Here is a 60,948-nt window from a genome sequence, read left to right as displayed (position 1 = left end):
AGTGACCCTGCCTTTGAGACACACTATGGCTATAAAAGTACATACCAATATGTTCAAAACTCAGACACCTTAGCAGTGGAACCTGGGGGGGTATTACTACTCTCCAAAAGGGCAGCAATTGAACTTCTCATCCAAGACACCAAATTTAAAGCAACTTTTAACACTTGGGTCTCTTAGTTCAGCTGTATTTGAATACATAGTTTTAACCATATAGACTAAAATTGCTCCATTGTTTACATGTTCATATTGAAGTTATTAAGGAAACACACTGACCTTCCATGCTATTTTATAACATGAACATACACTTAACACTAGCATATTAATAAAGTCTAGTGGCAACTGGGACAAACCTCCCTGGGCATTCACATCCTGCTTTTGGGGAGTCTGCAAAAGGTGACCAGGAAGAAAAGCCTTTGTAAGTTTCAAATTATTTTAAAAGGATTTATACCTTCACTGGGAAGGAAAAATTAAGTAAAAAGCAATTTTAAAATTATTTTGAATGGGGGGAGTGGTGGTATGGCAAATCTTAGCAGTATTTTTGACAATTTGTATTGCATCCAGATCCTGTAATTCAATTTAATTCCATCAATTCAATGTTAATAAAATGGAGCTACATGAGAACGGTGGAAAGAAAACTGGAGAGAAATATTTCATATCTGACTTCAGAGCTCTTGCCTAGCTTAGTTGGTATCTCTGGTGAACAGTTTCTTGTGGCTCTATTTATAGCTGCAGTTTCAGCTGAGTTGCTTTTTATAAATGGGCTTGCTATCTCTCTGTGCTCGGACTAAACTACAGAAAAGCACTTGCACAGTGGCAAGCAGGTCTGTGCTTAGGAAGCTGATGCAAGGCAGCTGTTGGATTTTCAATTCCACTGCTCGCTTACACTGTGCTAATTTGGCCCATGCTACAGAAAGAACAGGATCTTAATTGTAGAGGGACATTATTAGATAAGCAGATGGAAATTGTCACTAATGATTAAAAAAAACCACCACACCAGTCTGCAGATTATAAAGCCTCCATGCTACACTTGCAAAGAAGCTGGAGTCTGTGTAATTCAGTAGATTTATAGAGGGAGAGTGGCAGCTACACAGGGACAATACTTTTGTAGGCCTGAATTATTGCCTGGCTCCAAGATGCCTGAAACAATCACTTGTGAAGATTTCTAGTACTCTGAAAGTTGGGGGATTTAAAATAAATTTTGGATGTTTGGTAAAATTCAAGATGCCTGGGAGAGTGCTATGGTGAAAGTGCTTACCAAAAGCTACTGGTAGCATTAATAACAGTAATGCTGTGCCTATGGGACTGTAGCTCTACACCTGTGGTTACAGACAACAAAGGTAAACTAAACCAAGCCACTCAGAGATCCCTAAGAACCACAGAAGAAGCAGCATGGGCATAGTGACATATATGTATTAAACCAGGATAACCATGGGGTGAACATTAAAACTAGGAGCCAGGTGCTACTAGGGCAGAGCAGTTTTACAATCAGTCTGAGATTTATACTCAGAAGACCTATTTTCAGTGTTCCCAACACAAGTAAGTATATGAGAGAATTTTTGAATTGCATTGCCTGAAATGGCTGAGCATTCTATGCTGGATTCTGCACATGGGATGGGTCAACTCTGGATGTATGTACAACTCAAGGAATGAGATGCTGGAAAGCAGTGCCATGGAAAGGGACCTGAGGGGTCCTGGTGGATGTTAAGGTGAACATGAGTCAGCAGGGCCCTGGCAGCCAGGAGAGCCAACCCTGTCCTGGGGTGCATCAGGCACAGCATCACAGCCAGGCAAGGGAGGGAATTGTCCTGCTCTGCTCTGAGCTGGGGCGGCCTCATCTCAAGTGCTGGGGGCAGGTTTGGGTGCCACAATTTCAGAAGGACATAAAGCTGTTACAGAGCATCCAAAGGATGGCAACAAAGACAGTGAAGGGTCTGGAGGGGAAGTCATATGAGGAGCATCTGAGGTCACTCGGTCTGCTCAGCCTGGAGGAGACTGAAGGGAGATATCACTGCAGTTACAGCTTCCTTATGAGGGGGAGAGGAGGGACAGGCAGTGATCTCTTCTCTGTGGTGACCAGCGACAGCACCTAAGGGAAGGGCCTAAAGCTGAGTCTGTGGAGGTTTAGGCTGGATATTATACAAAGGTTCTTCACCCAGAGGGTGTTTGGGCACTGGCACAGGCTCCCCAGGGCAGTGGTCACAGCATCAAGCCTGACAGAGCCCAAGAAGCGTGTAAAAGCCTGTGCCCGAGTAGGTGAGCTACTATCCCAAGGGAGAAGTCCAAGGTCCTCATGACACTAGCTCCTTATTTTGGCGGGAATTCCATGCTGTGGTGTGGTTTTATTCAACTTGCCCACCAGGAGGGGGATTTGGGGCCTAGTGCAAGCTGTCACAGCAAAAAAAGACACTACCCTTCGGCTACGCTTTGCTTTAACATTCATCCCCAGCTTCCAAGGACACAAAGGACCAGGGAGCTGGAGTCGCTGCATAAGACTGAGACCAAAACTCCGCTATCGGGTGTCCAGAAACCCACACTTCATGTCTGACAGAGCCCCGCGGGAGTCCCCGAGCCCCGGGGCGGTTCCGGCCGTGCTGCCCGGGCCGGGCGGTGCCCAGGGCGCTGCCGGGTAACGGCGGCGGGGCAGCATGGCCGCCAGCGGGACGCGCTTGGCGCAGGAGGCGCTCGCCAACGCGCCGGGGAGGAGGCGGCCTGCCCTCGCTTCCTTCTCCGCCTTCAGCTTCGTCCCGCCCAAATGGGAAGGGCCTCCGGAGCTCAGCTATTTCAACCGGCCGCACAAGGTGAGGGGGTGAATGGAGTGAGCCGGGATAGACGGGGAGCAGCGCAGGGACAAGCTTTCACCGTGGGTGTCTGAGCAGTGTAGACCCTCTGCTTGGACCTGGTGCAGAGCTCCGTCCTCACCATGAGCGACCTGGTCAGACAGGTGCCAAAAAATTGTCATAGCATCATGGAATGGTTGGAAGGGATCTTAAAGGTCATCCAGTTCCAACCCCCTGCCATGGGCAGGGATACTTTCCACTAGACCAGGTCCAATCCAGCCTGGCCTTGAACACCTCCAGGGGTAAGGCATCCACAGCTTCTCTGGGCAACCTGTTCTAGTTCCTCACCACACTCACAGTGAAAATTTTTTTTTTTTTTTGATACAGAAATGTGGGACATAAATCTCTATTACTATGCTATCTAATGCCAAAATAACAAGAGTCACCATCAGAGGCCTTTGCAAAGTGTGTTTGCTAGTTGTGGATGACAAATGAGGGTAAGGTCTTTCACTGGATAACAAGAAAAGGCAGAGACATTACTTCCCAAGGATTGAGGATGAATAGGCCACTTGGTATCAATGAAATGTGAGGCATTTTTAGGAGGAACACTAGGAAAGGCATCATCTGTCACTCGGGTTTGATGCAGCACCAGTGGATTTTGTTGTAACACACACTCTTGGGAATACTTTAATAAGAAACTTCTCTGTTCTCATTTGAAGGAAAAGATTTTCCATGTGCATTGCATGAATTTTCTGCATGGTCAGCTTTAATAAAATCACTAGAGCTACTCAAAACAGTAACATATGTATGTTACAGAGACATAATATATGCCTCTGTAACTGAATGCTTCTGAAGGTGGTACACTGCCACTCAATGTGTGGTAACTCAAGTGTGCTGGCAGGGAGCTTCACTCCTCACTCTGCTGCATTGCTTCTCATTCTGTCCTCATATTTAAAATCAGAAATGAGAACAATCTTACACATTCTGCCTCAGCTGAGCTACAGTTCCTGGGTGGTGAACTTTTCTATGAAGTGTCATATGAGACATTGAAGTTAACTGGCTTTTTTCTCAAAAAAAAAAAAAAAAGCATAAAAAAGTTCTGAAATGCCTATTATGTCAATTTAACATAGCAATGCTATGGCAGTTTATAACAATAAATACAACCCATGAGTCCTCTCCTCATGCAAATGACAAGCTGTTGAATGCACCAAGTACTGGGCAGCACTCACTGGTGGTTTGTGGGAGCTGGCAGGTCCTGTGTCCCTGGGATGTGGGCAGAGTACAGACCAGAGCACTGTGCTGGGTATTGAATGAACAGCAAATTTCCTGCATTGACCAGGTGGTTCTGCTAAAAGACAAGAAGATTTCTCTTGTGACTCTTTTGTGTTGATTCCAGCATTGCCTTGGCAGGGTGATCTGACCCAAAGGTGAGCAGGCACAGTTGGTGCCATCCTTCACAAAACAGTAGGGAGAGCACAACAAGAGGGAAGGTAAGGGCAGGTCAGAGGGCTGGCATGGTGTTCTTGGAGCTGGTGGAGCTCACCAGTCTGCATAGAATTAGCAGCCCTATGGCAGAGCTTTCCTAGTCTGCTTTCACACTCACAACAGCCTGGTTTGTGAAAAAATCTGCTCCAGTGGCATGGAAACAAAAAGTGATGACAGCTGTTTAATAGGTTTCTTTACAGCCCAGGCCTTGGCCATAGGGGAGGAAGCAGATTCAACTCATTCTTCTGCAAAATTTAGGAATTAGATAATTTGAATATTTTTATTTATAGAGCAAAATAATCTCATTCCTTTTAAATACCTAAAACCAACCATGTATGAGAGACTGAAGCAGAGAAATAGGAAGAAGATGGGCTCATTGCATGGCCAGAAGCCAGAAATTCCTGCCTTTTAATCCCTTGGTTGACAGTTGTTCCCTGGATTGCTTTACATAAGTTACTGTAGCCAGTGTGCCTGGTGTTTCCTCTTCTGAGATGTGGAGAAAGCTATTACCTATTTTATGTGTGTCTGGAATACTAATGAATGCTTGCAAAGCATTTAGCTTTAGCAGCAGTACACAGAGGATGCCTACCCTGAGTGCACATTTATCATCAGCTCTGTGTGACTCACTTGCTCTGATGGGTTTAAGAAACAGCTTGCTGCCACCACCACCACCACCCAGGCCAACCAAGTTATCATTTACAGCAAAGAGAAACAGCAGCAGAAAGTTATCAGTTTATTGAGCAAAGAAGTGTTGTCTCTACAAATCTGGCAGAAAATCTTAAACAGATACCTGGGACAGAGCTAGTTTTTGATATAATAGGTTGGCTGACTGCGAGTTCCAGAAAGGATGAATTCTCTGCTCTGACATGAGCAACAGATGACACTTACTCTTTCTTACTCTGAAACAAGTAACAAATAATGCCACATGAATACCAGCAAAGAGCAAACAACATTTCTGGTGGTGAGTACAAATTAAATGCTCACTGAATGAAACTGGTAGTGTGGGGAGGAAAGGAGAAGCAAGGAAGCATGGAAATAATCATGAAGATGAAAAATCATTGCAGGGTGCTCTTGAACATGCCTGAAATCCTTTGAAGCTCAATGGTTTCTGAGTAGTGAAGGGGTAGATAGGTTAAATACAAAATAATCTTTGCTCTAGGCAGAACCAAGTATTGGAGATACATTTACAAACAAAGCCTGAAATTACAGCAGTGTCTCACTAGTGCTCTTAACTATGGTTTCATTCTAAGGGAACTATGATAACCTTCTTGACCTGCCATGACTTGACTCTATTTGGAGAATACCACTGTAGTTTGAAACTCTCAAAGTACATGAGATTTTAAAAGGTTCAATTGGACACACTGTAAAATTAGAGGACAAAAAAGGGCCAAACAAAATGCACCATTCTTTTAGTCAGCCATGCTCAAAGCCAATGATGATTGATATTTTTAACAGAATATCAACCCTTAATGAAGTTCAGTTACAACAGGCAGCATATTTCAGTAGGGGATTTTCTTTTTGTTTTTTTTTTTTTTTTCATTGAAAAGTTTTTTTAGGTTTGAAATTGCTTTGATTCCATTTATGAAAACTTGTTGACTGGTTTTCACAAATGCCTTTGTTAGAAGAGCAGATCTTTTATGTTGCTTATTTGGAAGCAGTTGAACAACAGTTGAACAATAATATTATGGCTTGGAGTGTGCTTTATTTTAATGTCTGACATATGTGTGTCATGCATACCACTGGATCACAGGATTACCTCTGTAGCACATTTCTCAATTCTGCTCTAATCAGAAATTAAATTATGTTTACAGTACAGGGTACCTTTGTCTGTTTGAAAGTTCCTGGTTTGCTTTTACATACTTGTGCCAGATCATTTGACAAATACACAAATTTAGGAAGGATAATATTAAGTGCAGAAAAATAAAACAGATCAGATCAATTTCCAACATTGCAACAGATTACAAGGGCGGAGGGGAAAGAAGTAAATTGGCACAGGGGATATATCAGAGCTGAACAAAGTTAATAAATGATACCACATGCCATTAGGTAATTTTGCAAACTATTCAAAAGGACTGGCCCAAACTTCCTATTGAGTTCAGTAATATTACAGTTGTCATCATCTAATGCAATATATGCACTATTTAGATATTGATTTAACTACATGTATTCTGTAATCTCTAAAGTAAAGCAATTATGTGAATTAGCCATTTTCCCCTTTTCTCAAGACAGGAGATTTTTTCACCTATGATGCTGCTTTTGGAATGCCAGACGATTACGACCAATATCTTCCACGATGTGACAGAAAACATGCAAAGGCTCGTGGCCTTAAAATTAATGAGGAGGTAACTCTTTGGTAAATTCATAATTATCTTTGCTTAAGATGTTTTGTACTTTTTGACATGACTGGAGGCTCTAGGCATTGTTTAACCCTTTCTAATGTAGCCCATATTGTAAGAAAGGAATTGGAAGGAGGACCTCAGCCTGCAGGTTTAGGAGAAAGCATTATCCCATGAAGACACCCAAATTAGCTCTTGCTCTTTCATATCCTGAAGATTTCCAGGTGACAAGACATATGCAAGTTAAAGCTAGGGGGAAGAGGCAAATCCTCTCTTGCAGAGTGCAGGGTGTACTCTGAACCATCTGTGCTCCTCAAGAGTTGTACTTCAGGTGGTTCTGCAGTTATTTCTGTGGTGCTTAAACACTCTTTTCCCTAAGAGGACTGGATTCAGAGGCCATGACTTCACTACTGTCCTCTGACACCCCCCCTCTCTACGTCAGCATTTTCTGTGAAAGCCCAAGTGTCTGAAGCTGGTGAGTTTGTTAGGAAAACCTATACCAGATGGCCCTGCAGGAAGGAAATTCAAAGGGAGCTAGTGCAAAGGTGTGGTCAATCAGAACACATGGGCATGCCTGGGAAAGGATGGGCAAGTACTTGAGGCCAGCAGAATCTGGGTTTGATGTGCAGCCCACTAGGTAAATACTCCCTTGGAAGCAGAAATACTATAATATATATGATAAATGTATGTGGATGTATTTTTGCATGCAGCGTCTGAATAATAGACATACATACAACTGACTCTGTATATGGTTATATTTATGCATACACACACAAAACTGCACACAGAGGCAGAGGCTGTCATAAATCAAATGAAGTGTAACCACTGTGTAATAACGACCTCAAAATCCCAATGAGTTCATGGGATATTAGAGTGATGGGTAGGCTGGGGATGTAGGGATGGCTGCCTGCTTTGATGGTTATGGAGAAGGAAGAAGGAAGAATGACACAAGAGTTCAAATTGCTCTAATTTCTGTGCAGTAAAATTTTTTTTTTCTGACAAAGCCCACTGCTTGGGATTCGTCTCACTAGCAGCTATATATGCCAGACATTTCTGTGCAAGTGTGTAGCCATAATGCCCTTCAATTCTATCAGACAGTGCAGGAAGCATTAGATGCTCCCAAAGGAATCCCAGGAGTGCCCATTAGCATCACCTGCTCATGCCTAATAATTCAACTGCAAATCTGTGTATCTGTGTAAATGACTACTCCAATTAGAAATTAAATTTTTTATTTAAACAAAACAAAGACAACCTCCCTCGTACCAAGCATACTTTTCAAGTGGGAAATTTGTGTAGAAAGTTCATCAATATAAAGTCACAGCTTTTTACTGAGCTCTTGTATCAACAAAACTCACTTTCCTATTGGCTTTCTTCCTAGAGTAAACTTATATGGGCCAGAATTCATACCAGCTGTGCTGGGCAGTGCACACAAGGGACTGTCCAAACAGGTGTCCCTTAATCCAGCCCTTTAATTAGCATGGATACACATCAAACCCACAGTTACTTAATACTACAACATGATCCTCCTGCATGTCATGGCACCCAACACTGTAACCATAACTAAGTGCAGATCACATACTCGACTCATTTTTATCACAGTGGCCCTCTCAGGTTTTACGTAATAATAACTAAATTATAAAATATAATAAATAGAAATACAATTGACATCTTTCTAGTTCAACACTGAACACAGACTGTACCCACCACAGCACACTGCTTTACCTGAGCTAGAAAAAAGCAAACCACTGCAAGTAAGCCCCTTATTTCCTGGGCTGCATCCAGGGGATTCAAGAGTACAGTGACAGATACTCAGTTTAGCTACATGCAGCTGAGTGACTGCAGTGGAGTGTGTGCTCAGGGCTGCCATTGCTGATTGCAAGTGCTAACAGTGCTAGAATTACACACTGCGAGGGCGGGCAGCAGGATGCTTCCCAGCCAACTGTTGGAAAATCTGAAACCCACTGAATGCCAAACCCACAGAGATGAAATGCCAGTGTGCACAGTCAGCACTGTGCTACCAAGGATGCTGAAAACTGATTTTAAATAAACTTATTTATTTAAAAGGAACACAAACTGTTGGAATTACATACTGCTGCTTACTTACATTAGCACTGTAAACCCCGAATTTCTAGCAAAGTCTTTCTTAATGGTACAAAGATTTTTTAGTTTCTCATTTTTCAGCATTTATCCACAACTAGGGCAGGGGAGGAAATTATCTTAATTTTGCCTGCCAGTCTTCTTTACTTGATTTTCATTCTGCTGGGGTTAAAAGTTGGTGTACTGAATAGGTTTTATTAGGGTGGAGTAAGGTGGGCAGGAGAACTGGGAGATCAATGGTTGTTTTGAAATGAGCTTTTGTATTGAGTGGGATGGTTAGTTAGTTAGTTAGTTAGTTAGTTAGTTTGTTTGTTTGTTTGTTTGTTTGTTTGTTTTTTAAGAAGTGTTTACAGCATCTTTCCAGGAACCTCAGGTTCTGGCCATGAGGCTAGAAATGTGTCATAGCTGACTGCCCTGCTATGAGATCCCACCAATCTGTGCTCCCACCAGCATCCTTGAAGGACATAGGTGCTGATTTGCTCACGCTTGTGTCTGTTGTAGCAAGGTAGTAATTTGCTTGCACTTGAACTATGGTGGCATCTGCATTTTGATTTGCCTGTTAGATACTATGTCTATTATAAGACAAGAAAAACACATTGCAGACCAAGGCTTATTGTGTTGGTCTGTGTGCAAATATACAAGCAGCCTGATAAATCTGAGACCTTTGGCTAGGGAAAGAAAAACAAACAAATCCTGTCTTTCCCTTCTGACTCCGTAGCTCCCTGTTGCTCTGACGCAGGAAGGAACTGCAGATTGCAGATAGTGATTGCACAGCCACTTAAAGTGCAGCTTAATAAGAACAAGCTTAAAATCTTTTCTTGGTCAGGTTGTTTTTCATCAAGTCCACTTTCCATCATGGCAAAGCAGATATTTCTGTAATCTTTCAGCTATAAGTATTTTTAGTAAAACCTTTCATTGTGCAGAAATAAAGTAGTATATGCTTTATTTCCTTCTGGAAAAGCTTGCCTGGGCTAGTGGTTGCTCAGGGTTTTTCTTCAGACTTTGATTTTTTTCATGCTGTGCTTTCACTGAATTGTGCAAGGAGGGTAGGTGTTCCTGTAACAGGGGGCACAAATCTCTCCTGTTTTTCAAAAGAATCATGCAACTCAGTGCACGAGAAAAATAAAAATAAAATCAGTGCTTTTCAAGCATTTAGTTACCCAGTAATCACATGGTAATCACGTGTGTATGTATTTGTGTAAAAAAATTATCGGTCCACAGCTCTGTCTCTTATCATCTTGTCATCTAGTGACACATTCATGTTTTACTAAGATAAAAGTAACATAAAAAAACGAGAGCAGGGATAGAACAGTAAGGGTGCTAAATAAATACACATGCATATTGCAGATGCTGTACAGTTGTGTCAGTTCTTTTACCCCTGGCCACAGTACATTTAGCAATAGAAAACTGCCATGTTTTTTATTCACCTTCTGATTTTCTCCTAAGGCAACTTTTGTGTTTTGACAGGAAATGGCAAGAACTGTTCCTGTGCTGACATCTTCAGAGTATGGGAAGCGCATAGATAAGCTCTTAGACCCACCAACCAGAGAGCATGCCAGGGTTCATAGCCTGCACGCAGCAATCTATGGGGAAAGCAGCCGCCTCGCTCATTAAAAACCTTCTCCAGGCCTGGATCCATGGGAAATCTCTCGTGTCTGTCATCACCAGCAACATTTATTTGGGAAAAAAATAAACCAGCACTTTGAAAAGCAATATGGTGCTTTTGCCTTTTCCTCTACAGTTTATTTATTGAGAATTATCTGGATTAAAAAATAGGGTGAAATAGCAGCTGCACTTTTTCTCATGCTAATTCAAATGCATGTCTTCTCCTTACATTCTCATAAAAATCTCATAAGGAGCAGCACCAACAAGAACTTTTTAGGCAGCAACGCTGGGAACAAGACCTGTTGGATCAAAAGCTGTGTCTGCAGTTCTGGGCACTGCAGCTACATAACCATTCACAGACCTAACATTGTATACAAGCTTGTCCTTCAAGGTATCAATAGTCACAGATTTTTCAATCCTTACAGAGTTGCTAGAGAATTGTGAGACCTTGTTTTATGTATGCAACAGCTGAAATGTATATTCAGCTCAGAATTTTCAAAAATGCATGGGTTTATGTGCTTAGCAGCTTCACTAGACTTCAAGTGGAACTCGAGTTAAAAGGAACCTCTGAGCACTTGGCATTTGAAGAGACAAAATCTGGGTTTAGCTGAATTCAGACATTAATTTCACTGACCTACTCTAGGAATGGCATCTGACTGATTTAACAAGAAAAATCATCATTGGTTCTGTATCGAATCTGAAAAAAATTGGAACATAGACTAAGAATACCAGCAGAACGAGCACTAAATAATTTAGTAGAAAGGGTAAAAAAACCCAAAAGGATTTGAGCAATAGCCATTTAAAAAGCATATTTAGTACAAATGTCTAAATCTGATTAAACATTTGATGGCCTGTACTTCCACAGAATCCAGTACTTAAATTTTAAGGTAATTTCAGGAGTTTCTCCTGCAGAATATGCATCAGTTTGGTTCTCAAGAGCCATTGATCCTGTTGTTATTTAAGGCTGAAGCAGTATCGTTCAGAAAGGAACAGCCAGCTTGATCATACCAGGAAAAGGACTGGAAGTCCTCAGCTGTTACTGACACTGGTTTTGTCAGGTATTTAGACACAGGAAATCTGTGTCATTGGTAAATGCAGTGAGACACCTAGTGGAAAAAAAAAAAAAAAGAGAAACAAAAACCTTCTAAATATGGGACCTGAAAAACTAGTAAATTAGGCAATCAATAGCACTTGTTTGGCTTGATGTGAGAAGCAGAGCACATAGAGCTGCCCATTCTGAGAGGTGTTTGTTACTTTCATTACTCATGACCTGCAGTTCTGTGACGGTGGTCACAGGGGTCTTTGGATAAGGAAAGAGACGAGGATTTGACTCCGTATTTCAGAAGGCTTGATTTATTATTTGATGATATAATTTACATTAAAACTATACTAAAAGAATAGAAGTAAAGGTTCTCAGAAGGCTAGCTAAGCTAAGAATAGAAAGGAATGAATAACAAAGGTTTGTGGCTCGGACAGAGAGAGAGCCAGCTGTGCCGTGGTTGGCCATTAATTACAAACAAGCAAATGAGACCAATCACAGGTGCACCTGTTGCATTCCACAGCAGCAGATAACCATTATTTACATTTTGTCCCTGAGGCCTCACAGCTTCTCAGGAGGAAAAAAATCCCAAGGAAAGGATTTTCATGCAATGATGTCTGCGACACAGTTCTTCTACACTCAATGCGCTATGGACAAAAGGACATTAATAGCTACATTTCTTTCCAAAAATAATTGCTTCACTAAACAAATTCAGCAGCATTAAATGAAAGGAATCATAGTAAGAACAAAGGGAGAAGGAAATGTTTTCTAATACCACAATGCTTTTCCAAAAATCAGTACCAAAGTTATACCAGTGAAGAATGAGATGGAATATGGCCATATTCTTAGCAGGTTATTTTTACTTTGGGACAGTCAGTACAAATTGCTTTTTTGAAGTAGCCTTACTATATTTACAGACCATCTGTGTTTGAAAAACTATTGGAAATCAAATTTGTTAGAGAATACCACCACCTTCTGGCCTGTATGAGAAATAGGCATCACTTCCACCACAAACATCCTAACACCAGTTTGAGTTTTCCGAAATAATTTCCTTGCTTATGTCACACCCTTCTCATCTTTACTCACTTAGGAAGGTCTTTCACAGGTTGTTCCTCCCACTACTTGTTTCCCATTCAGTTCTGAATGGTTCACTTCTTCCTTCAGTGCTCAGTGTCAGAATAACACCCTGACAATTTCTTCTGTATTAGTGGTAAGTTCCTTATAAACGTTTGCAAAGCCATTTCAACTCTCCTTCTTTCTTGCTAGAATGACAAATTCTTAGGTTAATGATGTTCTGATCTTACTATTACACATTGGAAAGCACCTTTTGGTGCTCCCTCACCTGTCAGTGTTGACCTACTACTTGTGAGGAAGTTTTATACATGCAACAAATTAACATGGCCAGAATGGACAGTGTATACAATGTAAAGCATATTCTGCATCTGGATTTTGCATCCAGTAGCTTGTTGGGGCAATTGACAGACACCTGCAACTCACAAATTATTGGAAGGAAAAACTGGCCACATTCTCTATCTACTGGTGAAATATACAAAATATAAATTATGTGAAAGTTTCACCATTTTTTGTGTATCAAAACAACAGTGAAAAGTCAAACTAGGTAACGCTGGGAATTCTGCTTTGCTAGTCATAAATAGTAACTCCATAATTCCACACAGAGATGAAGCACAAGTTAACAAGAAAATGTGTTACATGGCAGTTCATCGAGAATCCATTATATAATCAGAACTAAAGGTTTCCTGTTTTCCCTTCATCATCTGCAAAGCAATATACTGGCTCAAGTTAGTGCACTTGTTCTGGCTGAAGTGGGTACTGGTTCTCAGTTCCCGAATTTCTATTCATACATAAAAAAGGGCTGCCATGGGACATAGTTCTTCTGAGCTTCAGAGCATAGAGTTTCTGTAACCCAGAGGAACTCTGGAGCACATACATGACCCCATTTAGACAGTTAAGCTAAAACTGCCACCAAAGGCAAAACGACAAACAGAATATATCTGGAACATTGGGTGGCCCCACAGAGACAGTTGTACAAGTCCATATCCTGTGGCAGCTGTTACTTTATAAAATGAAGCAAATCCTTTTTATTAAAAATCTTCTCATTTTCTGTAAGGCATTGCTATTTATTGAACAGCACTCTGCATCTCTTAAGTAAAACCAATAAGCCAATACTGTTTCTGCAACTACTTAAAATTTTAGTTTTATGAAACACTTGGGAAATCAAGTGAGCAGCATTAAGTAAATTGCACAATTTCTTTTTATACTGTCAAGAAAAGCTCTGAATAGTAGGTATTCTATAGGCATATTCTCTAGATCCAGACTGGCCAGTATTCTTCAACAGTCAGACGTGGCCGTTGGCAGCTGTGAATTAGAACCAGTTAAAAACACAAGAGAAAAGCAGCACTGTCTGTCTGTCTGGCACCTATCTCTGTAAACTTGTAATAAATATTGACACAAATCTTAAGAAAATACGATGCTCTTTATTACTCTTTACATGTCAATTGTTCCAAATATTGGAAGGTTTCACACTCAGAAGCTCACATTTTGTGAGGTGGAGTTACTTAGAAAAAATAGTTTTTCTTCCATGCACAAAATTTACACTTTGTAGTATAGAAGGTCAGCCTGTTATCTAGTAGTATTCTCCAGTGTCAGTTGCTGAGTCATTATGTACAAGGAAAGATTTTTTTGTGTAGATAATCTGCTATTTTTCTGGTATTTTGTAGACTTTCTATCTCAAAAAATGGAATCTGGAAACAAAACAGAAATGATTGTTGAAAATACCTTTTAATAAACAATTGGGTAAGACTGATGTTCATTAAGCAGTTGCAAAACTACACATTAAATACTTATTTTGTTTTAAAACTAAAGATTTAATCCTAAATGTACTATTGATCTATAAATTACCTGAAGAGAGATTACTATTAAAATAAAAAGAGTGATATTTATTGCAGTTTAAACTAAGCTAAATATTATGGAGTTAGGCTTATGTAATACGTGATGATAAGTGAAAAATAAAATCTCAAGAAACGAATAGTTTTCATTCAAAGTATGTTTCAAGAAAAATATACCTCTATTAATTCAACAGTCAAAATAAAGGTTATACTCTGTTGTGAAAATAATATTGTGAAAATATTATTTTCATAACTGATACAAATCAGCTTTTTTAACTCCTCTTTTTAAACTCCAAATCTTTTAAAAAAGGATTTAATTAAAAATTTCAATTCTAATGAACTCTTACATTTTTCTTTAATTCAAGATTTCAATCTTAATCACGGAAGAGAAGTACCCTTCTATACAGCAACTATGTGGCAAAAAACACAGACAGAATACACTAATCGATCCAAGGAAGAAAATGGTAGCTCTGTACAGCCTCAAAAAGGCAAAAACTAGGCAGAGAGAATGTAATATAGAGAGAACAAAACTAATCTGCTTTAGGAATTAATTGAAACTACAGTTTAAAGTACTGTGAAATAACTTTTTGCTTGTTTTCTTAGAGCAAAAGTAAATCACTGTCTTTGGACTTTACCTGCACAACTTCATAACCAAGTAACTGAAGATGTCTCTGTTTAATAGCTTCTTCTCCCAACAGATTGTGGCTATGAGCACAAAATCTATTTTGACCATCAACACACAGGGCAATTCTAAAATTAAGCATAAGTGTAATATCAAAAAAAACCAAAAAACCCAACAAACCCACAACAATCAGTTATTTTAATCACCACAACTACTGTAGTTCCTAAGCATGAGACAATACCTCCCTCTTACAACTCATTGAATCAGATGCAGGATGGGAGTTATCTAGTCCATGATAATTCAAATCACTCAATTAAAGGGTGGAGGTGAAACTCTGAAACTTAGTGAAACTGATCTGAAAAGCTTTTTTATTTGCTCTGAACAAAAATTACCATGCAAGCTAAAGAGAGGTTTTTTTTTTTAATGCTATGATTAGTAAACTGTTTTGAATTCTTCTAGAAAGAAAAATGAAAAAAAACTTGCCTCTGCTAGAAAACATTTCAGCATCTAAATGCATTTAACTTACTAATTTACCTGTTAAATCCATTAGAGTTCAAATTGAGTTTAAGCTACGTCTGTTTTAAGTTAAATCTGTACATATGGTTGGTAGGATGTATTATAACAATATTTTTTCTTCTGGGTGATAAAAATACCATCAAGTTAATCCACGGTTTTTATATCTACTGTTAAAAAGTTGCTTAAATTTTCAGTATGTTAAGTATACTGTGAATTTATTTACTTATGAAAGCTACTCTTAAAAAAACAACATTTATTCTTGAAATGTTTAAGAAGTTTATTCTTAAGCATGGGCTCTTGGAAAGAAGCTGTATTAGCCTCTGAGTCTTGTAAATGTGAAGGTGTCCTGGTTTCAGCTTAAACCAGAAGAGAAAACCTAACCTCTTCAAAGACTCTTGCTTTCTTCACACTGCAGTTACAATTATCACACAGGCAGGTTGCTTAACTTTGTATCCAAGGCTTTCCCCAGTAACCCTTGTTTAATAAACTTTTAAACACCTATGTATTTCTCAATGAAAAAAAACAACCTGCATCTGTAGTAAATAGCCTTATTATTCAGGATTCCTTGCAGAAGTAAATTTGTGAACTCAAATCTGTTAAATCTGTGCAAATATATTCAGTTAGAATTTAGTTTTAATTTGAAAATTAATTACAGAATATCAAAATAGATTAATCCAAATAAGGATCACTTGATTCTGTCATTGAGTAAAGAAACCAACTGTCTGACACTGCATAGTCAGGTGGCAAAACAATGAGCAAAGAGATTGTTAATCTTGTCCTTCTTCCAGTGGGTTCAGTGAGAGACCTGAACTTTGAAGTCAATGGCAAAACTGCAAATAGCTTAAATTTAGCCAGTTTTTCACCCTGGATACTCTTTCCTAGTGTAAATCAACATTTTACCAGTGGTTTCTTTTATTCTCTTACCGTCTGTGCACCTCTTCAAGCTGGGCTGCAGGCAATACAAAACCTTCTTCATCTAATTTAATCTCAATATCTTGTGTACATGAAAAAAGAGAATTGACATTAAATGTCATTTCTTACAACAAACTTTCTACTGTAATTCTCATCTTCTCACAGTTGCTTTATTAAACAATTATAATACTATCACAATTATTTTTTTTAATCACAGAGGCTGGCAAAATTCGTATAGACTTAACACAAATGAGTGATAATTAGTAACAATTCAGCCTTTCATGATGCTAACAATGTAGTATTCCAAGTAGTATTCCAAGTCCATTCAAAACTGTAACACAGTTAAATGGTGATTTGCTGTGCTAGCTAGGATCTCTGGAATTTTGAGGGCTTTGGGAAGAGATACACTCTCTCCCTCTGCTAGCTTCAACGTCCTCATGAAAGCTGACACACAAAGTAACTTTGGAATCATCCCCCTTTTTTATTTTTTAAAATCTCTCTGACATCCATGGCGTCCAAGACTCTCTTCCCTCAACACCCATCCCTTCTGGGCACATGCCCTTCCTCATCACTGCCTTCTGTTTCCTGCTGCACACAACACTCAGTTTTGCTTACTCCTGTCTGACCAGGCTCCTCTCCCCTCTTGCTGAGGAGAGAGGAGCCCAGCAGAGCAGGGCACACAGCTGACCACCTTCCTTTCTCTACTCACCACTAGAGCAGGGAGTGGCATTGCCTCATTTTGCTCTACATTATACAAATTGCTTAATGGATAAGGAGCTGATAATAAAAACACAGAATACAGGCAGTTGTTTTCAGTGCAGACTGGCTGCCTGAATACCAATCTGCAGAGCTTTTCTCTCCATTTTCCTTTCTCTGACTCTAAAAGTTATTTATTTAAAGTTCCCAAATTTCAGATCTTTTACAGAAATTGGTATCCCAGTTTACTTTTTTCTGTATTTGCAGAATTTAGACTGCCCACAAAGGAAATTGTAGTTTTGGCAGCATACACACACATGTTTAATAACTAATCTAAAGAAATGATACTTACCAACTACATAGAAATATGGTGTTGATACCTCTGATGCAAAATATATTCTTTTTTTCAGTAAATCAAGTAATCCTGTCTTCACCCTTTTAAAGAGGTGAACATCCAGAGAACTCTGAGGTGTGGGACAGGCCTTTACCTGGTACTTGGAAAGGAGTTTTGGACCCTAGATAGGAACAGAAAACCAAATAAAAAAAAGGAGATAACATTTTTGTAATTATCTCATATTAACATAGCAAAATGTATTCTGTGCATTTCAAAGCCAAGTCTATTGAGAGATCCACAGTCTGAGGTATGATTTGCTGGAAACTTGAAATCACCCAAACAACCACCAGAACATCCTCAGGAAGCTTCAATGCTATCCTGTTCATGAGAAATGCACAGCTCTTTCCATTCATACAAATATATTAAGTCATTCAATCAGGTAGAAATGCTCCATATTTTCATCAAGGAAAACTGGTTTGTCCAATTCCAAAGCTTTTTATGGGAAATACACGAAACTAAGTATAAGCAGGGTGCTAATGACCTTATCACCTCTTGTCACCATCACTTCTGGTTTCACATGTACTTACCTCATAAAATGGGCACTCCAGGGTGACAGTCAGAAAAAGCTGGGTTAGCTGGGACATAACAACTCTGTTCAAACCAGGTGGCTGAGCTGAAAAAAACAACATTCAGGTTTTCAGGTGCACCTTCCATAAAGTATCTTTACACAAACCATAATGCAAAAGTTAGGAAAAGCTATTCAGTATGATGTGCAGAAAAGCTACTTAATCATTAAAATTCTCAGCATTTGTTTAAACTAACAGAAAGATCAGTATGAGATTAAACAGGTAGAAAAATGAGAAAATTATTTACAGAAATATCAATACAAAAATACAAAGCTAGCAAGATCTTAGTTAAAACTGTCAAATTTTTTCACAAAAAAAAAAGAACATCCAAAAAATGCATGACATTCTAGACATTCTACACAGAAGAATAAATTTTAGTTGAGGTATTAGATAAATACCTCCTTCTTATAACCACTTTTCCCCAAGTTATAACCCCAGGATCTCATAGTTAATTATTTTTTTTAATCTGCAAGTTGTGGATAATACCAAATAATTTCTGGAGATTTATCTGCTTTGAAAAAATCAACTCCTTCAGGTATTCCATGTTGTTGAAAAATTAAGTGACCAAAACTTCTAATCACTTTGAAAACTTTAGCTTAGTTTTATTTGTAGAGCAATCTTAGCTGAAATCTTTTTAAGTCAGTCATCTTTCTAGCACAGCTTACCTCTCTCTACAATGACCTTAAAAATGCTTTAGTATCAAATAAAGAATAACGCAAAATGATGTGTTATTCGTAATAGTTTTATGTCCAAAAGCACTGAAATATGCAATGATTACAGCCAAAAACAGGCTACCACACGGGGGATGTTCTAGCATCATGTATAAGACAAGGACAAACATAGGGAACACCAAGTCACTGTTTTTTAGAAAACCAGAAGGATTAACTGAAATAATTCTTTTAAGAAAATTCAAGTCTGTGTTTTAAAACTGTACAGTGCAATTGTCCAACTCAACTAAATGATATACATGAAAGACAATGGCAACTGTGACAAGGAAGCATCAGCCTTTGGCCTCCTGATCACAATTTTCCAGCCACTTCAATTAGGTCACTGTTGATTTGACAAATTAAATTGATAACAAATAGGTGCTTGACAAGAGACAAACTCCATAATAGAAAGAAACATGGAACATCCCAGGAGAAATTCTGCCCCTTACCTTGAAGCTTTTGCAGAAAATAGGGACTAAATATTTTTGGCAGGAAATTTGTCGGATAACGTTGAATAAGGACACAGGAGTGCAGCAGGTTCAGCAAGGTGTGAGGCTGAAAGTGCCTCAGGCGGGTATGCAGCACAATTTCAAGCTTCCCAAACAAGGAAGAAGCACTTGGAGGGAGGTAGTTAAGGGTCCCAAATGGGATAATATATGCAGCAATCTGGTCAGTGGTAAGTCTGTCAGCACTGGAAATGAAACCTTCTGCCACTGCATCAAAGATGGGCTTTGAAAGGATCGTCTTTTCACAGCAATACTGCATGACCTTGCTGACTGTTTGAGGGTGCATAGTGTGGATGGACCTGGGGACATGTCTTTCCAGTGCCTCTGTAAAATTTTGCATTTTTTGACCAAAGTATAGGAAAGCTTCCAGAACATTTACCAGTTCATGATCTGTGAAATGGGGAACATGCTGCACTGAATGCTTACACAGTGCAGTAACTAAGAGAACTGCCCGAGTCTGACGAAGAACCACCAGTGAATTCAGTATTTCACTTACAAAGTTTGGGCTCAGTTGGGAAACTGCACCTAAAGTGACACTGTTCAGTCTGTTTAGCAAGCTTTGCCATTGTTTCCCTTCCCTCACAGTCACTTCCAGTATGTTATAAACCATCACTACTTCCCTGGGGCTCCAACTCTTAATGTCTCCTTCTTGCATGTGGTTCACAATTTGTTCCAGCGTGGCACAACTGGGGCTTTCTAACTCGAGCAAACTCTCCCCAAGAGCACAGAGATGTTCAGCAGTCAGCTGTCCCCTGCCAAGCCGCTCCTCACTCTCTGAAAGCAGGCTCGTCATCAGCGTACTCTGCGGGTCTATACGCAGCCTTATCAAGGCCTGCAAGGCATTCAGCAGCCCCGTGTTTGATAGGTTTGAGGATTCAAATTCAAACTGGAAGCATAATGCCCTGAAAACTTCATTCTCTAACAGCGCAGGGTTTTTAAGACCATTGTCATCTACCTCAAGTTCAGAAATCTTCTGCAGGGCTCCCGAGGCCATTGTATCAGACATGACTTCTAGAGAGCTAAGAAAATATAAAATCTCTTTTGATGTACAAAGGCTATTTAACCTCTTGAAAAATAATTGTTCATCCATCCACACATTATTTGATTTAGTACAGTTCCTCATATCTCCACAAAGATGCACAGTTTCATTAGCAGAAAGTGACTGCATCTGCAGTTGTACATGTTTATTCCTACGAAACGTATACTGAGATTTATCTTTGGCACACATCATCCTCTTGGCCACGGAGCTACAGTTTTGGGGTTTGTGCTGCCCACTGATGAAGTTCAACCTTCTGCTTAGGGTCATCAAAGCAGACCTGCTCGCTGGTGCGCTGGATGAATACAGCTGGAAGCTTTTTCGGCTAATCAAAGCCATATTGAATCAAGTGAGTTCTGAAATGGTACCTAGGGGAAGAAGAACAGATATGCAGTCTGAAAAACCACCAGGGTCACTACAATGCAGAAAAACACCAACCCCAATCCTTTTGGTGGCTGGAAAGATGGGTACGATCCCTCTCCCCGAGCACGAGCACAGAGAGCAGATCATTGGGAGCGGATCCCCGTGTGACAGGCTGCCTCGTGCTCCCGCAAGGACACTCCGGGAGACGGACAGGAGACTTTGCCCGCCACCCCCGCGGTCGGGGCGGCACCGGCGCGGCCCCTCCATCCCCCTCGGCCCCAGCACCTACTGCTGCTGCTGCTGGTGCCGCTGCCGCGGGCCGGGGCCGCGCCGCTAGGTCCCGGGGGGCACCCGGCCGCACCGGGGCACGGCGGCAGCCTCACCTCGGCAGCCATCACGGGCAGCGCGGCGCCTGCCGGGACCTTCCGGCGCCGCCCGCCGCCCGCCCCGGCCCTGCCTCCTCCCCGCGCTGCCGCCCCCCGCCCCGGCCCTGCCTCCTCCCCGCGTTGCCACCGCCTTGGGCAGTCGCGCAACGGGGGCTGGCACTGGCGCTTTGCTTGGAAGCGGGATTCGTGTCCGTGTCACCGCGTCCTCCAGCGCAAGTACTCCCGCTCCCCGCTCGGGGGGCACCGGGGCCGGGCGGAGCGGGTGGGCGGGGCGGAGGGTTTGTATTTCGCTGTTATATTTGTCTTGGCCCTACAATGCTTCTGGACAAGTCGCAAGCTGTTGAAAAAGTGGCTTGGGAATGGCTTCGTGGCTCAAGGCACGGTGCCACAGCCTATGTTAAAGCCACAGAGGGGTGCGTGAAGCTCTTCTGGTTGCTGACAGAAAGAAGACGTTCTTCTAAGTTACAGAAGGGTGAACCTCCGACATGTGTGCAGCTCAGGTTAAATGAGGATCTAAGGAGTTTATCCATGTACTGATGACATAGTGAGCAGTGTGCGCACTGAAGTTTCTTGCTTTTTTTCCCCCGGTCCGTGGCCGCGCAGTTCGTATCTGACGGAGCAGCTCGGTGACGTGCGCGGTCTGGCCTTGCCGCGCTGCTGCGGCACTGCTGGGCGAGTCACTGTTTTTCAGAAAACAGTGGGCAGCACGTGGGGTTGGTTCAGCGGCATTCCTGCAAGGATTGTCCTACACTCTGCTGCCTTTGCGAGCCGCTGGACTCCCTGCTAATCTTCCGTGGACTGTTAGCTCTCTGACTTTTCCAAGTACTGGATCAGGAGAGCTGTAGTTTGGAATTTCATCCTTAGTTTCCTGTTGAGCCCTGGTGTGATCCAGGAAATCACAGGTTGTGTTCCCAGGTTAAACATTGTATTTTGATGTGTGTCTACCAGCACGAAAACCTGTTAAAGGCTGCTAATGTGGTAGTACTATTAAAGTTACAGGGATTCTTCAGAAAGCTCAATAGCTCATGAATTGCCTTTTTTCCCCCTATTTATTCCAGTTGAATTTGTATCACGTAAGTGGAAGTGGCATAACATCTTTGAAGAGTGTATAAGCAGCAAAGCAAGAGCAGTGTGGGCGGCATGCTCGTCTGAGAGCAAGTGTGTTCCTGGTTTATGGTTGTTCATCTGCAGGTAGGCATGACTGATTTTTCTCTCTTTGAGCAACATCACTTGGCAGTCTGTGCACAAAGATCTTATGGCTGATGACAGAGAGAAGATGTGTTTGCAGGGTGAAACTCTTCAACTTGTGCAGTTTAGATCAAATCATGATCAAAGGAATTTATTGGTCTGTTGTTGACATAATTAACTTACAGGGAATTAAATAAACTAGTCAGTTAATTGAATTATGTATTTAAGATCAAGAGTAACGATGCAAAACATACAATACTAGGCACCTGGAAAATGTTATTAAATGCCACAAATATTTAAACAGCTTTCTGATTCTAATTCCAAGGAATTGTGTAATTGTGTTCTCTCCCATTGCCACAAGGATTCATTCACACTGTTGCATACACATACAGTACCCTGTCTCAGGAGGTCTGCGTGTGCATCTCCAGCATCATCAGCTCTTCTGGCTGCGTAGTTCTGGTTCTCTTGTTTCCACATGCTGTCTGTGAGAGGTGCAGTTGCTCCATATTTTGTGTCTCCATGCAATCTACTGGTCCATTCACCAGTGGAAAAAACCTCTAAGTTCACATCTATGCACCGAAAATGTGTGTGGCTACTTTTTGCAGCCTTTATTGTTGCTATACTAGCTGGAATAGAAAGCTCACAATGTCTTACAGCAATCCAGGCTGCTCTACCTGACCTAGGCAGAGGTCATAGCACTGTTAGGGCCACATCTGACCATGTCAGACCACATCTTGGTTGCTATTACTTCTGTTGCCCTCTCCATTCCTTCTGCTGTTGCAAACTTTTGTGCTTCTCAAACATTAACAGCTTCCCAAGCTGACTCTTGTCCTAACAGACTGGTTGGTAATGTCTGGGCTATAATGTTGGCAGATTTCTCAGTTTTTTTGTATAGACGGTTTCTGTGCTATGGTGTGATCTTTGTGGGATCTGATTATCTTTCTTCCTTTCTGAGGTAGGAGGAAGAGCATAGTGATGAAGTGCTGCTTTGTCTTTTTTGGGTTTTTTTATTTGTGGTCAGGTGATGCCACCTGCTGACAAGAGAGTTAGGTGACAACACAGCACATGGCCAGGATGAATCTATATTACTACAGGGATCTGAGGGTATTTAAACTGTATTTATGCTATTTTATAGGAATCACCATAATTAGCACATTTTTTCCTTTGGAAAAGGAAGGTGAAAAATCATTTTGAGCATTGTTTTGTTGTATACACCTTCTATGCGCACATGCACATAAACCAGTTATATAAATGAATTTATTAAAAGGTAGCTGTTCAGGTAATTACTTATAATTTTAGGTAATATATGTAATTAATTTAAAATGAAAACTAAAATGGAATTTTCTTCTACACGGTAGAAGAAAATACAATGAAAACCTCAACATTTTCTAGTAATTACATTTTTCATGAAATGCACATATGATACAAGCATTCCTAAGAACCTATCACTTAGTTTTGCTACTTTTGATGTATAATTATGCTTTTTAAAAAAATTCCTGTAGGAAAAACCTTCTGGAGTACTGTGGGGAGAAATATCCTGCCATATTTATGGAGTACAGTATTCTTATACAATTGAACTATGTTTGTTTTCCCTTGAGAGAAAGAGAAAAAAGAGGTACCTTGAGTTATACAGCCACAGGTTTCCATAACTCAGTGTGTCTGTCTAGGATGCTGAATGCTTTCTGTAGTTGAAACTGTGTGGAGCCAATAGGTGAAGTGCAGCAAACTGGCATGGGAGAGGTACCTCAGATTGGGAACTGAAAATTTCTCAGTACTAATTTTAGGTACTTCAGTTCTACTGCACCTCCTTAGCAATGACAAAGTAATTTGCAATATCCACTCTAAGGACATTGTGCTTCTATCTCTTATTTACTGCTGCCTGAAGTTAAATCGGTGGTGTTTTCTGTGTCAAAATAATGGAAAACTTCTTGCATTCAGATTTTCATGGGACAGGTGAATGGATAAGGATATGCATCTCATTCATCCTGCTGCTTGCAAGGGACTTGGTGACACCATGAGAGATTTCTCTAAGACTGTTTCTTACTTTTAGGAGAATAAAACCCCAAAGAGTCAATTCTTTAGTTCACAGAATCACAGAGTAGTCTGTATTGGAAGGGACCCAGAAGTATCATCAAGTCCAACTCCTCCAAAGTGAATGGCCAATATGGGGATCAAAAGCAACACCTTGGTGTTATTAGCATTGTGTTCTGAGCAGCTGAGCTAACCTCAGGGTAAGGTTGCACTTGTGTAAGGAGCCCTCTTTTGAAATACAAGATTGAAGTCCGTGTGCTCCAAGATACATAGTGGACAATAAAGTGTAAAGTCATTGCAGCAAAAAATAATGATTTCAGAAAAGAAGAAACAGAGAATTTAAATTTTTTTCATCAGACTTTTAGTTTGACTTTACCAGGTCTGTGTTTTGTTTTGTTTTCAAAGACAGCTCGGAAAAGTGAACAAAGCAGTCACTAAATTGAAATGGAAAATATATAATAATATAATAAAAATAGTATGTATTTAATTTTAGAAGTTTTTGTGTTATATGGGTTACATATATTACAAATTCTTGATATCAGAGATATTGTTACATTACTGGAGCATCAAGGCAGTACAACACATATCGCCAACACCACATATCCTTTGCAACCTGATCTACAAAGCTTGCTTGTGAGAAATAGCTTCACTTCAGAGCAGATCCCTCATTTCCAAGTTAAACACTGATGCTGCTATCTTTATTTCTTTTTAATCTCATAAGCAAAGTAAAATCTTACTTTTCTGCTTACATAACATTCACATTTTAATTATTTTTTCCCCTGCAGTATTTCTAAAAAAAATAAGATGTGCTGTGAGTCAAAAAGGAGATTTTTGCTCCTCTATGCAACACAGAAGGGGCAGGCAAAAGCCATAGCTGAGGAAATATGGCAGCAAGCAGGTGCCCATGGACTTGAAGCTGATATGCACTGCATAAGTGAAATGGATAAGGTGAGATACTCCATGCTGTTTTGAAAAATATGTATTGAAGCGCTGAATTCTTCTTCACATGCTAGAGTGGTAGCTCCAGATGTCACAAAGGCTAGCAGATGCACCCACCTGAAAAACACCATCTAGTGTCAAATTCTTGTTCTTTGTGAATCAGTAATTTCAACCAATGCTCACAGTTGCTTAATAGTCTTCTGCCAAAGATAAATCTTATGATTTTTCTTATTGGAACTGTAAATTAATAAGTTTTTATCTCTCTTCTAACAATGATTGAGTGACTTCTTGAAAACTTTCTATGTATGCAGTAGTGAATAAATTCTGTATTTACAGGTCAGGTCTGCTGTAACTAGAAAGTATGCTTTTTCTTCTTGTTTTTTCTGGGAGTTTTTTTGTTTGTTTTTGTGGGGTTTTTTGTTTGTTTGGTTAGGTTTTTTTTGTCTTTTGTTGCATTGATGTTTTGTGTTGTGTTAACTGTGGACTCCACCATGTCCCGGAGCTTTTGTGGGTCTTCTTATGTTGCTTAGCATATGCACTCATATCAATTCCCACAGGACTCACTTCAAGTTATGTTCTAGAACAAAATAAAATGCTTGGCTGGGACAAGGAAGTGGCTTTTTATTACTTGCTGTTATCCAAGAGTAAGAAAACTTAGTTCTGTAACTGAAAGCATTATGGACTGTAATTTCCTTTACAAAGTACTCTCAACTGTATGCCCTCAAACAAAAACATATAAAAAAACAAACAATAAAAACTTGATAGCCTGGTATTTCATATGAGATGAGGAGAAAATAACATTTAAAAGAGTTTTTTTCATGCACTTGAAAATGTGAGACATTTTGAGTGAATGTGTACTAAGTACAGAGCTGAGTGTTAGAAAGAGAGACTTATACAGCCAGCATGGAATGTGAAGATTCTCTTTATATTCTTGTATTTCATTTCTTCTGCATTTGACAGGTTTGGAGATTAGTTTCATGAAGGCGATAGTCAGAACATTTCTAGCCCTATTATTGGCCTGCCACTTAAATAAATGTATTTTGCCAAATTTGGCAAGACAATTCAGAGCTGCAAATTAATTATGAATTGAGAATCTGAGAATTGGGCATTGAGGAAAAAACTGACTTCTGCAGCTTTGTAAGTCTTGTCACAGATAAGCTTCTAGTTTTTTCCCTACTTGTCAGTTAGAAGGTCTGCCTTTATGTAGCTTTTGGGTATTTTCAGACCTTGTGAAGGTCTATGGAGGGAGTAGGTGGTTACAGAGCCAGTAATAGTAATACTTGCCATTCAAAAGTGAGTGGTCAAATACTGCTCAGGTCTCAGGAACACTGGCTGTTTCCAAGTAGTGTCTCTCACCTACAGTCCCAGCGGTGAGATAAGGTCATAAATCTTTAGTTGATTATGGCAATTACATTTTATGAAGACTGAAATGAAGTGGAAATGAGGAGCAGTAAAAAATGGGAGGCTAAATGGAAATCATCTTGGGTCACAGTGTGTGTAGTCAGCCTTGGATGAATTATCTGAATAAGTACATTTGTCATGATATGTATTATTCTGGATGAGACAAACCTGGCTGCTTTGAGCCCATCCTCTTCTTTCAGCAACCATGCACAGCTTGAGCAGGCTGCTCACTGCTCTTATGTGGCATTGCTGTCCTCAGCTGAGGAGAATGTTTGAAGGAAAGGGAAAGAGTGAGACAAAGCTGAAATACAAAGGATGCAGGAGAAAGTGGAAGGTAGAGTAAAAAACTTTGTAGATGTGTTAGGTTCTTGCTGGTCTGGTAATGTAGCAAACCTCACAGTAATTGACACATGTTGCAGTACCACACGGAATGAACAACACTCACACACTGAGATGTCCAAGGCAAAAAAGGTCTGTTTGTTTCTGGACCTCGATATTTATAGAATTTTAAAAGTGCCCATGGATTGGAGGATGAAGTTGCTACCTCTCCAACCACACTGGTCAAACCAACAGTCCATCTATTCTCTCCTCCTCCAGAAAGGAAGCATAACAATCATTATTTACATGAAAAGTGCGTGAGAAACTCCATTACAAAAATACAAACGTCAGAAAGCTTAGAAGAAGTTTAGAAGAACAAAGCAACAGACACAAATTATTGCAGAACCTGTATCACCAAATGTTTCATTTTCAAAAAATATCCAAGTTTGCAGATGAAAATCTGCAGTGGAGTAAGCAATAACATAGTGAGTTAATCATTCTTCTGTTCTAATACACCACTTCATACTTTCTGAGCTTTTTTTGGTTTTCTAATGGAGCTCATTTTATACTTTCTGTGTGTATATTCTCATGTGATACCAGTAGACCCTTACTTTCTTTACTTCAAGAATTTGCTTTTCTTTGTGAATGTGGTAGTCACCTGTGGCAATGCACTGCAGAAGCTCTGGGTCTGTGTTATCAAATTAGCTGTGGAAGCTTTGAAAATATGAGTCCTTATTGCAACAGGACCCTTAAGGCCTTTTTTTTGTACAACTTAGAGTTCAGTTTTGAAAGTGTCAAGATTTTGTGAGTACTTGGGGTTTGCCTGAACGTTGTAAAAGACAAAAGCTGTGTTTGGAAAGTTCCTGGGCCACAACTCATTGAAGTCTGGCAAAGTGCCCTGGGAATATCATCACATGTTTACTCTGTTTACTTGTGCTTCTCTAGACTTCTGCTGTAGGCCACTGTCAAAGGCAAGACACATAGTAATTTAAGTTTACCATGCAACTGCTTTTAGCTTCTTCAGGAAAGATTTGGAAACACTGCCAAAAGGAAAACTGCTTTAGTCTATTTCTGTGTATTCCTGGCCTTTTTGGATTGTAGGTGTCAGGTAATTTTTTATATGGCTTGACAAGGAGATAAAGTTTGAGTGATTTATTGAGGGAGGTGTTTAGAACATAACTCCTCAAAATCTGAAGTTTTGAATTTCAGTCTTGAAACTGCTCTGAGTGAAACACAGCACCTCTTGCAATCCTTCTATTTTCTCATAGTCCTGTTATTTTTATTAAACTTAGAGGGCTGGGAGATGATTTAAACTATAACCCACAGGGAGCAGTAGAAGCAGCTTAGGTTATTATGGCAAAAAGGAGGCTAAGGAATGCTCTAATAATAGCCTGTGTGAGCCAAACTGGACAACAGGAGACCAAATCCATTGGATGCTGCCTGATAAACTCAGATTTGACACTGGTGGAGAAGTTCTGCATGGAAGAAGCTGCCCAGAAAAGGGAAATCTCTACCCTGAGGAGTTTTCAAAATTCAGCCAGTTATAGCTGACCGAGTACAGCACTGTCTGTTAGTCACACTTGAGACATGGGGTGGGAATAAGGGGTCTCCAGAGGTCACTCCCAAGCACTGGATTGGAGCTGTGTGTCACAGATGTCACTACCCATGGGCCATAGGGGTGCTGCAAGAGCCATTTGTATGGGTGACCTGAGTGACAGCACATTGGGACAGTGCTGCAGCCTGCTAAAGATAGGATAGTCAAAGATTCTGAGGGCTTTTTAATGAGAAGTAATAAATGTTTGCATGAGATGTGAATTTATGGAGCTGACACACTGTAGTCCCTACTACAGGCAGTTCTTTGAAGCCGGTATAATGGGAGTAGCCCCATGAAACTCTGGGAAATGCAGGAGACCAGTATTAGCAAAGGAGTGACAAATGAATTGGAGGAAGGGTGAATGGGCCAAAATTAATTAGACTGTGGAGCATGGTGTCTGATTATCACTCTTCAGAGTTACCTTAATTCTCCCAAAAGCACTGGTGGTATTTTGGGGTGTAATGATCTCAAACGTCTTTTCCAACTTAGTTAATTCTGTGATACTGTGATTCTGTAGCATGGAAGTTATCAAACAGGACCAAATGATACTTAATGGAACTTAGAAATGATCCCTTCGGTTTGTATGGCCACACCCCACTTATCTGTGTGAAATCATGAGGATTATGGCTGTTTGGCTGTGATTATATATACAAAAATACTTTTTCCACTTGACAAATAAAATATTGTAAGAACTGTGTATTTAAGCTGAGTGCAGCTGTGAAGTATTCTTCATGTATCTACTAGCCTGCTCAAAATGCTGCCCTTAGACATCTGTATATGGGATCATAGGATATGTCAGGTTGGAAAAAGCTTTATGATGTCATCTTGCAGCAAGGTCATTTGAGGTCAGAGCAGGTTCTTCAGGGCTTTATCAAATTTGGTCTTGAAAGCTCCAAATATGATCATAAGTTGCATCTCCAAAATTGCTTGTAATTATACTCGAAAGACTTATACTTCCATGTACACTTGGGAAGAAGAAAGGTGGGAGATAGAGTATCTAAGGCCCACAATTATGTATCAAATGGCACCTTGTAACTTAACTTGTTCTATTGCTTGTAGTATAACCTGGAAACAGAAAAGGACCCTGTAGTTATTGTTATTTCCACTACTGGGACAGGAGAGCCACCGGACACTGCCCGCAAGTTTGTGAAGAAAATTCAAGACAAGACCTTGCCTCCTGACCATTTTGCACATCTCCAGTATGGATTGCTAGGTGACTTAGTATTTTCTTTATTATTGCAGAACTTGTCTGTCAGTGAATAATTTTTATATTTCATTTGTTTCTGAAGAGGTGGTTTGGGCTTTTTTAAGTGCCTATAAAACATATAAGCATTATAAAACATTTGTTTTTATAAACAGCAGTTTTATGTAATGTCCTCTATGAGCAATAAAGGAAAAACATCACAAAAATTATCTGAATGTAAGCTACCAATGTAATTTTTTACAGCTTAATTTTCTCTCTGCATAAAAATTATATGATATAAGCTATCTATAGCTGTTTGAAGTTTAAATTTCATGTCAAGTTTCTACAGAGATTTGTAAACTAGATTAGATTACTTGGTTGTGTGAGTCATTGAGCATTTTTCTCTACAGAGGAAGAGGCAGTATAAAATGTTCTTAAAAGTAAAAACCTTAAATCTTCCATCTCTTTAAATTTGCAATAATACTTTAGTTTTGAATGTTGTACTCGTCAAGAGAATGAATGTACCTTCGGCTTAAAAATGGATAAGCAAAATACAGATTTGGCAAAATGCATGATGTATCTTGAGCTGATTGTAAGCTTAGTTTGTTCAGTTTTCAAATTTCATTTATAAACAAACTCCAGAAATGTCTATTTAAACGTAGGTTATTTTTACCTGACAAGTAATTTGATAGATGGGAGTAAGAAAACTTCTAAGTTTCTAATAAGGAAGGGACCCATTAGAAGGAAATTTCTACCAGATATATAATGTGTAAGTCTGAACTATATGCATCCTAATCATATAGCATTTTGAGAAGTTATTATGCTATTGCCTAGTTACACATAACAGTTTGTGAAATGGGCAGGTTTTTCACAGCTGACTGCATGCATATGTGTATATGTAAAGATAAGTATTATATTAATCCTGAATTTTATTATGGCAGAAATTATTGTGGTGTCTAAGTTACCATGTGATTCAAGTTTAGCAAGTTATCAGTCTTAAAATACTTTCATGGTGTCCATCTAAATTGGTCCAATTAAATGTTTGGTCTAAGTACTGTACTTTAGAGAAAGCAAAAGTCCTCTTAAAAGGAAAAAATAAAAAAGAAACGTGTGTTGAAAGGAGAGGGGAATGCTCCATTATTAGTTGGCATCATGGTTTAACCACAGCCAGAAACCAAGAGCCACCCAGCTGCTCTCTCCTTCCCCCAAGTCCTCCCTAGTGGGAAGGAGGAGTGAATAGGAAGCGTAAAAGTGATTACACTTGTGGATTGAGATAATTACAATTTAATAGGGAAGGCAAAAGCCATGAACACAATTAAAGCAAAACAAGGAATTCATTCACCCTTCCCCATGGGCAGGCAGCCATCTCCAGCAAAGCAGAGCTCCAGCAAAGCAGAGCTCTATTCAGTAGCAGTGGTTTGGGAAAATAAATGCCATCACTGCATATGTCCTCCCATTGCCTCTTCTTTGTCCAGCTCTATGAGCTGAGCATGATGCCATGTGGTCTGGGATGTCCCTTTGGTCATTCTGAGGTATCGACGCTTTTTCCACCACAAGTCCAAAGTACAGCCCCATACTAGCTGTGATGAGGAAAACTAGCACTGTTTCAGCCAAAACCAGCACAAGTGGAAGTAATCTAAATCTCATGGTTTGAAATTGCACACAAGAAAAGGTCAGGCTGTGGAAAATTATGATAGAAGAGTGAAACAGTGGTGTAGATTACTTAAAGATTTTGTGAAGATGGACCTAAACCCAGTGGTCTTTAGGATTGCTGGGCAAATATCTCTAAAAGGATGATTGATCATTTTTGTGGGGTGGCTCAGTGATTTGGTTGACCTCTTAAAATCTTGGATCTTCCATGGACATAACCTCCTGAGTACCTGTTCAACTGGTAACAAGGACCATCTTCATCTAAAACAGCTTCATAACAATTAAGAAGCAGAAAGCCCAGTGCAAGTGAAACAAGATCTGCAAAGAAATCTTTGATTCCTGCAGAGGAAGTTGCTGGACTTTTGTCCCTCATGCAGATGTTTCAGCTTTCTTCTTGTTTAAAATCACTGCTATGTTTGATCCTTTCTTTCCCCTCAAGTTTCTAATACTTTTAAATTTCTTTTAATACTCTCACATGTTGTTGACATTATTAACAACTTCATCCTGAAAGATCAATTATTTTGATAATTCACACGTAGTTTATCAGCTTTCAGTTCCTTATATTTTTCCTGTTAGAGGAATTTTGTATATTTTAAAAGCCTCAAACTAAAGCAGTATTCTTCTGACATGTGAAATACTGAAAGCAAAGTGTTTTCAGGGTATTTCTCTGTCTTACATTTGGTAAGGAGGGAGACAGTTTTGCAGCACTGTTTTGGGACAAAAACAATTTTGTTTGAAATTCATATACATGTATCTATATTTCAATGTAGCCTCTGAATAATACACTTACATATGCAGGTGTTTAAGTATATCTAGATAGTATAATTAAAATTATCATGGAATCATAGAAGGCCTTTGTTGGACAGGGCCTTTAAGATCATCCAGTTCCAATCCCCTGCTGTGGACAGGGACACCTTCCATTAGACTGGGTTGCTCAAAGTCCCATCCAATGTGATCTTGAATGCTTCCAGGGATGAGGCATCCACAACATCTTTGGGCAACCTGTGCCAGTGCCTCACCACCTTCACAATAAAGAATTTCTTTCTAGCATCCAATCTAAACCTACTCTTGGTTTGAAGCCATTCCTTCTTGCCCTGTCACCACATGTCCTTGTAAAAATCCCCCATATCTTTCTTGTAGGCTCCCTTCAGGTACTGGAAGGCCACAGTTAGGTCACTCCAAAGCCTTCTCTTTTCAAGGCTGAACAAACCCAATTATGTCACCTTTCCTCTGAGGAGTGGTGCTCCATCCCTCTAATCATCTTGGTGCCTCTTGTGGGCTTGCTCCAACATACCTGATTCTTCTGTTAGCCTGCAAGAAAAGTCTGTCCTGACTTTGTGTAGCCTGTGAGGCTGCCTGGTTGACGTGATTCCTCTTTCCTTGAATTTGCCAGGTCTGGGAGACTCAGAGTACATGTTCTTCTGTAATGGGGGAAGGACAGTAGACCGACGGCTTCAAGAACTTGGTGCCCAACACTTCTATGACACAGGATTAGCAGATGACTGTGTAGGGTAAGAGCTGGATGGGTTTGGATTTTATTTCTTCATTATGAAATATTTGTATAGGCATTTGGCTAAATGTTCTGAACTGTTTGAGGTCCATTAAAGCTGGATACTCAGCACCTCCTAGAAATGAGTTCTGCCTGAGCACACTATGCCTTTTCAGTCTCAATTGCCATTAAGTAAAATTTCATTTTTAAAGTGTAATGCCTGGAAAATTAGTATGTAGCAGTTCTAGAAAATAAATAAGTCAGAGTAAGTAGAAGGGTTTGAAAATGTAGTTTCTTTTTTCTTTTTTTTTTTCATTTTTTTCATATTTCTCTTTTGGGTATGGGCAGAGGATCACTTTAGAGTAATTATATAAGAAGATTTCTCTCTTTGCTGTAGAGGAATTATGTAAGAAAACACCTCCCTGTTTTGCTATTTTTTCTGGCCAGTAGGCTGTAGTCTTGGCTTAGTTATTTTGAACTGCTGCTTTTATTGGTTCTGTGCAAGGCAGTTGAACACAAACATTGTCATAACCATAGAACTTATCTCTTGTGTTCTGAAATAATAAAAATGGGCCATTAGTGTAAGCTATTGATGTTGCTGTTGCACAATGAAAAGTTGCATATTCTGCTGCCATTCCTTCAACTTTCTGTCATAAAGTTCAGCATATGAAAATAAAAATGAGAAACTGTTGGAAGAGCAAGGCTGTTACACATTTTAGACTCTGTAAATTTACATAGTGGTAACAACTAAATATTTTTTTACAAAGGAGTAATCTTGATAACAGCTGCAGATATATATTAGAAATGGAAAGTGAATAGTGTTTTTTGCTTTTGTGGTTTTTCATTATCTGTAAATTATCAGTCCAGGAAGTCACAATAATTCATCCATACATTTTTTCTTTTTTTTCTCCTCCATTCCCAGTTTGGAATTAGTGGTTGATCCTTGGATTGATGGACTTTGGCTTGCTCTCAAGGAAGCATTACAATTGCAGAAAGAGAAAGAAGGCATGAACAATGCTGTCAATGCTGTTTCCAGCTCTCTCTCTACAGCTCCACATGCTGTGCATGAGCTAAAGTTAAGCTCTGAAGTACAGAACTTGAAGCTAGAAGATGAGGAAGCAAGGGGTTCTGATACTCTGTCACAGAAACTGGATGACATCAATCATGTGGCTCCAGCTGGAGATGCCGAACCTTCACTTGTTCATTCTGTCCCTCCTGTCTCTCAGTCTGCTCTTAATATTCCTGCCCTGCCACCAGAATATATAGAGGTGGAGTTTCAGGACACCCAGGGTGAGGTAAGGACTTCCCTTTGAGTGATGGAAGCCTGTAGCTCTTGTAGGGGGTATGAGTGTATACTCCTGCATGAGGCTCAAAAGAGCAAGTGAATGCTTACATAATGGAGATGTGTCCCCAGTGCAGGAGGCTTTTGAATTTTAAGTAAAAAGTCCATTTATACTGAATGTAGATGCCACCATATGGGTTATGTCAAGATATAATTCAGCTAATAGGCCAGTTGGTATTGCATTTTCAGGAAGGCAAGAATTAAAATCCTCTGTGGCTTATAACAGTGAAAACATCTTGCTGTAGTGAGGAGCACAGTAAAGTTTCTGTTCAAATTTTTTGTCCTTTCAGAACGCACTAAGAGGCTGTAAAATTGCTCAAAATCTTGCTGCATACTTAGTAATGAAGAAACTTGTCATTGTGAAAATAAGATCCTTATTGTACTGAGGGAAATGGAAGATGAACTGTAGATCAAAAGCTGGTATGCTTTTCCTAGTGAAGCCACATTGAACAAAGAACTGCTGTACTAAGAGAAGAATTATCATGAGCTGGAAATCACCTCCTGTTGGCAGGAGTGACTCAGCTTTTCTGGTTGCCTGCAGAGTGCAGATGTTTCAGCTATCCATGCAAGGAAGCAGTGAAGCCTGGCTGCTCTTTAAATGACAGGGAGCCAGGAGCTGAGTGTGGTAACAAATCCAGCGTTGCTATCCACTATCTAAGCAGTGCAAAGCAGGAGGTGACAGCCTGGATCAGCCAAGGGTGCAAATCCTCAGGCAGGTTTGTGGGAATCTTGGCCCAAGCCAAGAAACTGGTCTCAAGATCTAGACCTGGATCAACTTTCATGACCATGAAAGTCCTTTAGTATCTTCAGATGCTGACATTCTCTGTTGAGACTGTTAATGGAAATGCTGAGAGAATCACTTAGTCTGGCTAATATAATTATGGAAGAGTGTATGGATTTAAACACTGGATAATTTTGCTTCTCTTTTAAACCTCGTACTGTTGGTTTTGCTCAGGTTGTTGAATTTAATAATCAAAATTCTTCAGGTTTATGATTTAGAGGTGCTCTTCTATTAAAGAGTAATAGTTGGGTTGAATGTGCTGCTACAGTCCTTAAAAGAGCCCATTTTCTTAAAGTCAGCATATATGCAGACTGATCTCTGAAATAGTTTATAGTTAATGATCTCTGAAATAGTTTATAGTTAATAGTTAATAGTTTATTTTTCTAATACTGATGCCCTTTCTCTATATAGAAAAAAAAGTTAATTATGCATTGGAACAGCAAATGGAAAAAGCTGAATCTGCTAATCTGGAAATCAGTGACAGATTAAAGATAATAGTCCAGATTTCATATATAGAACAGGGTGTGATCATCTTGAGCGCTGGAAAAAATCAAGTGCATGTTTATGAATTTTTTTCCTTTGGAACTATTTTTGACATAGTTGGATAGATCTTGTCAACAAGTAGGTTCTATGTAGGGTCATGTTTGGTTTTGCAGGTATCACGCAATTCATGTGCTTTTTTGGTATCTCACATTGCAACAGCAGCTATGGATATTTTTTGCCAAGCAGAGCTGAAGTTGGTGTGTTTTGAAATTCATCAAGGTGAGGTTTGGATATTTCCAAGCAGAGACTCGCTGCCATTTAAAGAAGGCCTGATACATGATCTCTCCAGTTACTTAAAATTATCTTTTCTTGGGCTTTTGAGTCTCAGGGTTGAATTAGCAAGTTGCTACATACTAGTACCAGGGCAGAATAGTGAGTTGGTCTAAAGCATTTCTGGGAAGTGTAAGATAATACAATTTAGCTTAAATCTTGATTTCATTATGCCTTGAATTTGACTTGGAGAGAATACAAATGTAGACAGTTACAGCAGTCCAGTTGATGCACAATGACTTGATATGGCCCAAGCTATTAATCACCATGTCAAAATCCTAAGAAAACAAAGAAACTTCCAACTGTTGGTCTCAAGTGATGCTCTTGTCTCCTTTTTTAAATAGGAGATCTTCAGAATAACATCCTATTGGTAGGATGATTCTTTTACATTTGACAGAGTATTGTTAAAGGCATTTGGTATCCCTCCTGCCTCTTTTTATTTTTTTCTGCATTGATGTCAAATGAAACTTGCTTACTATAGTGATGGAAAAGTGAGGGCTGTATTCTGATCAGCCTTTGACATATGTGATCTGGAATTACTCTTGTGCCCATTTGTCGTACTTGGGGCACATTCTAACCTGTCTAGAAATGTTGTGTTATAACATGATGCTGTCTTGTAGAGTGGGTTTTGCTCATTAGCTCTAATTTAAAAATCCTTTTATAAGTTGCCTGTAATAGTAGACCCCAAATGGACCCCAAACCCTTAAGCTGTAAACCTGCAATGATGTAACTTCTGACTTCTTATGTTCATTCTATACACCTAATAATCATTTAATTAGGCAGGAGTTTTCTGGGGTTTGCATAAATGCAATTCTCTAATTGGCTATTTTCAAGGCAGTTCTTAAAAAATGAAACAGCTCGCTGCATTTGATAATAATGTAGGCCCATTAGACTGTTCAAGCCTACAGACTTTTTGTAATATATGCCAGTTATTGTTTAGATGTGATTTTTTAAAAAGAGCAAAACACTATATGTGTATAAAAGAGTCATGTTTTTCCTTATTGTTTTGAGTCGTTTTCTAAGATTGCTTCAAAAACAACCTGTACCACACCAATTCCTGTATGTCATAATAAGATGTCATAAAGCTGATTTGCATTTTTAGTGTAAGTTTTTGTGTTGTCTTTTTCAGAATCCGCATCTGTCTTCACTTATCTCAGAGGGAAGAACCTTTGAAGTGCCAGTTACAAAAGCAGTTCAGCTCACTAGGGAAGATGCAGTAAAGACTGCATTGCTCTTAGAGCTTGATATTGCAGTAAGTTGGTGATGGCTTTTTCTTTAGTGGGTTAAAATAAAGGGGGAAAAACATGTGTGTTATGTATAGTAACTGAGGGGGGAAAATTATTTATTTGACTGTTCAAGAAGAAAAAATACTTCTGTATTCAATAGGATGTCAGCTTATGCTGATCCATTTTGTAAATGTAAAGGTTAATTTATTTGCTGAAAAACAGGACTCCATGGAAGTCAAAACAGGAGCAAAGTGTCAAGTTAATTACTTTGTTGTTCCATGGATATCATATTGAGTGAAATATCTTTATGAAGGGAATTTGCAGTGGAGAAAACCAGTCAGAGAGTATTAAAAACGAGTAATTGTTCAGTTTTTAAGTATACAATTTGAAGGATATTCACAAACTATATAGTAAATTGTGGCTGTTTATTATGGTGGGTAATCTACACAAGTAGTAATTTCATTAACAGTATCAAGCAGTAGGAATTAGCTCTTGAGCACTGTTTCTGCCTTTGATACTCATTTGCTCTGCCTTGTTAACATGATACTCAAACTGTCAACCTTGGTTACTGTCTGTTAGAAAACTGGTTTAGTTTATTCAGTGAAGATCATATTAAAAAACTGGTTTAGTTTATTCAGTGAAGATCATATTTTGTATACTGGTTTGAAGATGAAAGGCAGGCAGAGAGTGCTTGATATTACTTTATAGGAAAGCTTGAAAAGGAAAAAATGTTACTTTGGAGTGGTTTCCCAAATTGATAGAATATTATTTTTGGGATATTATGATTTTTGGCAGCACCTTTTGTTGGACTCTCTTAGCCTCATCTGTCTCAATATACATGAGACATCTTTAAATCTCAATTATAAATAGATTCTATAAAGTTTCGAGCAACTGATTCTTTGAGCGACATGGTTTTTTGCATGTATTGGTATGTATATATGCATTCTGTCATCAGCCCTCACTGAAAATATAAGCATTTTCTTGCCTTTTTCACCTAAAATTCTTGCTAGTCTGTGTATGCAGGTCACTCACGTGATGCATGAGGGAAACATAATGATGCAAGTATAATTAATTCTGCATGTTCTTTAACAGGCAGGAGCTTGAGTTACACACAATAGTTTCAGCAGTTGCACACAAGAATCTCAGCTAATCTAGCTAAACTAGAATCTAGGTCTTAAGATTTGAATTTTCACTGTGCTCTTGTTTGGTTTTTTTTTCTTCTTTTCCTCCAAAAAATTAAAGGAATTCTGGTCATTTCTGTCACTAATTCATCAAATAGTTGAACCAGCAAATTTTCTTTTAGTGATGATGTGTATCTACAAAAAGTTACATTAATTATGAGGACTTAATTTCTCTGCTATTCTCCAACCAGAAAATGTAGAACATCAGTAATTAATGATCTGAGCTGATTATATAACACAACCTCTTAATACGTATTTATTTTCTTTCTGTTTGGGCTGCTCAGCAGTTCTCATTAATGAGTGTCCAAATATTTAAACCAGATAATGAAAGACTTTTTCTAATTAGTAAGGTTAAGCCTGAAAAGAAAACATGACTACTTCATTTCTGATGTGCTCAAAACAGCAAAGTGTTAGTACAGAGTAAAAATATTTGACTTAATGTGAGCACAGTAGTAGGAAGGTTGTTGTCAGGAATGGAAATGCCTTGGTTTGTAGTAAGATTTAATAGAAATGTTTCATGTTTTAAAACAGGATACAGCTTTTGAGTACCAGCCTGGAGATGCCTTCTGTGTAATGTGTCCCAACAGTGTCAGTGAAGTGGAAAAGCTTCTTCACATTTTGGGGCTTTCTGAAAAAGGAGACAACTTTGTTTGTGTAAAAGTTAAGCAGGGCACTAAAAAGAAAGGTATGGTGTAATGCACTGGTCATGGAACAGCACTCCTTTCTGTGTTGGTAGGAGTTGGTGTGCATACTTTCCAATATTTTTACTGTATGTGTGGGAGCACAACTGTCTTTTATGGAGGCATGTTGGAACTCACAGTGATGTGTTAAAAAAGAGGATGCATAAGAATGCTGCTGCTGGTTTTACTATAGCTGAGCTCTTGACTGGGAGCTGCAGCCTGGCATTGGCATCCATCCATCTCATTCTTACTCTGTGCTCCTTCATGTTTGTGGAGATAAGGCTTTAATCACATAACCTTCCAATCCCTTACTTGAAAGTAAAATCTCCTTGCACAACACAGCATGTCAATCTGTTTTACATCCTAAGAGGGCTGCACTCCTCAAGGACAAGCCTTAATGCTGTTGCAAAGGTGCCTTTTAATGGACTTGAAGGCCTGTGGATGTGTTCTGCTGAATCTTATGATGTCATATTTCAGAAGGAGTGGCATCAGATTCACTGTGTAGTGCTGGCTGGACCTGTGTGAATTACTCCTGTCTTGTATTGCATTTGGGGTCTTAATGGTGCTGCTGAGTTGCTGAGTCTTTATATTCACAGGGTGGTGGAGGGCTCTTTGTTGTTCTGGTTTATAGGTAAATCAGTTCTCACTGTAAGATTCCCTGCACTTTTGAGGGCTGCACAAGTTGTCCATTAAGTATGAGATGTGTGATGCCACTTCTGTATATTAATAGATGCACATTTTACTTTTTGTTTTTTGTTCTTCCCCTGAACCAGGAGCAGTTCGTCCACAACACATCCCTGAAAGAAGTACTCTCAAATTCATTCTAACTTGGTGTCTGGAAATAAGAGCAATTCCCAAAAAGGTGCTTATGTGTTTTTTCTTCTAAAGACAAATCAGTCATTCTATGCTATATGGTCTCTTACAGATCTGTCCTTGCTTTGTGTGTAGTTATGGTATCTCTTGGTGAATAAGGATTGTCAGTTTGTATGCTACTGTTTGTACTTTACTCTGAGAAAAGTCACTTCTGGTAGTTTATCTGGCAGACATTCCTGTTCTGCAGTATCTTGATTCATGACTAGTCTGGAAGAAAGTAGAAAAGTATTAGATGACTCAGTGCTAGATAACTGGGAAGGCTGACTGAACCTAGCCCCGTAGTCATTTTAAAGTAAACACTTTTTTTAATCAGAGGGAGCCACATCTGTCAAGTTCTGTTGCTAAAATACACATTTCTGTATGCAAATATACCACAGTGTCCTCAGTTAGAGCATGGTGCTGGTAACCCTGTGTGGGCCATTCACTTAAGAGCTGGAGTTGATGATCCTTGTGGGCCCCTTCCAACTCACAATGTTGTGTGAAATCTGTGAAATTTTAAAGCTTTTCTTTAACATTTCAGTAACATAGCAGAATTCAAAAGAAGATTTTTGCTTTTTAGTATTTGTTCTCACATGTATGTATTATTTTCCTTTCATTTTGTGCATGTAAAAAAAAATCAAAGCTTCTAACTGAAAATGCGTCTGTATTTCTGGTATTGTCAAAACATATTTTAAAGATAACTTTATGTGAAAGATGAAGCTAAATGACTGTGTGGTCAGGTCTCTGAGGGAAATCAGTTTTTGGGAGGACCTTTTTACTCAATTTAGTGGATTTTGCCGCAGAAGGGAATATTCCTGTTGTTCCAACCTTTTTAAAACCACATTTAATATTTTTGAAAATTTGTCTCAGCAATAAGAGTAGTCAGAGAGTACTGGCTGGGGAATATCACTGAAGCCAGTTTTTATAACCTGTCTGCCGTATTAAATCTTCAGCCTGAAATGTGCTTTATGTGACTCCATACTCAAAACTATTGTCTGGAAGCTCTGTGGTTGAGCACACATTATTTTTCAAGTATTCCTTTGTGTAGAATGTGTCATCTGATTGCATTTGGTGTTTTCTATCACTTTTCTTTTATGCACTGTGTCTATTTGCATCTTTCTTTTTTGACAAAAAAACCCTTGTAACTACTTATATCTGATCTTCACTTTATCTTACAATGCTCAATTTAGCTTCCCTTTAAGTAAAGTTTACCAGTGTAGGCATAAGGTATAGAATAAAACACCACAACAACGTTAACATGACTCATTTAATCCCATGCTTTATTTATAGTCATACCTCTTCTAAGATTTTTGTTACTCAATACCTGGCCTCTGTACCCTAGCAAATGGTGTTTTGTCTTGAATTGTGTTATGGAGCTGCCTAACTAAAGTGTAAATAGGGGCAATAAGAACACCTTTCAAAAATCTGAAATTTTGGGGGAAATGGCTTGTGCCTGTTTTTTTGTCTCTTCCTTGGTCAGGCTAAGTAGGACTTCCTGATGTGCCAACTTGTTGTAGACATTAGAAGAGCAATAAAAAAAAATTGATGAAGTGTATTATCTATTAATCTAATTCATGTCCCCAGGCAACCCAAGTTTTTCCTAGTTTTGTGATCATTTTCCCAAATGGACAAGTTTTTTACCCTTCACTCTTTCCTTTCTTCCCTACAGGCATTTTTGCGAGCTCTTGTGGAATGTACCAGTGATGCGGGAGAAAAACGAAGGCTTCAAGAGCTTTGCAGCAGACAAGGAGCCTCTGATTATACTCACTTTATTAGAGATTCTAATGTTTGCCTCCTGGATTTACTTCATGCTTTTCCAAGCTGCAAGCCTTCACTTAGCCTGTTAATTGGTAAAAGACTGATTTAGATTTAATTAGATTTGGTTTCTGAAAATGCATCAGGCTAAATGTTCAATTTTCCAAGAAAGGGGAGTAGCTGTTCAGTTAACTGCTTTAGGAATATAGTTTCTATAGTGATCAAGCTGAAACTCTTGTTGAGGAGCAAAGCTCTGTTTTATGGTTCATAGTCTTTGGCTTTCTTTCTGCAAACACTCAGGTTCATACCAATGCTTTGACTCTGCATTACTCCTGTACATAAAAAGTAAGCATAAGGTGCTTGCAGGATTAGGGTCTTTATGAATTAGTTCATCAATTGCTTACAATTATAAAATACTTATTTTTACAATTCCTAGTTTCTCTGCTTACATGGTCTTTTCTTGCACTTTTACCTGTTAAAACAGAATGCTCTTCCTAGTATATCTGTGTTTATGCTATGTCTAACACACTCTCAGGGTTTCTGATATAAAATACTGAAAGGATGGGACTACACCTGTAACCATGTCAAATACATCTGAAATTGCTGGCAGTTATTTTTCAAAATAAAATCCAGAGTTTCTTAGTATGTATCATAATAGGAGTCAAAGAAATTGCTTTCTGTGTTCTTGCAGTCGTTTTGTCCACCTTTACCCAAAATTACTGAAAGGGTTTAGTGGCTTGTTTAAGTAATTTCACTGCACTACCTTTTCTTAACTCCGCCTAGCAACTATCTATGTAGAGCACCTTTAAAATATGTCAGGGTGTGCATATACTGACAAAAAGAGTATTTCTGCTTTTGTACATACGTAGACACAAATGTATGTGTGATATATGTAGGGGGTTGCTTGTTCAAAAAATGCCCTGTGAACTCCTGCATCTTTTTTTTTCAGCTGAGATTTCTAAACTTTGCATAGGTAATCACTGTTTTGAAACTGAGCTGGCACATCTGCTTCTTCTAGGACATTATATTATATATAGGAAACATTCAGTAAAGCAGTTTCTATTGTGAGAGCTTTTGAGCTCATAGAGGAAAGGTGGGGAAAATTAAATTTCAAGCTTCACCTCATTTGAGGTGGAGTAATTGGCAGCTCTTCTGTACACCTTACAGTCACTTTTGTTTGACCAAGAAGCCCATAAATTAAGTGTTATGGTTTCATTGTATAGGATCTCTAATTGATGTTCCACAAAGTCTAGAACCCATTCAAAATAGAGTTCAGGTCTTAATTGCTTGTTTCTAAACCACAAACGCTGAATGTTACTAGAGTAAAATTGCAGTTAAATTAAAATACCTTGTAATCTGTTGTAGTGTAAACACTCATTATACAATATCTTCATTGGGGTGAATCAAATAAGTGATACTTTTTTTTTTCTATTCTTCAGAACATCTTCCTAAATTACAAGCCAGATCCTACTCTGCCTCAAGGTAATGAATTTAATGCAATTCAATACAATTCAAATTGTATCTTCTTAGTTATTTAGGTATGGGGTTTTTCTCAGATATGTTTGTGTATGTTAGAATCTGAGGAAGGAGAGGAGTAAAGGAGAAAATGTAGTTGTGACCCTGTTGGAAAAACATTGACTATTTCAAAGACTATTGTTTTAAGTGTGTGGCAAGACTTTGGTAAAGCTCTCAGGAACAAGCTCACACACAGGTAAATCTGGTAGGAATTTGGATTCCCTTCTGTAGACACTGGGCTTTGAGTTCAGCCTTAAAACAATTTCTAACTAAATATAAATATTATGCAGTTAGCTGAACATTGAGCATCTTGATTCGATTGAAATAGTTTGGGCTGCAAATGGACCTGCTGCAAGATTGTACAGGTGTTTCTCAGGTTTTAGGTAGGTTTTTAATATTTTTGTCTTTGCAGTTCAGACTTATATCAGCCAGGAAGGCTGTGCTTTGTATTTAATGTTGTGGAGTTCCCTGTCGGTCCCTCTAGACCAGTCTCACGGAAAGGAGTTTGTACAGGGTGGCTTGCTGAGTTAGTTGCACCTCTACTGCACCCCAGTAAAAACTCTCAGGGTACAAAAGGAGAAAGCTCTTCAATTGAAAAGGTATGAATATTAGCTCTAAAGTCATTAACTGTTAAATCTATGCATGTCTGAAAAAAACTGCAGGTTTCTTTGTTCACTGTTGTGATGTAGTGCATGTGGTTTGGCAGCATAAACCTTAATGTTGCGGTTCTAGTGTACTTCTGTATAACATGTCCAGAACTTGATTCTTAAACACTAAAGTTAAATTTTACTTATCTATGCATACCTAAGTTGTGCAATTTCCCATTGCTGAAAGGCCAGAGTTGTTTTCCACCCCTCTGTAGCTCTAAGTGTATCTCGAAGGACGTTTTCGTTGACTAAACTACCACTGTGTAATTAAATGGTCATGACTGTTTGCATCACAAGAGTGAGGCACTTGGTCATTTCCAGGAAGCAGTGGCAGGTAATAGGGGAGAAACTGTAAAACTCACATTTCTTGTCAGGTCTTCCAGAGTTTGCAAAGGCCAAGTTAATTGACTATGACACAGGGGACAGTCCTCTGTGGTTTTTTCTGGCCTGTATCAGTGATTGTTTGGCACAGTTGATATTATTGGGAGAAGGTACTTCTTTATTTTTTTTCCCCCTCATTTCATTTTGTGGCAGAGATTCTGTGTAATTAATCCATCTCAAAGTCACTAGGTCTAAGCTAATTATTAAAAAATAGGAATTCTACTATATAATTGATATGTGTGATATACATGTCTTTTCTCTAAAAGAACTACTGGCAGCCTAATCTATATTTGATTATGAAAAATGGAAACAAGAATAGAATTTGGTTGAAAGAAAACTGTGCCAATAATTCAAGGTGTCAGTCAGACAAAATGGGAGAAAGCAGCATACAAGTTATCTTCCCTTTTTAGAGCTAATGCAAAGATTAATATGTGCATCATATATCTTATTCCAGTGTTCATGTGTGCTCTTTATTTAAAATTTAATTGATTTTAAATTAATTAAAGATCAAACAAGAAAAAGAGGTGGATAAAAAGAAAAAAAAGATTATTACAAAATGAGTCTGGATAAAGTTTAGAAACTATTTCGTCTCCTGCACAAGCTAGAATTCAGCATAGATAAATGGGCAGCAGTGTACATAGATTGCAGAAATATATGGGATAAGAACACAAAACAGATGAGTGTGATCTTATGCAAAAATATGTTAGATTAATTGAATACACTTTAGAGTACAAATGTGTTTACCATTTGCAGTCTGTTTTGAAAGAATGACCAGTTTGGAATCATTAATAGGGTAAATATCCTCCTAACTCAAGTGTGGTGTGAAGTGTATGTATATAAAGTATCATTCCCCACCAGCAAGAATTATTCTATTTTTTTATCATCATGAAACTAGGAAAATAATGCTCTTTAACATTGTTATATCTATAGTGAATTAAAGTATAAAAAAATTAGCAGAGCTAAACCTTTCAGATTTACACAACAAAGTTTAAATAACTTGGTCTACTGCCTTTCTCCTTCGTTAAACTTGAAAGTAAATTCAAATCCTTTCATAATTAATGTGCAAAACAAATTAGATATTTACTTATTACTTTAATGTATGAAGCTCTGCTATGGCTGCTGCTGAGTCTTGAATAATCTCTTGGAATTAAAAACAGTAATCTCTTGTTTTCTATAGGTTTTTTTGGCTGTGTCTCAGAGGATAGGTATTGGAGCTCATATAAAAATATGACTTCCTTTCTGACACAGATATGAAAATTAGAATTACTGTTTATCACTAGGATTATATAAAACATTTTCCAAGATCGTAGAGCTGTTATGTGCCTCCCCTCACCCATATGCACTTTCAGAAATCATGTCAAACTTTTATGAAAATTAAGAAAGCAGGCTCTTTACCAGCAGGCTTCAATTCACTATAAACAAATCCTGACCTCCCACAATGTGAAAAAAGGTTGAGTTGCCTTTGATAGCAATAAACTAGCTTTACTTCTCTTTGAATGCCAATAGCAAACTTTCTGTGCCTTCTGTAACAGTATTCCCCAAATTTGTGGTGCAGTCAGTTTTCATATTCAACAACGCATTTCTGTGTGGTTTATCCCAGTTTTCCTCCAGATGGATTAATAGGTTTGTAAATATGGTGTGGTTTTGTTGTTTGGCTTTTTTTTCCTCCAGAGACTTCTCTGAGATTTTATGCTAAATGTCTGTGTGGCATTAAAGATGAACTCTGAAGCTCAGGATTTAGAAGAGTGTGTGGGTACATATGCTGTGTAAATATCCTGAAGGTTCTAAAAATGTCATGGTGTTTTTAAGGCTTAAGAATACCCTTCAATTATATTTTACCTGATTTTATTTTAGATCTCTATTTTTCCTCGTCCAAACAATGCATTCCACTTACCTGCAGACCCATCTGTGCCATTCATTATGGTTGGTCCAGGAACAGGAATTGCACCATTTATTGGTTTCCTACAACATAGGTATGTACCAAGTTGTTATCTGGAGAGCAGCCTTTTTATGTTGAGGAGAGATACAGCCTGAGAGTTTAAATGCAGTTAATTTTTTTTCCTTTATGTAATGGTGATATGCTGATTATAAGCAGTCTTAGTAATTTTAAACAAGCATTTTTCATGTATTTATTTGTTTTTCAAATTAAATTTTCATCTGACTGTGTTTACTATTCATAGAAGATATAGGAGAAGTTGGGTGAATTGCAGAAATAGTAATAAAAATTAAATCCTTTATCTCTTTGTGCTGCTGGGGGAAGGCCTGTAAGAGTATGATAGTTTTTTATAATGTGTTGATTGGCTTAAGTTTGTTATTCAATCCACTTCCTTGAGAAATGGCATCCATATTAGAAGGCATGGTGAATGTCTGGATTTCTTCCACATTCTCTTATTTCTGTGTGGTTTACATTTTGGTGTTTTAAGATAAGGAGCTTAGCACCAGAACCTTCAACTCAGCAGTAGTCTTGGTGTTTGGGAGTTTGTGTGTGAGAGAAGGTGGATCTCTTTATTTTCCCTCTCCAGTTACAGCAATGTAATTTTGCAAGGCAAAGAGATGTTTGTTCAAAAAGTGACAGCACATCACCAAGAATATGTAAAACCTTGATCATTCTGAGGAAAAGAACAGTAGGAGTGAAGTATTTGGGTGGGAAATGGTTCTAAGTTTTGAAGGTAACCAGCACATATTCCAATGTTACTCAGTTTCAGCAAGGTAGTGGAGTTTCTTGGGTCCTATAGGAATTTCAAAACATCTTATTTGAGAGAAAAGTGCAATTTTGACATGGTGTTTCTAACTCCATACTTTGCTTTAGCCAAATCATTGTGTAGTCCTTAGTTTGATTCTCAAATGTACCTTTACCTCTCAAAAGTATTTTGCATTTTATTTTAAAGTATAAATGAAATGTCTCTCTCTTGGTGTAACTAGAAAATGGTAGCTAAAACTCCTTTAAAATAACGCTTCCAGCATTATTTCAAGAAAATGAAATAATTTTTCTGATGATGTGATAGTTAATAAATTGTTAGTCATAATACCTAGCAGGTATCTACAGCTAAATGGAAAGCCTTCTAAAACTGCTGAGTTTCCCCAGGTGGTTTTGCATAGCTTCTAATGAAGGATAAAAGGCAGTGAATTACCTAGATAGTGAATCAGTCAGGATTATTTTGTGAGATGTTTGGCTATGTCAGTCTTGACTATTCCAATATCAAACTGTGGCAAAAAAAAAAAAAGATTTATCTTGAGCTAGTCTGAAAGTGAGTAGTCAAGCAAATCAAATGAGGGTTTGACTTTGATTTACCTAAATCGTTTTACGATTCTGCCAGTCCAGAGGTTTGTTAAAATATTACTATTAAAAATTAGGTTATACATATTTCAGATTCTGCCCTTGATAAAGAAGGATTAATTTTTTTTTCTTTAGGCAAAAGCTCAGAGAACAACATACAGACTGGGAATTTGGAGAAACGTGGCTGTTCTTTGGTTGTCGGCATCAGGATCGAGACTATTTGTTCAAGCAAGTTCACCATTTAACATCTCTTTTGTATTCATGAGGGAATGCTCATCTCTGAGCCATTGCTAACGGGTTTTTATTACCTTTCAGAGATGAGCTCCAGTGTTTTCTTAAAAATGGAACCTTAACTCACCTTAAGGTTTGTTTCTCAAGAGACTCTTCAGCTGCAGAAGTGGCCCCACCTAAATATGTGCAAGATGTCCTTAGGCTTTGTGCTAAGGAAGTTGCCAGAGTTCTGCTGAAGGAGAGAGGTTACTTCTATATATGTGGGTGAGTAGAGTGGAAATAGACTGTTCAGAAAGAGAGTAGCAGACGTTTGAGGCTTTGGAAAGGCTTAGAGCTGTCTGAAAGAAAGGACCAATATGATGCTGAAAGAGCCTTCCTGGAGAGCTGGACTGTCCACTGCTTTCCAGTATAATCTTGAAATGCAGCTTGTAACCACACAGTTCCACTGATTGTTTTAGTTGCTTATTATTGATTTTCCTTTTCTTGTTCAGTATTCAATTAAATTGTACAGATTTCAAGACAGTTGGTTTCTCTTTAGAAAATTATATATGTGAATAGATGTGATGAGAAACCGCTCATCTGTGAGACAATAGCAGTCTTCTGTGTTCCAGGTTTAGGTGCTCCAGAATGCTAAAGCTCTGTCACAGTAACAAATTTTACAGTGGGAGGTTTTGTTTGTGGATGCTAACTTACCTGGAGGTCCAAGGTTTTTAGAAAGTTTGTTGATAAATGGACAAACTGTTTGAATATAGGGCCCAATGTTAATGTGTTCTTCTGCAGATGTAAATGTCAGCTATTTGTATTGAAAATAACATTATTAATAAATGAGGGGTGTGGTACCAATTTTTAGTTTGTGTTTTTTTCTTTAATATTTGAACTCTGTAGTGATATAGGAATCAAAGCTCATTCAGCAGGTTCAGTTCTTCCTTAGAAAGAAACCAATTATTCTCCGCCAGCTCAACTAGGGTTGCAAGGCTTTTTTTTTTTCTTAGGAATTACAGCATGCTGAAAACTATGTTGTGTTTGATTGAGAGAAACCCTAGTTAATGTCAATGCTCAGCTACAGGAAAAGTCTGAGAATCATGCTGTACAATATAAAAGCTCTTTTTTTGCTGGGGATTTTTTTAATGATTCTTTCCTCTGTTGTCCTGCCTCTGAAGCTATTGATAAATGGAAAAAGACACTATCACACTTTTCTTCCTCTATTTTTTATTTTTCAGAGATAAGAAGCACATGGCTGATGATGTAAGTGATGCTGTAGTAGACATTTTGAGCATGGAAATGGAAGCTGACAAATTGGAAGCAATGAAGACGCTGGCCATGCTTCGAGAAGCAAAACGATATTTGCAGGATGTTTGGAGCTAAATGTTGAGCTTTCCCTATATGTTTGTAATACAAAATACTTCCTTTTACACATCTGTTTTTGACTAAAAATTTCTGCCAAAAGTTCTGTCAGTAGTCGCACAAAGGTTAACTTTCTCTATTGACCTTTCCAACAGAACATGAAAACTTTTAAATGACAACAAACCAGGCTGGCCTTTGAAGTGTATGGTTTTTTAGAGATGTTTCATAATGGACTGTCTCAGTGCCTTGATTTTTCATCTTAAGATTGGGTTCCTGTATAAACTAAAAACTTCTGCACTTGTACAAGCATAACTGTATGTTCACATTACATCATGTATCTTTTCCTATAATATATACGTAAAGATGGTACAGAATAAATATGTTGCACAATGATCTGTGAATCATGAAATACATTACTGGCTTGCCAATATTTACTTGAACACTTCCTAGATACTTCCTGAGACTGCTTGTATATTTTCTTCTTGCACAATAAATGCCAAAAGGAATGAATGTCTAGGGTATTCCACAGACAGGTTACTGAAAAATTTCATCTCCAAAGCTCTCTTAAATAATTAGCTTTTCCATCACATAATTACATCATGTCTAAAAATTTGCAACACACCATTTTAATGCTTATTAGATCTTCCTGTATAATTCTTTTGAAATTTTCATTCCTGTCTCTGAAACATTTGTGGTTTAATTTATTTGCAAACTCACCAGTTGTGTTGAATTTGGTTAATTAAATAATATTGCTTGGTAAATACTTTCTCAAATTACTAAATTAATCTTCTGAAATTGAAGACATAGAAAATATGGTGTTTTGAAAGTAGTTGCCCTTATGTATGGCCACCCACTGCAAAATAAAGTGGCTGAAAGCAAATTACTGAAGTGTGTGGTTGTCTTTCTAACAAGAGACATTTGGAGTACAAATAGGTGGAAAAGTAAAACTAAGTCATTCAGGCTTCTCTTCAGAGCCCTGCTCTCTTCCCTCTGCTTTTTCTGACTTCTAAACATCCATGTTGTCTCCTCGATTCCAAGTCATGCTTAGACCTTTAAAGACAAACACAAAGTGTGAGTAAATGTTTTAGGCAAATCATTATTTATTTCCTGGGAGGAATTGTTGTTTTGTTTTGACTTACACATAATCAGAACCACATCACTTGCTGCAACTTTCGTTGTTTTCTAGTCATTATTAGTTAACTGGTAGGTAAATTTTTTAAAAAATTGAAAAATTAGAATGATCAGTTAGAATAAAACCATGTGTTTAAAGAAGAAACATTCCATTGAAGTTCCTGGAAGTAAGATTATGATATAACCTGTGCAATGATTATTTTAGTAACTTTGGAAGATACCAACTAAACTTTTGTGCAGTAGGTCTTCAGCAGAGTGGTTATATCAATCTCTGTCATATAATCTCTACAGAAAAAACTTCATAGAGGTGGCTTACAGTAATTGCAAGCTGTGTTTTTTAATCTGTAGCCCATAAAAAAGAACAGAAGTGCTTCTTTTTCAAAAGTAATTTTAAACTCATGGAAATGATGAACACAATGCAATTGCAACATTTTGCATCAGTGAATCAGCTTTACATATTTTTGAAAACTATTAATGAAAGAAAAATCTACTAACTTTAGAATAATAAAGATAAATCATAAACCACCTTCTGTTGGCTGGGTCTTGTTTAGAAAAAACACTTACTATATCATGTACATTCTCAGGGTTTTCTGTTCCACTCGAAAGTGCTTGGAGATTACAGAAAAAGCAATGATTTCCTGACTGCTAGCTTCAGCTTTCCCCATATCTCTTGCAGGTATTCATTTTCAGACTTACATCCCACAATCCATTTTGGTAATATTGCAGGTCACTGCATGGCACCCTTTGGGATACTGACAGCTGAGTGTTCTTTTCTGGCTGTGTGTGTTGCATTTGACAGATGTACAGTTGGTGTCTGCGCATTTCTCCTCTCCTTTATCAATCCTCAGCAAAATTAAAACATTTAGATGATTTAGGGGTAAATCCTTAGCTTTATTAGGATATCTTAGAACCACAAAAAATTGTTGCAGGTTATTATTAAATTTATAACTGCATGGTGCGAAGCCCAAAGCTCAAATAACTCCAGCAAACATCACTGTGTTACCTGAGGAGGAAGTTTCTTTCAGCAACACTGAACGAGGAGGACCTCCGAGATACAGGAATCATCCAGGAGATGGAAAAGGCTTGCAGTAAAAGCTGTGTTTTTCTTAATTGCATTGTGTTTCTCTGTAATTAGATAATGCTGATTTATGACTCAGTGTATCTTTTAGAAGAGCATACGGGGTGGGTTTTATTAAATTTTCTAAACTTAAGGAGGGTATTTTTTTAAACATCTTTTAATTTTCTTCTACTAGAGAAATACCACATATCTGCTTTTCCTCAAAATTACAGAATTTGTTGCAGAATAACTTTGTTATTTAAAAGAAATAGTGAAGATTATGTGCAGTTACATAAAGGAGGTTTGCAATTTTAATGCTGCTAACAAGGACTAGTGGTTGTGCTAAAGCTGCTGTCCCAGAGCATTGCTTATGGCCGATTTTCTCAGTAGTTTCTTAATGCTGTTCTGAATTTGTGAAACAGGGTCATCGTTGAAATTTCTCTTTTAAACTACAGTTTTTAAAAGAGGGTTGACATACCAAATTATTAAGGTCATGCCAAATTTTGTCAGTTTGCTGCTTCTAAACTAAAGCTGACTTTCCTGCACCTGGAAGCAATAGTAGTACTGGCATGTTTATTGCCCCTCTTTTTCCTTTCCTTTTCCTTCCCTCTTCTCTCATATCTTTTCAGGAAATCTAGCATATTGGCAAAAATAGAGTGAGTAGGATTTTTTAGCAGTGTATGAAGATACTGAGTATCTTGAGAAGTTTCTTTTGGAAAATTACAAGGCCAGATGAAAGAAATGCTAGAATCACATAACATCACTTGTGTGTCCATTTTAAGGGTTGAGCTTACTGAATGGCACCTTAGATATTGAACAGCACAGGGGTGAGGGGTTGGAGAGAGGTTATTGGGAGTAAAAGTACAGGTTGATTGGGTCTCATAAGCTCTTGGACTAAGGAGGGGGCTGTGTTGCAAAGAATAGTTCGTTGGCAATTACGAAATAGGGAACTAACTTGTTCTTTTCACCATTTCCAGTTATCAGCAACCATGATTTGTGATGAATCACAGTGTTTTACACAAAATGAAATGTTTTGTCCTAAGGGGAATTAGATTGCTGAGATGAACATTTTGAGTAGATTAGCAAACACAGCTTTATTTAGTAAAATTGGCTTGTCCTCTGTCAGTACTTGTTCTGCCCAACTTTGTGAGGAGAGCAGAACCAACTGGTGTGCTATGCTTGTTGAATCTGTTTCACACAGAAGCCCTGTCCTGTTTTTCATGAGTCCTGGGGAATGTGTTGTGTATTGCTGTCTGCTTGTTTCCTTTGGAAATAAGGCCCCAAAGCCACAGATTTTGGCTTAATTGCTCAAATTTTACTTTTGGAACGGGAAATAAGGAATAGGAGTATTAGTTAAAGAGAAAGTAGCTTTTGCTAGTAATATTAGTAGGAATTCTGCTCATAAGTTTCTTTCTATTTTTATATGTTCATGTTTCTCTGTCTAAAAGCCTAAAGTAACGTAGGAAATGAACAAAGCCTCCCAGTTCAGATCACTGCCTGATACAGATTGGCATATATGAGTATACCAGGGAAAGTTCTTGTCCCAAATTGTATCCCTGAAATAATGGACTTTTAAATGCATTTTGAAATAACCCTCCAAGCCTATATTTGCTGAAATTTAGTGTTTTGTTTGCATCTTGTTTATCTGAAGATGAGGCCACATATGGGAATGTGTACATTTTAATATGTGTGAACCCACAGCTCAGATTTTGTAGCAGAGGCCTTGTGTCTGGTTTCCCCCAGCCCTGATTTTACAAATGACTGCTCATGTGTATATATATATATATATATAAACAGAAGTTCTGAAAATTCATGAGCTATTCCTTACTCCTGTGACATCCTTTTTACCCTCCAGTTACTCTCAGTGTAGCTGTACAACTGAACATTAACACATCAGCTGCTGCTTATACTCAGGAATGTGGTGAAGTCATCTCATGTGGTTTTGTTTGTTTCTTTTCTTGGTTTTTTGGCAAGGTGTGCTTTTGTTGTTTTTATCAACTACATCCACTGGTAGGTGTTAGCTTCAGATATGTCCTGCTTTTAGGGAGACTCATGGGACAAAATTATTTCTGTCTTCCTTGCCCAACAGAAACGTCCATGTGACGATTTCTTCAGATGAAAGTATCTTCCTCACCCCTTCATTCTTCTATAATTATTTTAATATATATTTCTTATGCTTTTGGATTGTTGGGAGGTTTTTAATAGTGCCAAGCAATCATAATTGGTTTTCATTAAAACTTCTCAGAGCAAGTTATGGGCAAGTTATGTTGTTCAGTTTTTATTCAAATGTTTACTGGGCAAGTTATGTTGTTCAGTTTTTATTCAAATGGTTAGATCATTACAGTGAAGGTGTTACTATTCCAATATATTCAGTTAAAAAGCCCCTTATTTCTGCTTGTTAGGTATTCTTCAGTTTCCTGCTTGTTCTTTGCCCTCATTCATACTGCTGCACAGGGCAGGAGTTGCATAGAATGCTGCAGTTGGTGGCACTGGTGCAGTTTGATGTAGACTCTTCCATTAACCAGTGTCTCACTGCTCTTAGTTACTATACGGTATTTCATACTCAGAAAATTACAACTTTTTTGAAACCTGCCCTGAATGTAATGCAAATTCTTTTCCAGCAGTAATATTTTATGCAGCCTAATAACAATTACTGTTATTATACAAGGATGTTTTGTCACATAAACCATATGGAAAATGCACACTGCATGTTTTATCTGAATGTTGTGCTGTATCCTTGCTGATGCTGCTTCCCAGATGATAATAATTCTGTGCTGTTGAGGATGGAAATATTTTGTCAGGCTCCATGCTTGGCTAAAGTAGTGTCCATAGCAGATAGCATATCAGATGCCTACATCTGAAGACTTCGTGCTTTTTAAAACCTTGGTCAACACCATGCCAGAGATAATTTTAAATGTATCTGACTCAAAAATGACCTGTTTAAATAGACAAATTCAGCTGCAGGTCTAGGTAGTGATGAATTGTACTAAATTGCCCTATTTGGTCCATTATTCTGCAGCTGAGCTTTTAAAAAGAAGAATAGAAGAACACTTACAGCAGCAGATACAAGATGAGCTGCTTGTAACTCAGCTTTGAGTTTTATGGCTCCCACAAAGCCATATGCTTGCAGCTTTTACTTTCTATAATGTAAAAATTGATGTTCTCATTGCATATTTATACATTTAGCAGTTTGGTATGTTGATGGCTTTGCCCAACCAATTTATTAGTGTCTCAGTTTCACTGGATGTCCTTTGTGTAAAAGGGACTTTTTAATTTTCTTTTCTGAGTAGTTCTGTCATTCTGCATCTTAACCTGACATCTTCAGATTTATCCCTGGTCCTCAAATGAAAAAAATTTATGTCTCCAGCTGTGGATCGATTTAATTCAATTATGTATCATCTGAGTTGGGAAGACCAGCTCTGAATCCAGTACTCCAGTTTCAGACATGACAGTGATTATATAATAAATAGCAACAATATTTTCAATATAATTTTATATTCTTTTATGGGTTTTGGAGTGTCATGGAGGAATGAAAATGGGAGAATCACTGCATGCCTGCTAGTGATTATAGGAAGAATATAACATCACTGAAAGTTACTATCTAGAAGCCCTGGTCAGTTATAGTAAATAAGAGATTAATCTACATTAGCAGAATATGAAAAATTAATTTGTTGAAATTTTGATATTTGATAACAATGGTTTAATATAAGAGCTATAGATAATTTTAATTAATTTTGTGTCTGTTCTCTAGATGAAGACAGTGTAAATATAGAAATCTGCTCTGTATTATTAGAGTTGCCTCACATAAAGAAATCAAAATGCTTTTGAATTGATGGAAAAAACAGTGTATCAATTTGTTTAGTCTGAAAACCCTATTCAAATATATTTCATTTTGAAAGAATCAGACTTTTATAGAAATGCAAATTGCAGTCTTGAAAAGTTGATTCAGCACCACTACAAATTACATTCACTTTCATTAGCATTTGAATAAATGCTTCTCTTGTGGTGGAAAAGGTTTGTCACGTTGACAAAGCACTCCAAGCCAATTGTGCTTATTAAAAAAGGAGGTTCTACTGTTGGTTTGAAAACAGCAGTTTTGTAGAGCTCCATCAGTCTGGAATATTCATTTCTAATCTGCTTTTAACTTGATTGCATGGATGATTGATTAGGTTTCCTTATTTTTTTGCAATGCATTGTATGGTAACTTGCTGGAACATCATCAGGGCTGCTTCCAGTACTCCTCAATGTTTTCAGTTTTTTGAATGTTGTGAGAAAATGGTGTCACTTGCCCTTGATTTATTAACATCAAACCAGACTGAAGCAGAATTATGGGGCTGTAACTAGTCAGCATTTTTGGTTGGAGGCAGATGTTGAAATAGGCACTTCTGTGTGCATCTGTACATCCTGTGTGTCTGTAAAAACTCCTCTTTTTTCCAGATAAATGCCAGCTCCCTCCTTGTGATTCTTACAGGTCGCTACTTTGAGACTAAGATAATACTGCACTCTCTTCCTTATGGTGGGAGCAGGTTCCTGTAGATAAACCAGTCTTTATGCCACCTTTTTGTGTTCTGCAAGGATGAGAAAGGGGCAGTATATGAGTTACCAAAACTACAGTCAAGCATCAGCTTGTGGCATTTGTAAGATACTGGTTTAAAGGCAGAATCTCTTTCCCTTTTTTCATGTTACAGTTCCAAAGCTTGTTGGGAAGGGGTGGTTTTGCAATGGACACCCCAGAGGCACAGCTTAATGGTAGTAAATTTTTTATATTTTCTTTGACTAAAACAACTAGAGAAAACACAAATAGGAGGGGGAAAGATGAACACTGTCATGTTTTTAAATAAATTTTTGGATGCCCAAGAATTTCACACACATTAGTTTTTAAAATATCTGTTCCTATGAGAAGCAGAACATACTGATATTTCTTTAAGCTATTTTTGAAAAATTCCCAAACAGAAAGGTAATTCCTAAGTAGAAATGGCTATATTTTTCTACCCATGGGCAAGTTTGTTAAGGCACTTACAAATTTGCACACAGAGAGTATTGCATTTTAAGGTAAATGTAAACATTTTTCATGCTTGTAAAACTTCCTAACAAAGTCCATTCAGAACTTTCATTGCCTATAGGCCATGGGAATAATAATTCTCTCAGCAGTTTGTAGTTGTTTCACTTTTTCTTTTTTTAATGGGGTGTGTAAAACATCTTTTTTGTCTTTGTAGACATGCATGTATATATCCAAGTATAAAAAATAAATATAAATATATATATATATCTTCAAATATAAATATATATATTTTATATATGCATTGCCAAGATCTGCATACAGTTTTTGTCTTTGCTTTACAGATAAGATATATTTTGAAATGCCTGTCTGGATAACAGTGTCCTTCAGTTTACACAGCTATATATACTAACAAAATATATGCAAACTTTAATTCAGAAATGGTCAAATGAATGCTTCCAAGAAAAAGTAGCTTCCAGGTAGTTTCCTCTATGTATTGGTATCAAAAGAATATAGGATCTATATTTTTTTCAGAGAAAAAGAAACTTATGAATGCACAAATGGTAAATAAAAATGAGGGCATAAATCTGCACACTGCTCTATAGATGTGGTGGAAATATTTATTTCTCTCATTCATTGTTTCTTACAGTGCCTGTAGCATGCTAGAGGCTTTCAAACACATGAAGAAACACAACTGATCTTGTTCTTCTTAATCTCACTAACTATAAAGGCTTTTGTAGAGTTTCATTTAATCAACTGACATTGCTGTCAAAATTTAGGGGAATGAGGGTATCTGGATTCCGTGAGTACATTATTATCCACTGTTTCTATTTATGTATTCAACATGTAGATTGTGAGTCCACTCTAGATTATCTCTGAAAGATCATGACTACCAGGAGAGATTCCCAAGGGCTGGAGGAAGGAAAATTTCACTTCAGATGAACCTCAAGAAGGATCTGAATAAGGTCAGCTTTGCCCTGTTTCCTGGGAAGGTGATAAGAGAAAATCCTCCTGGAAACCATTTCTAAGGGAAAATTGGTGATCTGGATTAGTCACCATGGCTGGTGAGGAAATAGCAGCTGGCCAATGTAATAGCCTTCCTGAATCAGGGCAGAGCAGTGGAAATCCTTGGAGCTCAATTGTAATATGGATTTTACCACTGTCCTACTGAAGAAATCGGGTCTAAAGAAATAACAGTGATGTGGCTTGAAAATTGTCTGAACTGTTGGTCTCCAGAGATTAGCTCAGCTGGATGCTAAAGTGCCCCAGAGGACAATATTGGGTCCAGTCCAGTTTAGCACTCCTTCAATGCCCTGGATGATGGGGCAAGTGCAGGTTCATCAAGCTGACAGGTGATGGAGAGCTGGGAGTGCAGTGCTGTTTGATAGAGGAGTGTGCTGCCTTTTAGTGGGGGGCTCTGACAGCCTGGAGCACAGAGCCAACAGGAATCTCTCTTGCAAGTGACCTTTGCACGTGTTTGTCTCCAGTTTACATCAGCTAGCACCTCTCATACATGGGGTGTAGTTTCACCCAGATAGTTTTAGGTGTGGGCTTCAGACATGGAAAAGATATTCCCCCAGGAAACCTGCAAATGAGGAGCGAGTCCTGTAGAGGTTACCCAAAACTTGCACACTGGGGAGTCTGAGATGTTCCTTGGTGCCTCTGCTACCTACAGCATTATGTGGTGTCTGTGGTTTCTTGCTTTCCTGACACTTTGTGCCTACACATATTTGGAAGGGATGGTTTGGGGGAGGGGATTTAATGGACCACTGCTGCCATCTATCCAGTAGAACCTTTTCCCTGGTGTTTGCTTTAAAAATTACCAATTTGTTTTCTAATAAAACTTCTGTGTTGAAGTTTAACAGTATTTTTCCATTATAAGATTTTCAGCACAGCATCTTAAGCACTGCTATGTGACTACATGTGATTTGTGCTCCTGCTTTGTTTTGGTCCATAGCCAGATTAATCTCCTAAAAGAAAATATTCAAGGCATGGTGTGAACTTCTGCAATTCAGTACATCTGGGGAAGTTCGTCCCCAGCAGAGCTAAATTAAAAATAAACTGGTTGACTGTGGGTCAGGCTGCAAAAAAAGGGTGCATGCAGGCTTCAGAAGGACAAAGTATACATGCCAGCTGGCCTAATAAACCACATTTTGTTTTATACTTTTACCGCTGGGCTTGTGCAAGGAATGATTACATGGCTGTTTTTTGAGTAGTTTTTTGAGGCTTTGCAGCACTGGAGAATAGTCAGCTTTGATCTGAAAAGAGATCCAGCTAATTGTGAGTTTCAGATGATCACTTACATATCTAAGACATCTGAAGAGAATGGTTGATACTTGCTTGTAACATTGATGTGCAGGGTAGACAATATTTTTTTCTGTTTCATGGCAATAACTCCAATGGCATTATTGAGGTTTGAAATTTCGTCTTTCTTTTCTGGCACTTCTGTTGCCATAAAGTGTAAAGCAGCCAGGAGTCAGCAATGGAAAAAACTTTTTCTGTGTATTTCAGAAATAATTGCTATAAAATCCCCATTTTTAATAAAATACTCTATTTGTCTCTTAATTAATTGATTTTTTTGTTATTGTTTTGTTTATGTTTAGGGTTTGGTGGTATGGGTTTTTATTTTTGTTTTTTTGGGGGGGTTGTTTTTGTTTTTGTGGGGTTTTTTGTGGGTTTTGTTTTTGTTTTTGTTTGGGTTTTTTTGAGGGGGGTTTATTTTTTTGGGTTTGTGGTTTTTTTTTTTTTTTTTTTTTTTTTTTTTTTTTTTTTTGGTTTTTTTTTTTTTTTGTTTCTGAACTCATACTGGGCAATTTATGCAAACTCTGGGTTGTCCTCTGCAGAGGATATGCCCTTCTTTTTAAATGACAGAGCATTCAGAATAAAGAGATGGAGTATTATTGTTTTCTTCAGCACTGATACTGGTAAACTCAAAGTGAATGTGATGGAGATAGCCATGTCATCCTTTGGCTCTGTTTAATTCCAGGTTCAAATAATGCAGTGTCAAGGGAAACAAGAAATACACACACATGATATACACACCTCCAGCACCAGGGTGAGGAAGACGACAGGGGAACGTGTGTGCATCCTCTTATCACCACCCATGCAGGGGGTGTGTGTGTGTAAATCATTCCCCAGGCAAGCCAGCAAATAAGCAATCAATGATCAATGTAGCATACACAGATTTTTCTTGCTGTGAATCTCCTCTTGGCATATTCATCAGCCTTTTTTTTTAAGAAAGGAGGAGAAGGATCATTAAAGCAGGTATAATGAGTATTGGTTTTCAGTATACATGGTTTTCATTCTCAGATTTTTGTCTCCTTGTTGCATGCTAGGGTTGAGAAGATTCCTTGACAGGGTGCCTGTGATTCATTGCCTGGATTGTTCAGAGTAAACACAGTGGCTTTCCTAAGGCAGACAGCCCAGTTAATCTCTGCTGGCAAACTGTAGCAGAGGAATACAATGGTGGACTTACTCTCTGAGGATGCAGAGGATGCTTTCACTGCTGTCTGGTGCTGCGGACTCTGCTGTCTTGCAATCAGCTTTAATTTGTGGCTGAAGTTAGATGAAAATTCCATCAAAGTCAGCAATATGGGAAATGTGCTGAACTTACATGGTCAGTCACCTGCTTTGAAGGATGCATAATTTCTGGCCAGCTTATATTCCTGGTGAGATACTGTTTTGGGGAGTGCTGTGCACATCTGCCTTCAGTGATTTCTGTAACCTCTTTGGGAGAGGGTGTTCCCATGTCACTACTGAGGCTATCAACAGCTTCCTGCACTCCTTAAACACCCTTAACATGTTACACAAACTCAGCATCATTGGTCACTCATTGCCTGGGCCATGGGCAGTTGCCACGCCAGAGAAAACATTTTGGTGGTGTTTAAAATGCCTACCACCCTTAAGGTGGGGATGAAAATGGAGAAAGGCTTCTGGAAACAGCAGCCTGTGTGATGTTAAAAGGAGTTGTGGGATGTTATCTTGTAGAAAGAAAAAAACTAAGGGTAGAAAATAGAAGAAACTAAGGATGGATTTGCTAGGGGGAAAAATTCTAATTGCTTTAGTGGAAATTGTTACTCTAATTAAAATAAGGCAAAATATGAATATCAGAAGTGAACAGGGATGGAACTTCTGAACAAATAATATTGCCAATGAGCAGAAATTTGTACTTGGACACAAGCAAGCAGTTCTTATGTCCTAAATCAGATCATGAGTGGGTGGCACAGCACCTCCATAACTTGAGTCTTTTTGTGAAATCACTGGTGAAAAAATTATAATGTTAAGGGTGAAGCATAAAATAAATCCATTGTGTCTTAATTACAGATGACTAAAAATACTATTTGCAATGTGCCATCCTCATTGTGTCATGATGAATAACTATTACTGTGATCCATTGTTGTCTGTGTTCTAGTCTAGGTGATACCTGACATCTCATTTCTGCAAATTTTTACATTCAATCTGTTCTACTTACCTGCCATTAACTTTATACTCCTCTACTCTTTTGTCACAGTTTTATTTTGCCTGAGTGGGTCAGAGAAAGAACACAAGAGCTATAGTTAATTTTTCTCTTCTTATTTTTGTGGTTATATTCTTCTGTGAACATGCCTCAAAAACATCTATATCATACAGAGAGAGAGCAAATAAAGAGATACCCATTGGGATGACCTTTGTAAGCAAAGTTGAAAGTATCATGACACTGTCCAAAAGTAAGTAAAAGATTGCTTTAAAATAAAACAGTAGGAGCAAAAGCAAAATGAGGCTGTCCATTGATTTAAGTTCAGAACCATTTAAGAAGAGCTGCAAATGATTGCAAATCTAGAGACTGTTTAACAAATTTAACCTCAAGTGCTTATATTTATCATTTTTGGCTGGTAGAATTAGCTTCATTTCAGAAGCAATGACAGATGGACTTCTTGATTTATGATATATTTCAGCTGAGGCCTGAAATAGCTTAAAACTCTTGTAGCAGAACTCTTATATATTGATCTATGGGA

The 60,948-nt window shown here is 38.3% G+C and overlaps 3 protein-coding genes across 6 annotated transcripts; 2 read left to right on the top strand and 1 right to left on the bottom strand.

Annotated features, from left to right (window-relative positions):
- Positions 1 to 2,645: 2,645 nt before the first annotated feature.
- Positions 2,646 to 10,404, top strand: CFAP90 (cilia and flagella associated protein 90). Its single transcript, XM_059477079.1, has 3 exons — positions 2,646 to 2,798; positions 6,488 to 6,604; positions 10,163 to 10,404. The coding sequence occupies exons 1-3, from the start codon at positions 2,646 to 2,648 to the stop codon at positions 10,307 to 10,309; spliced, it is 417 nt and encodes a 138-aa protein (XP_059333062.1). The 3' UTR covers positions 10,310 to 10,404.
- Positions 10,405 to 13,814: 3,410 nt separating this feature from the next.
- Positions 13,815 to 20,980, bottom strand: FASTKD3 (FAST kinase domains 3). 2 transcript variants are annotated; one of them, XM_059478430.1, is made up of 7 exons: positions 20,947 to 20,980; positions 19,108 to 20,568; positions 17,913 to 17,998; positions 17,344 to 17,506; positions 16,308 to 16,377; positions 14,881 to 14,995; positions 13,815 to 14,101 (listed from the first exon to the last, which is right to left on the bottom strand). In XM_059478430.1, exons 2-7 carry the CDS (start codon positions 20,537 to 20,539, stop codon positions 14,018 to 14,020), a joined length of 1,950 nt encoding a protein of 649 aa, XP_059334413.1. In that variant the 5' UTR covers positions 20,540 to 20,568; positions 20,947 to 20,980; the 3' UTR covers positions 13,815 to 14,017. The 2 variants fall into 2 exon arrangements, with proteins under 2 accessions (XP_059334413.1, XP_059334407.1); XM_059478424.1 differs by lacking the exon at positions 20,947 to 20,980 and adding an exon at positions 20,853 to 20,945.
- A 66-nt stretch (positions 20,981 to 21,046) lies between these two features.
- On the top strand, positions 21,047 to 49,647 carry MTRR (5-methyltetrahydrofolate-homocysteine methyltransferase reductase). 3 transcript variants are annotated; one of them, XM_059485006.1, is made up of 16 exons: positions 21,069 to 21,165; positions 22,008 to 22,140; positions 24,954 to 25,116; positions 29,480 to 29,633; positions 32,647 to 32,764; positions 33,665 to 34,037; positions 36,808 to 36,930; positions 38,617 to 38,770; positions 39,539 to 39,627; positions 41,287 to 41,467; positions 42,812 to 42,854; positions 43,300 to 43,486; positions 45,770 to 45,888; positions 47,328 to 47,420; positions 47,508 to 47,687; positions 48,644 to 49,647. In XM_059485006.1, exons 3-16 carry the CDS (start codon positions 24,973 to 24,975, stop codon positions 48,786 to 48,788), a joined length of 2,103 nt encoding a protein of 700 aa, XP_059340989.1. In that variant the 5' UTR covers positions 21,069 to 21,165; positions 22,008 to 22,140; positions 24,954 to 24,972; the 3' UTR covers positions 48,789 to 49,647. The 3 variants fall into 3 exon arrangements, with proteins under 3 accessions (XP_059340998.1, XP_059340989.1, XP_059341005.1); XM_059485015.1 differs by lacking the exon at positions 24,954 to 25,116 and having other exon boundaries at positions 21,047 to 21,165; XM_059485022.1 differs by lacking the exons at positions 21,069 to 21,165; positions 24,954 to 25,116 and having other exon boundaries at positions 22,031 to 22,140; positions 29,538 to 29,633.
- The last annotated feature ends 11,301 nt before the right edge of the window (positions 49,648 to 60,948 follow it).

The sequence above is a fragment of the Ammospiza nelsoni genome, chromosome 1, assembly GCF_027579445.1.
Source record: "Ammospiza nelsoni isolate bAmmNel1 chromosome 1, bAmmNel1.pri, whole genome shotgun sequence".
Taxonomy (NCBI): Eukaryota; Metazoa; Chordata; class Aves; order Passeriformes; family Passerellidae; genus Ammospiza; species Ammospiza nelsoni.
This window is presented reverse-complemented; position numbering and strand designations above follow the sequence as displayed.

Bases quoted from the DNA above. Each gene is read 5' to 3' on its own strand.
- CFAP90 (XM_059477079.1), top strand. From the start codon at position 2,646: ATGGCCGCCAGCGGGACGCGCTTGGCGCAGGAGGCGCTCGCCAACGCG. The intron at 2,799-6,487 runs GTGAGGGGGTGA...CCTTTTCTCAAG, and splicing joins ATTTCAACCGGCCGCACAAG to ACAGGAGATTTTTTCACCTA. The intron at 6,605-10,162 runs GTAACTCTTTGG...GTGTTTTGACAG, and splicing joins GCCTTAAAATTAATGAGGAG to GAAATGGCAAGAACTGTTCC.
- FASTKD3 (XM_059478430.1), bottom strand. From the start codon at position 20,539: ATGGCTTTGATTAGCCGAAAAAGCTTCCAGCTGTATTCATCCAGCGCA. The intron at 17,507-17,912 runs GTAAGTACATGT...GTTCCTATCTAG, and splicing joins TGGAGTGCCCATTTTATGAG to GGTCCAAAACTCCTTTCCAA. The intron at 14,102-14,880 runs GTAAAGTCCAAA...TTTTGTTTCCAG, and splicing joins TTGGTTATGAAGTTGTGCAG to ATTCCATTTTTTGAGATAGA.
- MTRR (XM_059485006.1), top strand. From the start codon at position 24,973: ATGTGCTGTGAGTCAAAAAGGAGATTTTTGCTCCTCTATGCAACACAG. The intron at 47,421-47,507 runs GCAAGTTCACCA...ATTACCTTTCAG, and splicing joins GATCGAGACTATTTGTTCAA to AGATGAGCTCCAGTGTTTTC. The intron at 47,688-48,643 runs GTGAGTAGAGTG...TTTATTTTTCAG, and splicing joins GGTTACTTCTATATATGTGG to AGATAAGAAGCACATGGCTG.